This window comes from Panthera uncia, assembly GCF_023721935.1.
Source record: "Panthera uncia isolate 11264 chromosome C1 unlocalized genomic scaffold, Puncia_PCG_1.0 HiC_scaffold_4, whole genome shotgun sequence".
In the NCBI taxonomy this organism is placed as follows: domain Eukaryota; kingdom Metazoa; phylum Chordata; class Mammalia; order Carnivora; family Felidae; genus Panthera; species Panthera uncia.
The window spans coordinates 83,966,639-84,038,143 of NW_026057585.1; the positions used below are offsets into that span (position 1 = coordinate 83,966,639).

The 71,505-nt window shown below is 46.7% G+C and overlaps 2 protein-coding genes across 2 annotated transcripts in view; both read left to right on the plus strand.

Annotated features, from left to right (window-relative positions):
• Positions 1-3,924, plus strand: part of DNAJC8 (DnaJ heat shock protein family (Hsp40) member C8) — a 27,463-nt gene extending 23,539 nt beyond the window's left edge. Inside the window, exons 7-9 of the mRNA XM_049618811.1 lie at positions 1,543-1,634; positions 2,505-2,580; positions 3,657-3,924. Coding sequence (XP_049474768.1) covers positions 1,543-1,634; positions 2,505-2,580; positions 3,657-3,779 — 291 coding nt within the window. The 3' untranslated portion in view covers positions 3,780-3,924. The remainder of the gene's footprint in view (positions 1-1,542; positions 1,635-2,504; positions 2,581-3,656) is intronic.
• A 13,630-nt stretch (positions 3,925-17,554) lies between these two features.
• PTAFR (platelet activating factor receptor) lies at positions 17,555-39,836 on the plus strand. Its single transcript, XM_049618813.1, has 2 exons — positions 17,555-17,718; positions 36,052-39,836. Exon 2 carries the CDS (start codon positions 36,097-36,099, stop codon positions 37,123-37,125), a length of 1,029 nt encoding a protein of 342 aa, XP_049474770.1. The 5' UTR covers positions 17,555-17,718; positions 36,052-36,096; the 3' UTR covers positions 37,126-39,836.
• The last annotated feature ends 31,669 nt before the right edge of the window (positions 39,837-71,505 follow it).

Here is a 71,505-nt window from a genome sequence, read left to right on the forward strand (position 1 = left end):
AAAATCAGTAACTGTCCATCCAAGAAAGTTTGGACTTTTTAAAGATACTGAAATATTCATTCTGACTGACTGACTGACTCCTTCACTCATTTGATGTTTGTCCTTATCAGGGACTGGGGTTGTCAGTATTGCTTTTATTGAGCAGTGCCTGGCAGATAACAGTATTAAAAAGAAGTGACAGATTTTGGGATTCCTTTACCTCCCTTTTTCTCTGCACATTACTCTTTGCTCCAGTGTCTCTGATTTTAGGATATAGGTTCTATGAAATCTGCATGATGGGTTACTTTCTATTTTTCTTTGTATATTTAAAATACTTCATGGGGCGCCTGGGTGGCTCAGTCGGTTAAGTGTCCGACTTCAGCTCAGGTCACGATCTTGCGGTCCGTGAGTTCGAGCCCCGCATCGGGCTCTGGGCTGATGGCTCAGAGCCTGGAGCCTGCTTCCGATTCTGTGTCTCCCTCTCTCTCTGCCCCTCCCCCGTTCATGCTCTGTCTCTCTCTGTCTCAAAAATAAATAAAACGTTAAAAAAAAATTTTTTTTTTAAATACTTCATATTTTGAAGAAAAAACATTTTAAAGATCGAGTCCCGTTTTCTGTCTCACATTGTGTCTTTTTTTTCTGTCTGCGTATTAAGTAGAATGTAAGTTTAGCTGTGTACAACTGAGACCCAAAACGATGGTGGTTTGAACAAGACCGTGATTTGTTTTCTGTCGTGTATAATATAGTCTTTGGGAAGATGGCTCCTGGTATGGCAGCCCTGGACCATGTGTTATTCAAGGACTCATTCTCCTCTCTCTGGCTCTGCCAACAAGGCTGTTGCCCCCATCCTCACGGTCCTGGGTGTGTCATCACCTCACCCAAGTACCAAATAGAATAGAGGAAGGTGGCAAGGAGGGACAAGCGTACTCCCTGTAAGAACATTCCGGGAAATCGCTGCATCATTTCTCCTTATGTTCTGTTGGCTGGAGGCTAAGTTCCATGGCCACACCTAGCTTCAAGGAAGCCTAGGAAAGATGGGTTTTTACAGTGGGTGACCAGATACCTAAAGACAAGGGGCTATACGTGGAAGGAGAACAGATAATGGGGTGGTGGAAGACACACAGCTAATAGCGTCAGTGGCCCTGCCATAGTTAGTAGACGCCTGAGACTGGTCTGCTTGATAGCAACTCATAGTACCTGGCTGGGTGCCTAGCACAGAGTAATGATGAAATACTTGTGAAAAGAAAGAAAGTTATTTTTTCAGAGTTCTTTGGAGGAAAGGGCCCTCCAACATGGTTATGATAAACAAATCGAATTTTTTTCTTTTTCGTGCTTTTTAGCAGAGCAAGTTTCCTGTGTATCATCTGCATGGTGAAAGTGGAAAATTTTCATGGGTGGTTATGTTATTTATCTCTCAGGAGAGAGCATCATTAAGTAGTTCTCTCTGAAATCTTTCTTCCTTGCTGGTTCGCATCTGCTTTTATCTTGACGCCATCTAAAAGTGCTTGATTCACGTTGCTGGTAAAATGCTTTTATTTTCTTTTTTTCTTAATTTTCTTGTAGTTCAAACAAGCAGTATATAAACAGACCATGAAACTCTTTGCTGAGCTGGAAATTAAAAGGAAAGAGAGAGAAGCCAAAGAGATGCACGAAAGGTATACATCAGAATATTCGTTTAATCCATCTAAATACCTAGATTAACCAAAATTGGTCTTTGGGGATTTTCCTCATGAAGAGTTTATCGAATCAAGGAATGATGTAGTGTATCGTTTAAGAGACTGTCTAAAATAGTTACCTGAAACAGCCAAACTTTTGAATCTTTAGGGTAAGAAATTCTCTCTGACTGTTGGGAAATTGAATAGACCTATCCTTAGGGAGTTGTTAATCAAGAGTGCTATATGTTTTCTTCCTGATTTCTTGGGGTTAAATAGGCAGAGGCCAGAACCGTTTGTGTGACTAGTGTCTGCAGCTTTGGTGAGTATGTAGTATTTATTGAACAGTGTAATCACTTACAAAACACTTATTGTCCCAAAGTATGATTTCCCTGGCTTTTCAGAAATCTTGAGGTTAACTTATGTATCTTGTAGTGTTTATTAGTGTTTAGCAGTAACTACATTTTGGTAGTTGAGGCTGTGTGAAATGTTCTTGTTTTGGGATTGGGTTTTGTCCAGAGATCCTCTTGTAAGAACCTCTGCTATTATAATGGTCGTTCTACTGAAGTAGGGTCACCTGGGTTCTTGAGATAGCTTTGTCACAGACTGAGCCTGGAACTTTTGGACTGAGCCCATAACTTACGATTATTGTTGGCTGGGCCTTGGTAACCATATATGTCCGTCTGTGTAATAGGGATGTTTGTATCTTGCCCTGTAGCTCTTGCCCATGTTCTAATCTGCAATTAGGTTTACTTGATATACTTGGAATTGATTTACTTGATATACTTGTTTCCGTGGGGAGATGACTTAACTTTTATGGTTAAGAGAGTCTCTAGGTATCATATCAATACTCTGGTCTGGTTTTCTTCCTAGGAAGCGACAAAGGGAAGAAGAGATTGAAGCTCAAGAAAAAGCCAAACGAGAAAGGGAGTGGCAGAAAAACTTTGAGGTAAGTTTCCAAGGTGGCCAGGGATTCTCATTCCAGAGTAAGAAAACTTCCCCGTGTGGAAACTTGGTTCCTGGGGCATTGCCAGAACTGACTGGGGCAGACAGTCAGGGAAAGGGAATTTGTGGGGAAGAGCAGGAGCTTTGGAGAATGAGTCCTAGCTCAGCTGCCTGTATGCTCTGCAGCCTTGGCGGGAGCAAGGAGGATCCCTGAACGGTTAGAGATTATGGAAGGCACAGCTGCCAAGTGGGCTCAAGAAAAATGCTTTGCACGTTTAGTTTAGGGGTAATCATGGAGTAGCCCCGTTCTTAGAGGTCTGCTAGCAAAAACTGAGGTTCTTGTGACCCTGATGTCCTGGCTTTTAAACTTGATTTACACCCTAAATCTTTAACACCCTAGTTACATTCTTCAGGTGCTCAGCCAGTTTCCTCAATTGAGCAACGTCTGATGTCTTTTCTTCTGTAACATTTAGCTCTTAGGCTAGGGATTGGCTAACCAGAGTTGATGACTTTGTTTCTGTCTCCCTGCATATATGCAGAGAGAGGAAATGAATAGGGCTCTTGATACGCAGGAGAGAGACGCTGGAGGCCCTCCCGGCATCACTGGCTAGGCCTTGTGCTGGCTTTGAGCCTCCGTCCAAGTTTTGCGGGGCAGAAGGAAGGTACAGTGGAAAGAGCAGCTCTGCTGCTGGCTGTCCATACGGCTTTGAGAAAGTGATCTAACCCCTGAGTCTTGGTGTGTTCAGATGTGAAATGGTGGTGGCACTTTACATACTATGGGCAGCTTTTTGTGAGGGTTAGAAATAGCACATGCTAAGTATCTAGCCCTGCGATCTCCAGCAAATGTTGTGATGAATATTACACATTTTGTCCTCCTCTTCCTGCCTATAGCTGATCGTGCCTTCTGGGGGTGGGATGCCACTTTCCGTGGGCTCATGGAAGCGTGAAGAAAGGCTCTGCTCTGTTCTATTTTTGGATTATTCCAGAGGGCTGAGCAGGGCTGGGCTGCAGGGATGGCAGAGCAGGTTCAGACCCTTTTCGTCAGCTAGTTTCCTCGTCCCAAACCTCTTTTGTGCTTAGGAAAGTCGAGATGGTCGTGTGGACAGCTGGCGGAACTTCCAAGCAAATACAAAGGGGAAGAAAGAGAAGAAAAATCGGACCTTCCTGAGACCACCGAAAGTAAAAATGGAGCAGCGTGAGTGACCACCTAGGGTCGCGGCCACAGAACCTTCCCCCGACTGTCTCCCCTCCTGCTTCGAAGGACTCATTCTCTCTTCCCATTTCCACCCCAACATAGAGTAGTAGTTGCTTTTTAGTCCATTTTGTTTTCAATACAATTTAATATCGATCAGAGTAATTCTTTTGTACATTGAAATGAGGGGCTCAGTTTAAAATGAAACCTTACCCCACCCCCACCCCTAGACCAACCAGGATTGGAAGGTGCCACCATGGGTGCCGCCTTCTCTTCCCACAGCCCGTAACTTAATGTTTTGTACTTCACTGAATTGTGATGGTTAGAAACCTCGTGTATAGTTTGTGGAAATCATCCAATTAAACATATTGCTTAAAATGGTGTTGCCGTGACTTCAGAGACAAGCCTGGGCCACCTTAGGAATCCCCTCTGCTTCAGTTGCTTGCTTCTGGGCGTGGCATCCTTCGAAGCCCCAGATCAGACAGGGAAGGCGGTGGGCACACAGAACAGTCACTCGATGCCCTGACCTCCCAACAGTGTGTGGCATGTGCTCTCCCTTCTGACTGATCTTTCCGTGTGGCATGAGGCTCCGAGCCACCCAAACCTGTTCACTTTCCAAGAGCTAGCCATCTTCCACCCACCACCATTCTGTCCTAGCCTGTCTGCATTCGTTAGTGGTAATATTCTGTATATGTAATAAATTTTTATACCCTAACCATCGATGTACTCTTCCTTAGGTATTATTCCAGGGGTGGGTCCGTTGGCCCCACTCTGAAATGCTTTGGAGTTCGGCAGACCTGCTCCTCACCTGCTCCCTACCACTTAATCGCTGAACCTTAGTTTCTTCATGTACAGAATGGGAATATAGAGTAGCCGTGGCAGCCTTTACGAGGCTTTGCCGTGGCACATATAAGGTAGCTACCACAGTGCTCAGAGGGTGTTGCCAATATTACTATTGTGTGTAAAATGAAGATACTGATATTTTAAGGATTGAGTGAAATAACGTGTGAAAGCACCCAGCTTACAGTGTATACTCAAACGTCCTGCAGGTTATGAGAGACAGGATCAGCCCTTGGGAGGGATGTGAGGTGGGAAATAGAGGGCACCTAAAATGTGAAGATAGGAGAAACTGGGTGACTTTTAACTAGATTTCGCACAGTGTTTTATTTTTAAATTTTATTTTGAAAATTTAAGTTTTATTTAAGTAATTTCTTTTGAATTTTTTAATGTTTATTTATTTTGGAAAGAGAGAGAGACAGAGTGTGAATGAGGGAAGAGCAGAGAGAGAGGGAGACACAGAATCTGAAGCAGGCTGCAGGGTCCGAGCTGTCAGCACAGAGCCCGACACGGGGCTTGAACCCACAAACTGTGAGATCATGACCTGAGCCAAAGTCGGACGCTTAACCGACTGAGCCACCCAGGCGCCCCTATTTTGAGTAATTTATGCATCCCACATGGGACTTGAACTCTAAACCCTGAGATCAAGAGCCTCATCCTCTTCCGACTGAAACAGCCAGGTACGCCTGAGCAATGTTTTATAGACAAGGAAAGAGGTACAATAAACACAAAGGCACACTGTCTTGTAGTATGAAGAGAATACCGCACGTTAGATTTACTTCCCTATGGGAGGGGACCAAAGCCTGGGTGTCTCGCTGCCCTTCCAAGTGCGGTTGAGCGGTCCAAACCACGGACGAATCTGTGCACAGGATGTGGGTGGATGTGGCTCTGGCTGAAAGTGGGCCAAGGCAGAGAGGGAGAAATGTTCCATCATGCTGCAGACTGATACATGTCATGAGGTGATGCAGACTGTTCTGTGCGGGGGATAGCAGCCGTCTCTTCTTTTTTTTTTTTTTAATTTTTTTTTTTTTTAACGTTTTATTTATTTTTGAGAGAGGGAGAGACAGAGCATGAACAGGGGAGGGTCAGAGAGAGGGAGACACAGAATCCGAAACAGGCTCCAGGCTCTGAGCTGTCAGCATAGAGCCTGACGCGGGGCTCGAACTCACGGACCGCAAGATCATGACCTGAGCCGCGCTTAACCGACTGAGCCACCCAGGCGCCCCAGCAGCCGTCTCTTCTAAACAGGCAAAGTGCTACCCATCTCTTTCCAGGATGTGTGTGTAAATTCCCATGCCTGCCTTAGAGGTTATGCCGTTGTCATACTTCAACTGTTTTTGCAGGCTTGTGAGGGCCAGGCCCAGTCTTACGCATTCGACAGATATGCTGGTTTAGGAATAAAATGGTGAACACCATGGGGCCCTGCTGCCTACCACAGTCTGCTGGGGCACAAGGATGAGCGGGCGACTGCAAAGATCATGAGAAGTACAATGCGTCCACTGCTCAAGGACACAGGAGGGGTCCCTTGATCCTGTGCTTGAGCAAAGGCATGTTTCCTAGAGGAAGTGATGTTTTTAAAGTTGGAACCCAGAGGCTGATGCATCAGGAATGTTTTCAGCTGAAAAGAATAACTAGCATAAACAAATAGGGGTATATTTTGCTCACGGAAGTCTGACGGCCAGGAGTTTCAGTACCGGGCTCAAGAGTACTACCAAGGAACCAGGCTCTTACTATGCTTCCCCTCCATCCTCTCAGCAGGGCTTGTCATCTTATTGTCGCATAATCTTCATAGAAGATTATGTAGCTCCACGCCTCATTCCGGTTGCCAAGCAGAAAGAAGTCATCCAGGAAGCAAAAATTTCCCTAAAAGATGTCGTTTTCTAGAAGATGGGCCACGTGGCCACCTCTAACTGTAAATGTGGGAAAACAGCAAGGGAGAATGGGCAGGCCACAGACCAGGTCTTGTCCCTTGGGGCTGAACACCTACTATTTCTAGGAAAGTTTTGTTGGCAAGGAAGGAAGTAAGGGAGATTGACTGTGAGGGACCGCTAAGTTTCTGTCACAGGTCGGGTGGGACTTGAAAGATGTTTCAGTTGGAGGGAACGGTGTGTGCAAAGACCCAGAGGTAACTGATGATGCCATGCTTGGAAACAGAAGTGAGGTGAAGTGAGACCAGGGACATCAGAAAGTCATATTAAGAAATTTGGGTTTCAGCCATGACATCCTATTTTCCCAGATGGACTAAAGCCTTCCCATTTCCTTTCTGGCACATTGTAGCCACAGACCCACTGGAAGATCTGCCAAGATCCCAGCCCATTCCCATAAGCATGTTCAGAGCAATTGTTTCAGTGATGACCCCCCACCCACCCAGAGGGGAGTGCTTTGGGCATTGGACAGAGACAGTGTTAGCCAAGATGCCTCCAGGGCAGGGCTGTGGCTGTGACAGCTTCTCCAGCCTCTTCATCTGTGAGCAGGTCAAGAGCGTCTTTGGGCAGGAAAGGCTCACTGGAGGAGCGGCAGGGCCCGGAGAGAACGAAAGGCCGGCTGAGCCACTTCGCTCCTGTGGTTTGCTGTGAAAAAGGGAGCAAAGAGCCACTGCCCCCACCTCCCCCACTGTGCAGGTCACTGCTGCCTGTGGGACCACCTAGGGCAGAGGGGAAACGGAGGAGCCAGACAGGCACGGTTAGAAATCTGCCATTTGGGGTTCAACTCTGAGCCTCAGCTTCCGGATGTGTAGAGTGGGAATAGTCCCTTTTTTAAGAGGAAGTGTGACCACCTAAAGCGTCAATCATTGCCTTTGGTGGTCCAGTCACCTAAACGCTCCCACCCGACCCCACCGCACCTCACCCCAGTGGCTGTGGCCTCAGCCAGGCCCCGCCTCCTGGCCCCTCTCTCTTCCTTAGGGCCCCAGTGGAGGGAGGAGTAAGAGCGTGGGAGGCTGAGGATGAGTCCGGGCCTGCACTGAGGGTGGAAGTTCAGTGAAGCAGGATTTGCCTCTCTGGTCCCTCCCTCCCCCTCCCCCCTCCCCCCTCCCCCATCCATCCTGGCGCAATCTGGTTCATCTACCCCCTTGCTGAAGTTTCCGTGCTTCTCATGCACCTGAGAAACATGGCGACGTCTGACCCTGAGTGATGAGGCATGAGCACAGAAAGGGCTTGGAGCCACCTTATCAAGTGTCTGCTCTTCCACTAAACTTTGTAAATCCTGGCACCCCGCTTCCCCCTTCTGGGCTTTAGCTTCCTCCTCTTTGGTAAAAGGAGGGTAAAAATACTTTCTTCATTCCTGTCCTATGAATTCTAGTGAGATTCTGTTTATTGTAAAAAGAACCGAGGTGCCTGGGTGGCTCAGTGGGTTGGGCATCCGACTTCAGCTCAGGTCATGATCTCACAGCTTGTGAGTTCGAGCCCCGGGTCGGGCCCTGTGCCGACAGCTCAGAGCCTGGAGCCTGCTTCGGATTCTGTGTCTCCCTCTCTCTCTGCCCCTCCCCTGTTCGTGCTGTGTCACTCCTGTCTCAGAAATAAATAAACATAAAAAAAAAAAAAGAAGAACCAACCTTGTAAGTAAGTGGAGGCAACAGACCCGTATTTGGCATCAGAGACTGTTGCCTTGAACCTTCTCCGAGCCTCTGCTTCCTCTTCTCTTAAACTTGTTGCCCTGAGGGTTAAGGAGATCAGGGAAAACAGATGCCTGGCACAGGGCTGTGCACAGTGGGTAGTGATCCTTGGCCCTCTTGTCCGGTGTGACTGCTCTAAGCCATTCAGCGAAAGAGCAGAGAATTGAGAACACCTGGGAAGCTTGGTGAAAAGACAGTCTCTGGTCTCCCTGAAAACTACGATGGAGGATTCAGGTTGAGGAGAAACAGCTGTATCTTTTTTTTTTTTTCCTTTTAAGGTTTACTTATTTTTGAGAGAGAGGGCACGAGTCGGGGAATGGTGGGGGAGGAGCAGAGAGAGAGGGGGGACAGAGGATCAGAAGCGGGCCCTGCACTGACAGCAGTGAGCCTGATGTGGGGCTCAAATTCACGAACCATGAGATCATGACCTGAGCCAGAGATGGATGCTCAACCCACTGAGCCACCCAGGTGCCCCCAGAGCAGTCTTAAAGAGTGATCAGTAGGCAGCCAGGCAGAGAGAGCGAGGGAAGCATGAATAAAGGCATGGTCAGGGGACAGTCAAGGGACCCAATTCCTTCTCTGCCAGCCCAAGCCCAACCCTTACTCCCAGAGGCGCTCCACATCGGTGGACCAGCCCCATGTTGTTGGCTGAGCTGACATACAGAGAGATTCCCTGGCTACACGTGGGTATTCCCAGTGTCTTTGGGGTTGGGGCCCCACCCAAGGAGTTGTCTTCCTTGCATTATGCCCTGCCCATCAGAGCCTGCAGGCAGGCCTCCCTTAGTTCTTTATTCAGCTGTTGAATGGGGATTGGAGCGTAAAGTGAGTCACATACTTAGGTCTAGGCCTGCCTTCTGCTTCCTCCCTACTCTCTACCCCACTTCCTGGGTTCTCCGAGAAACCGACCGGGAAACATGCTTTCAGTGCCCTCCATCTTTTCCTCAGCCTTGTTGTCACTCCCTAGACCACCGTTTCTGCTGTTTCTCAGGTAAGAGTCTGGTGACCTGGGTGAGAGGGCCAGGTTTGCCTGCTTTGTCTGGCTGCCCCGTGGAATCTGTGAGGCTGTTCAGGCTCTGCAGGGGTCCGCAGAGCTTGGTTATGCCTGACTTTTCTCCCACCGGCACATCCCCAATAAACACACAACTTTCTTTTGTCACCACACAGCACACATCCTTTTACTCCTTGTAGACATTTAACACCCAATCGTCAACAGATGTAGCATTCACACATATCACACAGAACAGACCCTCATCACCCACAGACCGAGTTCATGGCCCTTCACAAATAATGTAACACACGGCAGGCCCTTAACATCTACTGATAGAACCCATGACCCTTCACTGCGCACAATATGCAAAGTGTCACAATTGACAGTTGCCCCTCATATGATGTATATTGTTGCCCACAGGATGCAACACACATCTTTGCAGACACACAACAGGGACGTCAGCACTGGCAGACACGACACGTGAATCCTTGCAGGACACAACAAGCCCAGAGACGAAAGACCCCCTGCTCCCTTGCTACAAAGAAACCTACTCCTCACAGACACACAAACATCCCTCCTACACACACGAACACACACATCAATGCAACCACATGGACATATCACAGAAACTCTCGTCATCCCCAGGCAGGTCCCCAGGATGTTTGGGTGCTGCTGCTTAGCTGGAACAGGGGCTGGGACCGTCCCCACTTTTAACTTTCTACTATGGGTCCTGCTTGTGCGTCGTGGAGGGGATGGTTGGGGTGGGAAAAAAATGCTAGGGGTCCTGGCCACATCATGGAGCATGATGGGAGAGGCCACTGTCCTAGCTGTCTGAGTGCTGCTTCCTGATGACCCTGGGACTCCGAAGAAGCTGGTATTAAAAAAAAAAAAAAAAAAAAAAAAGCTAGCTAGCATTCATCACATGACCACTGTGGGTCAAAGATCATACCCAATGCTTTTACAAGCATTATTTCATTATGCACTTCCTTTATGAAGTATATACTATTATTCTTGTTTTAAAGCTATGTTTAGATATAAATAGGCTCAGAGAGGTTAAGAAACTTGCCCAATATCCCACAGCCAGGAGAAAACAACGGAATTTAGACATAGGTAAGTCTGAGCCCAGAGTCTACTTCTTTTTAATTTATTTTTAATGAATTTTTTTCTATATTTTAAAGAGGTAGCAAATAAGCAAGTTCAAGATTGAACCCTTGAGGGCCCTGGCCGCCCCCCTGAGGCTTCCTTTCAGATCCAGTGCAAGGTGTGTGGTGAGGCGGTGAGGCCGTCCAGGGGAGGGGAGCAGGTGTGCTGTTGCAGGTAGGCCCAGGCTGGAGAGTGAAAGCAGGCGGGACTCAGCCTGACCAGGGAAGGAGAGGACATGGGGGAAGAGGAGGAAGAGGAAAGAGGAGAATGGGGACTAGCTGCCCATACATGTCTGTCCTTAGCAGACCTGATCCCTGTGTGAGGCTAGTGGTGCCGTCGTCACTTTATGGATGAAGAATCTGAGCCTCGGGTGGCCCAGTTGTTGAATGGCAGAGCGGGACTCCAACGCCCAAAGTCTGAGAGGGAATAAGAGATGGCGCACGTGCTCAGGAGAGCCAGAGAGAAGCAGAGAGAGAAACTGAGGTTATAGTGAGGAGGAAGGAGAATTCAGGGCCGCCGGGCATTAGGGCTGGCATCCCAGAAAGGGGTCTCAGAAGGAACATACTGCCCAAGTTACTTTTTGGCTCCCAGAGGTCTCTGGTTTTGTGGTAATCCCTGCCTCCAGAGACTCTTTCTCTAGTCTGTTCATTGGCACTAATTATCTGCCTGTGTGCTTATAACATCTGTCTTAATCGCTGTAACCTTCCGGTAAATCTCGATATATGATGGGGCATGTTTCTTGACTTGTATGCATAAATATGACAAACACCTTTGCACCTGCCACCAATTAAACAGAACATACAGGTGTAATAGCCCCCTGTGTACCTCACCAGTCCTGCCCTCTCCCTCCCTCCTCAGAGATAATCATATCCTGAATTTGTTTTTCTATATCAATGCATAGGTATTGTGTCCACCGGCAGTCATAGTTTTAAGAGATAGTATCATGCTGTATTTATCCTTGCTTTATTCATTTATTGTTCATGTTGTTATATGTGGCTCTGTTCACTTTAACATATGCACAGGATTGTATCGCGAAAACATGCAAATATACGTTTCCTTGTATACAGGAAATATTAATATTTCTGGTGTATACCTAGGAAGGATGTGCATATTTTCAACTTTATTATAAAATTAATTTCCAAGATGTAGTGCCTTTTGTACTATCTTTTTAGCAGCACAATGAGAGTTTCCGTTGTTCTACATCCTCCCTGATACTTGGAATTGGAAGACTTTAATTTTTTCCAATCTGGTGGTTGGTTGTTTTAATCTGAACTCCTGATTGCCTGAAATGTTGATCATATATATTTTTTAAGTTTATTCATCTATTTAGAGAGGGGGGGGGCACTCACATGCATGCCCACATGCATGGGGGACAGTCAGAGAGAGGGAGAGAGAGAGAATCCCAAGTGGGCTCCTCACTCTCAGTGCAGAGCCCGATGCAGGGCCCAAAGTCATGAACTATGAGATCAGGAGCGGAGCCGAAGTCAGACGCTTAATTGACTGAGCCACCCAGTTACTCCTGCTGATTATATTTTATGTTTCGTAGCCATTCAGGCTTTTTCTTCTGTCAATTGCCTCCTCCTTTCTTGACCCATTTTTCTATTGGTCTTGTCTCTAAGTTACTGATTTGAAGGAATTTATATTATATTATGCTTGAAAATCCTTTGTTACATGTATTGCAAATATTTTCTGCTGGTCTGTGACTTGTGTCTTCCTCTCTTTACCATATCTTTTGATGTACACAGTTTTGTTTTGTTTTGATGTACACAGTTTTAAACTTTATGTGGTCGGATTTATCCAACTTTTCTTTGTTATTTATAATTTCTGTGTCTTAATTAAAAAAATTTTTCCTTGACCCTTATATCATAAAGATATCGTCCTCTACTTTTTCCCCCCAAAACTCTTTGTATTTTGCTTTTCATAATTAGGTCTTTATGCCAGTTGGAATTTAATTCTGGACATAGTGTGAGATAAGGATATAATTTTATGATTATTTTTTCCCTAATGAATTGCCGATGATTTGCATCAGTATCTACAAATAAATTCCTGCTCTCAAGGAACTTACAATTTAGTTGAGAGTCAGATAATGAGCAAAGTAAACAACTAAAATATATGGTGTGTCAGATAAGTGCTGTGGAGGAAAAGAAAACAGGGTAGGGGCCTAGGGCGTGCTGGTGGATGGCTGCAATTTATTGGGGTTATCAGGAAAGTCCTCACTGAGAAAGTGGCATTTGAATAACTCTGAGTGTGTGGGGAAGAATGTTCTAGGCAGAGAGCACAGGAGGTGCAAAAGCTCCAAGCAGGAATGTGCCCAGTGTGTTGAGGTGGAGGAGAAGGGCCAGTGTGACTAAAAGGTGGGGAGAAAGAAGTAGATGAGGTCAAGCCTTACAGGGCCCTTTCTCCTTGAGCGGAGAAAGGATGTCATCTGACTGATGTATAAAGGTTCAACTGCACAGCCGTATTGAGAACAGATTAAAGGGGATGCAAGGGTGGAAGGGAGACCAGTGAGGGGCTACATCTAGTGAGGGATGATGGTGGCTTGGACCAGGGCCAAAGCACTGGAGATGGTTCAAAGTGGTCACATTTTGGATCCATCCATCCATCTATATACGTCTGTCTATCTATCATTTATCTATCTATCTATCTATCTATCTATCATCTATCTATCTATTTATCATTTAAAGTTTAAATTAACTGTATTTAGGGCTGCCTGGGTGGCTTAGTCGTTTAGGTGTCTGACTCTTGATTTCAGCTCAGGTCATGATCTCACAGTTCGTGAGTTTGAGCCCCGCACTGGGCGTTGCTGACAGTGCGGAGCCTGCTTGGGATCCTCTCTCTCCCTTTCTCTCTGCCCCTCCCCTGATCATTCTCTCTCTCAAAATAAATAAATAAAACTAAAAATATGTATTTGTTGAGGAGGCCAGGTCGTTTACATTTTCTCTTGTCTGAGTTTGCTGAGTGTATCCCTATGATCTGGTCCTTTTCTGTGTTTCCGGTAAACTGGTGGTTGAACTTGCTGATTCTATTTCCTTGGCAACACCACTTCATAGGTAGCGTTATGATTTGGCTGTGTGCCACACCAACTTTATTAGAAAGGTTTTTAAACAGGCACAAAAAGAGAGGGAAGAGTAAAATAAGTCTCTATATACCTGTATTCATTTCCTATAGCTGCTGTCGCAAATGACCACAATAAACACACGTTTATTCTCTTAACAGTTCTAGAGGCCAGAAGTCCAAAATCAGTATCAATGGGTAGGGAGTCAGCAGGGCTGTGTGCTCCCTGCAGAGGCTCTAGGACTGAATCTGTTTCCCAGTGCCTGGTGGCTACCAGCATTCCTGGCTTGTGGCCATGTCACCCCGCCTCTGTGGCCACATTGCCTTCTCTTCAGTCTGTAATCAAATTTCCCTTAGCTTCTTTCTTATACAGATACTTGTGATTGTATTAAGGCTCATTTGGATTATTCAGGATGATCTCCCCATCTCAGGAGCATTAATTTAACAACACCTGAAAAATCTTTGGCATATAAGGTAACAGTTACATGTTCCAAGGATTAGGACCTGATACCTTTGAGGGTCATTATTCAGCCCGCTTCAACACCCATTACCTAGATTCAATATTTTGCCGCATTATTTTCCTCCCTCCCTCCCTCCTTCCCTTCCTTCCTTCCTTCCCTTTTTCCATCCTTCCTTCTCCTCTCTCTCCCATTCCATCCTTCCCATTCCCCTTCTTTCCTCTCTTCTTATTTTGCTGTAATATTTTAAAGCAATTCCCCTGGAACTTCATTTCCAAATATTTCCATATATATGAATAGTTTCTTATATAACCACACCACTATTATCACTTAATGAAATTAACAATAATTCCTTAGAATCATCTAAAATTCTGTCCATGTTAAATTCTCCCTGATTTTCTCAAATCTGGCTGTCCTGGATATCTTCTGTTTTGCCCTCTAGATCTTGCTTCTCCACCCCACTCTGTGCCTCTGGAGGCTGATTTGTATGGACTACGTTACCCTTATCCCTTGCTTCTGGTTGGACTCCGGGGGAGTCCAAGGGGAGGCACTGGCAAGAGATCAGTCATCGGGGGATTACCGCAACTTCTTACCCAAGGCCACAGCTCCTGCCTGGCAGCCCTCTCCAAATAGCTACCCTTGGGTTCCAGAACTTCTCCCTCTCCAGCCTTTCGGATGGTGAAGGCACCCACTCTTGGGAGTCTTGGAGCACTACAGGGTTCCTTTTGGTTCTCTAGCCCTGCCCTCACCTCTTTAAGTGGTCCCTTTTCCCTCAGATTGCCCATTTGAGTGTGCATCTCTTTTCAGTACCCTGATATATGTTTTTATTTAATTCTTAACATTTTTTTTCTGGTCCCCATTTATTCACACTCCAGCACGGTGGTTGAGATCTAGAATGGGCTCCGAGGCCAGCTTATCTAGGTTCAAATTCTAGTTCTGCCACATATAAGCTGGGTGACTTTGGCAAGCTACTCAGCTTCTGTTTGCCTCAATTTCCTTGTGTCTAAATTGGAGATAATGATGAATGCACCTACTTCAGAGGAATATGGTAAGGACATACACAATAACATGTATAAAGCAATTACATAGGGTACAACTGCCTGAAACACAGTAAGTGCCCACCATGTGTTAAATAGCATTGGATTATTATTGTTAGCACTTTTATTATTCCTTAAGCACGCTCCTCTTGAGTCCCTTTCCACTGTGTTCTTTTGTGTGGATTTTTAGTTATTATTTTTAACCCTTTATTTTGAAATAATCGTAGATTTGGGGCGCCTGGGTGGCTCAGTCGGTTGAGCGTCCAGCTTTGGCTCAGGTCATGATCTCATGGTTCATGAGTTCGAGCCCCGCGTCGGGCTCCATGCTAACAGCTCAGAGCCTGGAGCCTTCTTCGGACTCTGTGTCTCCCTCTCTCTCTGACCCTCCCCTGCTCACACTCTGTCTCTCTCTCCCTCAAAATAAATAAACATTAAAAAAAAAAAAGTTGAAATAATCGTAGATTCATGGGAAGTTGCAAAGATAGTACACAGAGGGGGTACATGGCTGGCTCGGTCGGTGGAGTGTGCGGCTCTTGCTCTCAGGGTCGTGAGTTTGAGCCCCGCGTTGGGTGTAGAGATTACTTAAAAAAAAAAAAAAAAACAAAAACGATAGTACACACAGGTCCCAAATACCCTTACCTAGTGTTCCCCAAGGCTTGATTAGATTCAGGTTTATATGTAGAACCGACCAAATTTGCTAACACAATGGATGTGGGTGTGAGAAAAAATGAGGAATAAAATGTTGACAATCTCTGCCTACCTACCCTGCTTATTGATCATGTCAAAAGAGGTCCTGAAACATCCATCACAAGAACACGAATAAAGGACTGTTGAAAAACAAGGCCGAGCCAAATAGTTCTGGATTTGACACAAATCCAGAGTCAAATCCAATTGGACACAAATTGGGAGTCTGTGGTCAGATGGTGGGAGGGGTGGGGCTGGTTGATCCTGGAGGTCCTTCCGGACTGATGTCTCTCATGGCGTGTGGGGGATGGAGGATGGCTGAGAAGGTGAAGCCACTTCAGGGAAAGAGGATCTGAGTTGGGGAGCGGAGCTAGGGCCTTGGCAATGCGGTGAGTAGACCATGGTCTCTTGTGTCTCAGGGCACTCAAGACTCAAGATGCCTCTATGGGAGCTGGGGAGGGATGACCAAACGGGGCCTCTTCAAAGTTCCTAACAGGAGGCCCGGACCGCATGCTGGGATGTGAGGCGAGTGTGTGTGGCGGGTGAATGTGAAGCGTACGTGACTGGGCATGAGGAAAGACGTAACTGGGCAGGTATGAGTGAGGGGTGACAGACCTAGGCACCTGAGTGAGCACACATGGGAGTGGAGGGATGTGATTGTAAGTTGGCGTCTGCACGATAATGTGCATTGAGGGTACGTGAGCGTGCAAGGCTTATATATGGGAGAGGTGTGAACGTGTCTGCCTGTGTGTGATGGGGGTGGAGCCGGGGCAGGGGCAGACTTTTGGCTCTAGTTCTTCAGGGCTGAGGCACACGTTAAAAGCGATTTGTCCTTTGAGATGCATTTGTGGCTTCGATAAGGTACAGTTGCAGGGTCCCAGTCGGCAGGAGGAAGCTAGCCCAGTCACGCAGGGCGGAGCTGAGGCTGGATCCTGAATGGCGAGGCAGGAGCCTCTGCTGGCTCTGCTTTGCACCTGCCTCGCTTGGGGACCCTAGTCGCGTCTAGGCCTGCTTCCCTCTCTGTGTAGGAGGGTGTTGGGTTTGGCTGATACGTGAGCACCTTGCTTTTGTAGGTAGGGTCTTCCACAGTGCCTGGTGCCTGGGCGTACTTAGTAATTTCCTGATTGAATGAATGAGTGGGTAAATGGACTGGAAACTGAGGCAGGGAGCGCTGGCTTATCTCTCACTTACATGCACACAAAGCTTCCACCCAACTGACTTTCTCACGCACACAGGTACACGAGCACGCACGCACTCACATTCACAAACTCATCTGCGTTCCCCCAGTCTGTTGCCCACACCTATTCACCCTCACTTACTCCCATGAACTGGCACGGTGCCAAACTCCTGCTCAGGGTCTTGGGGCGCCTGCTCCCTCCTACAGCCCCTCAGCACGCTGGTTCCTCGGGCTTGGTGCTTCTTGGTGACCAGCGATGCCCAGCCCAGTCACGCCACTGACCACGGCAGCGCTTATGAGCTCCTCCCTTCTCCCTCTTCGTGTTCTAGCTGTCTCTCCCTCTCCGCCTTTCTTTCATTTTTTCCCTCACACCCATCCACAGACACGCAGATGTGCACGCATGGGCACCAGGAACACGCTCACCGTCTGTCTCATCACGTTCTCCTTTAATTCCCTTGGTTCCTGCCCTCGTGTCTCCTCATTCCTCTCACGCTCTCTGTCTGTGTTTACATCCGTCTGCCTTTCTCTGTGTGCCTCTCTCCTCCCATCTCTCACTTCTTTCCTGATTGTCCCCCCTCTCTCCCTCTCCCGTTTGCTTGGTCACTCACTTCTCTCTTCCTCGCTCTCATGCTGTTTCTCTCTCTCCTAAGAATATGCGCTCTCACTTTCTGTTTTCTCTCTCTTATCCCAGCTGCCTGGCATGCTGGTCACTGCCCATGCCCCACCCTGCTCCTGGCTCTGTGAGAACCCTCTGAGCAGTGGCCGGGGCCCAGTGACCCGGCGTGGAGGTTCCTATACCATCTGTTGGAGGAGCCCCAGGGTCACAGTATTTCCTCCGGGGGGTGACTTGGCAATGGTGTGTTCTGTTTCCTCACTTCTGCAATTTCCAGATAGCACAGAGGCTGGGTCTACAGACAGACGCTCAGATTCCGCTGCTGCAGCCACTGTTCCTGATACAGGTAAGGGGGGTGGGGTCCCCGCTGTGGCTGAGCAAGGGGAGGCACGTGAAAATGTACTCGGGAGACTGAGGTCCTGCCCCTGGCCTGCGCCTAAGCAAACGGGTGTTTCGGCATCTTCCTCGGGCCCAGAGTCTCGGTCGTGTTTAGGAAGGATTCTTCGTGACCAAACTTGCCAGGAGATCCAGCTCCCTTCTTTGGTTGTCTGAGGCCAAGGCAGTGCTGAAGTGACCTCAGAGACCTCACTGGGAGCTGATAATGGTGATGACAGGGAGCTGTCTAGGTCTCAGAGAGCCGGATGCCATCTACCTGACTAGCTGTGTGACCTTGGGAAGTGGTGCTGCCTCCCTGCAGTTTCCTGCCTCGTCGAATGAGGACGATGCTGTCTCCCCAGTGGGAATGTGGAGACCTAGAGGGCATGTTACAGGGCTGGGCATTTAGGAACTCATGAGCTGCTAGGCATTCCTGGGGGATGATGAAGAGAGCCAGGTTATTTGTACAGAGGGCCTGGCTCACAACCGGTTTCCCACAACAGGTCCCAGGTGGTAGGGACAGGGCACAAGCCGGTCTCCCCTTGTCCTTTGCTGGCAGGAGGTCCAGAGATGGGCTTGGTAGAACTGGGGTCGTTGTCCAGACACTTGCTCATCTGTGAAGGATGAGGGAACCAGTAGAATCTCTCTGTAAGCATTCAGGCAGCTCTGGATTCGCTCTGATTGAATATGCAGCTGTGTTCCAGATACTTGGCGTGTGTGTGTGTGTGTGTGTGTGTGTGTGTGTGTAAAGAGAAAGATGTCCCTGCCTTTAGGTGCCCAGCCAAAGAAAGAAGTCTGCTCCGGCCATGAAGAAAATGGCCCTGGGCCTGGGGTGGGCAGCCAGGATTTTGACTTTAGAAGTTGTTTACAGATTGGGACCTTGGGCAACTCAGGAGCGTCACTTTCCTCCTTTGTAGATTGGGGTTCAAAGTACTGACCTTTGGTTTTGTGGAGGAGGATAAAGTAAGAGGCTGGGTGGCAAAATGCTTTGTCAGTCGTAACATGCTGCACAAAAATGAACCAGTGTGTTACTGCCGACATCATAATCCTTACTCTAAATGCCTTACAGATGAGGAATTTTTGTTCATTGTCTTATCCTTACCCTTCTCCCAGAGTTTGGTGAGTAGTATAATCTTAGAATATGAATGAATAGATGAGTGATAAAGTTCGTATTTAGGAAGGACAGCAAGCCGGAGGCCCAGCATCTGGCCCCGGTTCTGCCCCCGATCCTGTTGTCACCTAGGGCAAATCTTTTCTCTTCTCTGGGCCTCAGTTTTCCCATCTGTCCAATGAAGGTTTGGGCAAGGAATTATACAGCCTATGGCATTAGTGACAAAATGAGCCTCCAGGATGGAGTTTCTGCTCCTGATTGGTATTGGGGTGGGAAGGGGTGTGATGAAAGGCTGGGATCCTGTCTGACTGTCCTTTTACAGTCAGACTCCCAACTCTGCACCCTAGGCCTGTGAGGAGAAGGGGGTTCTCCTCTTTGTCTGTAGCAGCCCCTCCTACTCCCTATCTCCCCCAGCCCCGTGAGGGTTGGCTCAGGAGGGGCCACCAGCTGAGCCATGCCATGGGAGCACTCCCTGACTGGTCCCGCGGCAGTGTGTCGGGGTTAGGGATGGAGCCCATTCCCAGAAGGGCAAATGCTGGGTCCCCAGCCCAGCCACCTCTCTGACCAGTCACCACTGGGTTCCTTGGCAGCATGGTGGGAGGGGAGAGAAGTCTCTGGTGAATCTTTGTGTGTGCACGTGTGCCTGTGGTTGTGTGATGTGGCCTGGGGAGTTGGCTCTGGCTACAGTCGCATGTGTCTGCGGCACGAGCAACCTGCAGGGGGGTCTGGTACAGCCCAGCAGTTCCCAGAAGCAGAATCGCTAAGCAAACCAGCGGCAAGGTCGGTGTACCTTTCTTCCTTTGTGTCTTCAGCCAAAGAGGATCCAGAGAGAGAGAGAGAGAGAGAGAGAGAGAGAGAGAGACTACATGAGGGGAAGACTACCATTTACAACCCCTCCCCACCTTCTCAGTTCTGCAGGAGGGGGACCCTTACTTAGGGCCTGCTTTTGGTGCTAAGCTCAGTTGGCTGATGGGAGAAGCACATCAAACATCTGTGCGGGGCCCCTTTATAGTTCATAAAGTCCATTTGAATTTATCAAGTGCTTTACTGTTTCTGAACCCTTTATCACTCCTAACCATCTTACTTTCTTTTTACAACAATGCTTGAGGTTGCCCCTGCCCCCACCACTTTTTAGATACATATCACAAGGCTCAGAGCGGGGAAGAGACTCACTGGCTCAAGGTGGTGGCAGGCGTGGCTGAGGCCAGAGTCCAGGGTCCGGATCCAAGTCCTGTGATCTCTCTTCAGCTACCCCTGGTTGCTGCTGGTTTGGTGCATGGCTGATTTGTTCACTCATTCATTCATTCATTCATTCAATAAGCATTTTCTGAGGGCTGGGGAGGAGCTCACAGTTACTGAGCTGTCACCACTTGTGTAGATTGCTTCATTCTGTTCTTACAACGACCTGCTGAGGAAGGCTTTATTATCACCCTTTTGCAAATGAAGAAAGGGAGGAGGCCCTGAGAGCCAAACCACAACTAGGAAAGAACAGACCCGGTGACGGTGACGATCCTGGTCTGTGTGACCTTGAGGCCTATGCCCTGTACCCTATGTTTTCCCTTGGGCCAGGCCCCGGGTACCCACGAGGGCACCAGCAGGACTCAGGAGCGCCCAGGCTGGGAGGCATAGTCCTTTGGTGGGATTCCTGGTATAGCGGAAGCACTGGGGAAGCCCACAGGAGAAGAAGTACATCTCACTCCCTCCTCCCTGCCCTGGCCTACTTCCCAGAAGCGAGGAGGAAGGAGGAGGACTCACATATACCCTCTGGGCATTTGGGAGTCAGAAAGAAAGAACCAGGTCAGGCTCAGGGTCCCTCAACTCCACAAGGATGTCTTAGACCAGCTGAGCAGAGAGTGAGTCTCACCAGCACAATATATATTCCTGGGGTCAGGGAAGGGCCCTCTGTGAGAAGGGAAATTGGGAAAATCTGGCACCCAGACCAGCCCCGCCTCTAGGGCCCTATACTCTGTCCCTGACCTCTTCTGGACAAAGAATTCCATTCATTCATCCATAAATGTACCCAGCCTGGTGTGGACTCCTTGAATTAAACACTGTGGGGAGCCCAGTGCAGAATTCACGAGAGGTCAGGACACTTGCTCCCTTAATTTCCCCTTCAAATCCTCTGCTTCTTGGAGAAATGGTAGTGAAACCATTCCACAAGGGGACTCTTTAAAGAGTATGGCAGCATGGCCAGGCCAGGGCCCAAATGTCAAGCAACAGGGGAGGTCAGAATAGAAGTAACTTACTTACTGAGCACTTACTATATGCCCAGCACGTTCGTTAGAGGTTTATCTGCCTTCAACCTCAGGGCTATCCTGTGAGGTCAGTGCTGGTAGTATTGTCATTTTCTACATGAGAAAAGTAGGACTCACAGAAGGGAAATGATTAAACTATCTTGTTTTAGAGACCCCAGGGAATCTAAGGGCTGGTAGTGATTGAGGCTGGTAGGTGAGGTTTTGGAAGTGAAAGGTGAAGGACAAAATGTGACTGTGTGTGTGTGTGTGTGTGTGTGTGTGTGTGTGTGTATTAGCCGATGTTCCTTGAATGTTCGCTGTGGAGGAGACCCTACCGTACATACTGGTGAAATGTCAGAAGTCTTGAACCCAGGGAATTCCCAACCCAAAGGAAAAAGAAACCAACATCCATTATAATGCAGTCTGATGTGTTGTGTCATGGAACCTCTATGGAACCTCTAACTCTGTGGGGAGGGGGGAGGGAGCAGGTCGAGAAGTAAGACTGACAATAGCCAACATTCCTTGAGCTTTTATCATGAATCAGGTATTTTCTATTTAATCCTTATAACAACACTATGAACCAGGCATTCTTCTTCTGCCACTTCTTATTTTTATTTTGACAGATGAGTAACGAGAGGCCCATTGGAGGTTAAATTAATTATCTTGAGTAAGAATCAGCTGACAGCATTTTGCCAACTGCCACCAGCTGCCTTAACGAGATGTGACTGTCCCAGTCACAACAGAAAAGCCGTTGATGGTGAATACCGTGAATGGTGCCAAGCACATTACACATATTATTCATAGAATATTCACACCACTCTGGGAAGATATGTGCTTGGAATATCGTCAGCTCCATTTACAGGGGAAGGACCTGAGGCTCAGAGGCTGATGTGCTTGACGATGGTCACAAGCTGAGACAAGACACAGGCAGAATTCGAACCCAGGATTGTCTGATCAGAGTCTGTAGTCTTTTTTTTTTTTAATTTTTTTTTTAACGTTTATTTATTTTTGAGACAGAGAGAGACAGAGCAGGGGAGGGGAGGGGCAGAGAGAGAGGGAGACACAGAATCTGAAATAGGCTCCAGGCTCTGAGCTGTCAGCACAGAGCCTGACGCGGGGCTCGAACTCTAGGACCGTGAGATCATGACCTGAGCCGAAGTCGGACGCTTAACCAACTGACACTCAGGCGCCTTAGGATTTAGGCTGCATAGTAGTACATTGTACATACAGACTACATTTTGTTTACCCATTCATCTGTCGATGAACATTCGGGTGGCTTCCACCTGTTGGTATTGTGAGTAGTACTGCTATGAACGTGGGTGTGCAAATATTTCTTCAAGATCTTGTTTTCTTCTTTTCTTTTTTTTAAGTGTTTGTTTTAATTTTGTTTTTAATTTTATTTTTTATTAAAATTTTTTTTAATGTTTATTTGTTTTTGAGAGAGAGAGACAGACAGAGTATGAGCAGGGAAGGGGCAGAGAGAGCTGGAGACACAGTATCTGAAGCAGGCTCCAGGCTCTGAGCTGTCAGCACATAGCCTGACGCGGGGCTCGAACTCACAAACCACGAGATCATGACCTGAGCGAAAGTTGGACGCTTAACAGACTGAGCCACCCAGGCGCCCCTTTGTTTTTTATTTTTGAGAGAAAGAGTGAGAGCTTGGGGGAGAGGGACAGAGAGAGAGAGAGAGAAAGAAAGAGAGAGAGAGAGAGAGAATCTTAAGCAGGCTCACAACGTGGGGCTCGATCTCACAACCGTAAGATCACGACCTGAGCTGAAATCAAGTGTTGGACACCTGACTGAGCCCAAGATCTTGTTTTCAGTTCTTTTGAAAGTATACCCAAGTGAGATTTCTGAGTCATATGGTAGTTCTATTTTTAATTTTCTTAGGAAACTTGTACTGTTTTCCATAGTGGTTGTATCATTCTATATTCCCACCAACAGTAGGCAAGCATTCCAATTTCTCCAAATCCTTACTAACACTTGTTATTTTCTGCCGTTTTGATAGTGGCCATCTGCCAAGTGTGAGGTGATAATGTCGAGGTTCTCGTTTGCATTTCCCTGATGATTAGTGGCGTTGAGCATATTTTCATGTGCTTGTTTGCCATTTGCATATTTGGAGAAACTCTTCTGAAGTCCTTGGGTCCATTTTAAAATCAGTTATTATTATTTTGTTGTTGTTATTGAGTTGTAAGAGTTCTTTCTATATTCTGAATATTAACCCCTTATCCAATGTAAGGTTTGCAAATATTTCCTCCCATTCTGCAGGCAGCCTTTTTCTTTGTTGACTGTTTCCTTTGCTATAGACATTTTGAAAGTTTGATGTAGCCCCATGTGTCTATTTTTGCTTTTGTTTCTTGTGGTCCTGGTGCCATATGCAAAGTAATTGGTGCTCATTCCAGTGTTATGAAGATTTCTCCTTACGTTTTCTTCTAGGAGTTTTGCATTTAATATATATATTTTTAATGTTTATTTGCTTTTTTTATTAAAATTTTTTTTAATGTTTATTTATTATTGAGAGACAGAGAGACACAGAGCGCGAGCGGGCGGAGTGGGGGCGGGTTGCAGAGAGTAGGGGGAGACACAGAATCGGAAGCAGGCTCCAGGCTCTGAGCTGTCAACCCAGAGCCCGATGCGGGGCTCGAACTCACAAACCGCGAGATCATGACCTGAGCCCAAGTCGACGTAGGGCAGGCCGACTGCAGATCCCCTCCTGTCAGGTCCTCCCCACAAGGCAAGGAGTTTTTAGATTCATGTGTAAATGCCCACTTGGAGCCTGTGTCCCTCCCACACCCCACTTCCCCCAGGCTTGCAGTGCTGTGAGGAGCTGCTGATGCATGAGATGTGCGTGAACTTGGATATGAGTGATTTATAGCTTATAAATATTTAGACTTTTGTACTTTTGACCCCAAATGACCCCAGAATGTTAGGAGCCAGTCTGGCTGGTAAACCCAGCTTCCCAGCCCAGTTACTGGGGAAGTAACTAGCACATACTTTCTTCTGCCCAGATCTGGGTGGTCCCTCCCCTCTGTTTGTTCAGCTGAGGATGGGAGTCCTTTCTCCAGGTTCCAGGGGGACAGATGATGTTCCCAGACAGAAGGGGAATGGTAGGGTGTTGGGGCTGAATGCTCTGTAAGGTAGAGGGTGGGAGATTCAGATGGCAGAATTCTTCTGTCTCCATGAGTATTTATGGCTCCCCTCGCCTACCCCCAGCTGAGAGCTGGGCCTCGGCTGCTGCCAGACTTCAGCCATCAGGGAGCTGTGCCTGCGTGTGAAATTGATTGGTCTGACCTGCAGCCTTCTTTCCCTCTAAATGCTCCTTCCCTTCCTGACGTGTTGAAAGCTTTGTTGGCATTAGCCTAAGGACCTGTCTAGAGGAGACAGGAAAGCCAGTATGTGGGTTAGAGCCCCTGGGACAGTGGTGACGGTAGTCCCCTTCCCTGGCTTCATGCGGCTGAGCCAATGGGGAGAGGGGGGCCTGCTGGTCATTGTGACCACTTTGCACGCTCAGTTTTGGAACCATTGTTAAAATTGCAAAATTTTGCAGTTGAAGAAACTGAAGCTCAGAGAGGTGAACTCACTTGCCCAAGGTCACACAGCATGCAAATGGCAGAGCACGTATAGAACCCAGGTCTTTCTGACTCTAGAAAGGGGTTGTTCTCCCCATCCTACGATGCCTTCCCCAGAGAGACTGGACACGTTTCCTTCATGCCGGTTTCCTCTGTATAATCATCAGGGGCGTGGCCATTCATTCATTCAGTCCCTGGTGTCTGACATTGAAAATAAAGAGATGAAAAAGACCTAGTCCTTGCCCTCCAGAAGGTCCAGACTGATGAGGAAATGGCCATAGAAATTAATATGTAACAACCCATTGTGCCAGGTGCTGTACTAAGGAACATTGCCCAGGACCATGGTGACCTGGAGAAGAAGCCTACTTATTCTGCCCGGGGCAGTCAGGGAGGGTGTCTTAGAGGAAGCACTCTTTAGATTGGGTCTTAAAAGATAAGCAAGATTCTGCTAGGTAAACCAATGGGCACAAGACACTCTCAATAGGGGCCCAACAGCATGTGCAAAGGCACCGAGGTCTGAGAAGAAATGGAGTTTTTAGAGAAGCAGCAAAGCGTTCAGTGTGGCTAGAATACAGGGCAAGTTGTAAAAAACGCTGGTGGGAGATAAGGTGGGAAAGGAGCCTGGACTCGGTCCTGGGCACTGGGGACCCATGGAAGGTGATAGATTAGTCGAGTATGTGGCTGGAAGCGTGTTGAAGCACAGCACGTCTCAAACTTCAGGGCACACACGAATCCCCTGGGAATCTTGTTAAAATACAGATTCTGACACAGCAGGTCTGGGGTGGAGTGTGAGATTCTGTATTTGTAACAAACTCATGTGTGATGCTGATGCTACTGGTCCAAGGACCACAATTTGAGGTAGGAAGGTTGTAGCCCTGTGTGGAGGCTGCTCTGGGGAGCGGGCAGCTACTGGGACCCTTCTTTTCTTTTCTTTTCTTTTTAAGTTTATTTATTTATTTTGAGAGAGGGGGAGAGAGCACAAGTGGGGAAGGGACAGAGAGAGGGAGAGAGAGTCCCAAGCCGGCTCTGCACTGTCAGCACAGAACCCAACGCAGGGCTTGATCTCACAACCCACGAGGTCGTGACCTAAGCCAAAATCAAGAGTCGGATGGTTAACCGACTAAGCCACCCACGCGCCTCTACTGGTACTCTTCTGTCAGGGGACAGATCAGGCCTCGACCATCTTCTGGAGTCAGTCCTCTTGCAGCTGTCGCAAAGAGGTCAAAATTGTTGGTTGCTAGGTATTTGTTCACTCAACAAATGTTTACCAGCCCAGCTCTGACCCAGCTTGTGTTGTTGGCGCTGGAGATGGAGAGAGGAATAAGAAACACCACTTTGTGGTCCACATCACTGCCGTCTCTTGCCTCCCAAATGGTCTCTCTGCTTCCACTTTGTCCCCTATCATCTATTCTCTGTCTTGCAGTCGGGGACTCAGATCATGTTACTCACCTGCTTGACATACTCCAGGGGCCCTCCAGTGCTCATCAAATAAAATGCAGACTCCTTACCACCGCCTAGGAACCATTTGGGTCTGTTGCCCTCTGATCTCATCCAGATCCTCCCATTTCTCGCTCCCCTAGGTCCACACTGACTTTTCAGTTCCCTGAACATGACACCTTTATTCCTATCTTGGAATATGATGAACTTACTCCTGCTGCAGGCCCTTTGCACATGATATACTTTGCCTAGAATACTCTTCTAGATTCTCTCTTGACTTGTTCCTTCTCATTTTTTAGATTTCAGCCAGGGGAAGATCTGGGTTTTTGCAGGACCCTAAAGGTTATACAATTTGGGAGGCCCTCTTGAAGAAAAGCTACCAAATTGCAAATACCCAGTTAGATACAAGACCTAGGGAGGGGCCTTGAAGTTTACACTTCATTGGCCTCTTGGCAAATCTTCCTCTGGTTTTGTTTATAGGTCACCTCCTCTGAGAAGCCTTCCCTGGTCACTCTATTTAAAGCAGCCCCTTACCCAATCTTCATCATGTCACTTTTTATTTCTTTTATTGAACTCATCACAATTTGAAATTATTGTGTGCTTTTATCTCTCTACTTGTTTTTGTCTGTTTTACCTGACTAGAGACTAAACTCTTCGAGAGCAGGGAGCTTGCCTGTTTTATTCCTGCAGAATCCCCAACAAAGTGCCCAGTACCCAACAGGATATCAGTAACTGTTGGGTGAATGAATGGACATTTTCTCTGCCCTCCAGGAGCCACTGTTTAGTGTGGCAGGAGGACAAACAGGCAATTTTGATGATATAAGAAGCTGTGAGCAATGGGAACTCAGAGGACGAGCCCTTAACCAGGTCTAGGGGCAGAAAGCAGGGCATGAAAGAGGCAGGGAGGCTTAGGAGAAACTAGCTGGAGGAAACGGGGCCAGGGCAGTCTTCTTCTTCTTCTTTTTTAAAAATGTTTATTTATTTTTGACAGAGAGAGAGAGAGAGAGAGACCAGGGGAGGGGACAGAGGATCTGAAGCCGGCTCCACACTGACAGCAGTGAGCCCGATGTGGGGTTCGAACTCACGAGCCATGAGATCATGACCTGAGCCGAAGCCAGACTGAGCCACCCAGGCGCTCCCAGAGCAGTCTTAAAGAGTGATTAGTAGGCAGCCGAGAGTGAGGGAAGCGTGAATAAAAGCACAGAGGTCTGAGCCCCCAAGACCCAGAAAAGACTCAGCAGTTACATTTTGGGTGATGTCAAAGGGTTCCAGTGCTTCAAAGGGACAGCTGGGTCCTAAGTTTGGGATGAAGGCTAAGACAGTAGGAGTCACAGGATCTGAGAAGGTAGCAGAAGTAGGAAGAGCCAGGGTGATGGGGACTGGAGTCACTGGGGGCAGAGCTTTAGGCAGAGACAGGAGTTCAGCCCAAGACCCACCCCCCATCCCTCCACACACACACTGATTCTGGCCCTATATCTAGAAGGAAGAGGCCTCTGCTGGGCCTCCTATAGGGGCCATGTGGACTGGGGAGCCTCTCGGGCCAGACGGACCTGATTACATCTTGTTACAGATTGGGTTCCAGGGAAGGTAACTGCGAAATGGAGATTAGCATGCAGGAATGTTTTTCCCGGAATATTTTAATGCAAAATTGAGATCCTATATAATTCTACCTATAAATACTTCACAATGTATACCTAATAAGGGATTAAAAATATAGAACCATAATATCATTATCACACCTAATAAAATTACCATTAATTTCTGAATTCCATCTGATACTTAGTCTGTGCTTGAGTTCTTCCACTTGTCTAAGAGATATTTTTTACAGTTACTTTGTTTTTTTATTTTTTTGAATGTTTATTTTTGAGAGAGAGACAGAGAGCGAGTGGCAGAGGGGCAGGAAGAGGGAGTCACAGAACTGGAAGCAGGCTCCAGGCTCTGAACTGTCAGCACAGAGCCCAATGCGGGGCTCGAACTCACGAGCTGTGAGATTATGACCTGAGCCGAAGTTGGACGCATAACCGACTGAGCCACCCAGGAGCCCCTTTTTATAGGATACAAATAAGTTTCCCACAGCATTTAGTTGCTCAACTAAGCTTCTTATCTTTTTTCTTTTTAGAGGGGGTGGGGTGGGATGGGTCGGGGCAGAGAGAGAGAGAGAGAGATTCAGAGAGAGAGAGAGAGAGAGAGAGAGAAAGAGAGAGAGAATCCCAAGCAGGCTCCATGCCCAGTGGAGAGCCAGACTTGGGGTTCTATGTCATGACCCTCAGATCATGATCTGAGCCTAAATCAAGAGTCAGATGCTTAACTGACGGTGCCCCTTAAGATCCTTCTTAAGTTGACTGGTACTTACTTTGTAGGCCCCTCTCTCCTCACCAGCCCCCCCACCCCTTTAAGCTTTAACTAAACCAAGCGTCTCAAGTTCCCTGAGAACAAGGTCCATCCTCTGCTAATCTTCCGGGCCTCTGCACACGCTGTCCCTCTGCCTGGGGCTCCTCGTCGGGCTAACTCCTTCTTGTCCTTCAGCATAGGGAGGGGGTCACCCCTGACCCTCAAGTCTGGGTACGGGCACCATTTCGGAATTATCCCAACTTCTGGAACCTCCACCATTCTAACACTCGTCACTTTACTTCTGAATCTCTCTTTTGCAACATGACCTGTGAGCCACTTAAGGGTGGAGACTGGGTCTGTTCTCTGAGGCCTCAGCACTCTGACCAGGGCCTGGAGCCAGTGAGTGCTTTGCTCAGTGACTACATGAGTGAGTGACTGAATGGGTGAGTTGGGCTAACCTGTGTGTGTGTTCCATTCACGTGGTGAGAAAATCTTTAAAAAATCAATGAATGAAAAAAATTTTGTGATGAACAAAATACCAAAATTTTCTTTTTTTTTTTATTAAGTTTTTAATATTTTTATTTATTTCTGAGACAGAGAGAGACAGAGCATGAGCAGGGGAGGAGCAGAGAGAGAGGGTGACACAGAATCCAAAGCAGGCTCCAGGCTCCGAGCTGTCAGCACAGAGCCTGACGCAGGGCTCAAACTCACGGACTGTGAGCTCATGCCCTGAGCCGAAGTCAGACGTTCAACCGACTGAGCCACCCAGGCCCCCCATCAAAATACCAAAATTTTCAATGAAGACACAGGATCAGAACTGTGCCAGGCAGAGCCATATCAGAACCGGAGGCAAAAGGAACTCTCTGTAATACTGTTTTGAGTTTTCGAAAGATATTGCATTAAACATTATGTATCTTGATCAGTGAGGTTTTCAGCGTCTGCTTAAGATCTGCACTCAACGTGAATGCCTCGCAAGCCTTACCCTGGTCCTGGTCCTGGTGGGAAGACTTTCTCAACAGGCCTGGGCAGGCGTGGCACAGGGGACTGGGCCTGAGGCGATATCCTGGATTGGATTCTTTGGCTGCAGAAAGACAGTTTCCGGTGGAGAGTTGCCCCCACCCCACTAAGCTGGAGCCTAAACCCAAGAAGAGGAAAGGACTTACTTACGAGTGGGGTAGATGGTGGGGGTGAGTAGGGACATGACTTCCTCAAAGACCCAGAGCGAGCACACGCATTGCTCAGCTGTGGGGCTGCCTCCTCGCCTTTCTGAGGGCCCAGGAACAGGGTGCCCCAAGACATGAAGGTCCAGCAGGGGAAAGAAACAAGGCCAGTCTCAGATGGATGGGCATCTTGGGCTCAAAGGAAAGGTGGTGGGGGGAGGGAGGGGAGTGTGGGCTGAGATTGTAGAGCAGCGATTGTTTTTAATTCAAGTCTAAAATTTTAATTCTTGTATAGTTAACATCCAGTGTTACGTGAGTTTCAGGCGTACGATACAGTGACTCAACAAGTCTACGTTACTTGGTGCTCATCACAATAGGTTCACTCTGTAATCCCCAACCCCCCTTCCCCATAGTAACCACCAGCTTGTGTCTTTTTCTTTCTTTGTCTTGTGGAGCAGCGATTTAAAAATCTTCTGGTCTCAGGGCACCTGGGTGGCTCAGACGGTTAAGCATCCTACTTCGGCTCAGGTCACGATCTTGCAGTTCCTGAGTTCAAGCCCTGTGTCAGGCTCTGTGCTGACAGCTCAGAGCCTGAAGCCTACTTCGGATTCTGTGTCTCCCTCTCTCTCTGCCCCTCCCCCATTCACGTTCTGTCTCTCTCTCTCTCTCTCAAAAATAATTAAAACATTAAAAAAAATTTAAAATCTTCCAGTCTCAGGATCTCTTTCTATCTTTAAAAATTATTGAGGGCCCCAGAGAGCTTTTGTTTACATGGGTCGTATCCATCAATATTTCCCATATTCAAAATTAAAACTAAGACATTGGAAAAATTTTTGTTTTTAGGTATAAAAGCCAATAATGAACTCATTCCATGTTAGCACAAATAACATTTGTAGCAAAAAATAGCAACAATTTCAAAACATAAATAATTTAAAGTAGACTTGATTTAAATTTCTTTGCAAATCTCTTTAAGCATGGATTTACTAGAAGACAGCTGGATTGTCCTATCTGCTCCTGCATTTAGTCCAGCATGGTATGTGTAAGAAAATCTGCCCTTGCACAGATATGTGTTTGTGCAGAGAGGGATATTTTGATATCTTTTTCAGATAATTGATGATATCTTGATACTGCATCAAAGCTCCACAAATGGTAGTTTCTTAAAAGTTAGTTGCAATGTGGAAGCCCCGAATCATATCAATGAACTGTCTGTAATCTGTTGCACAGCAGTGTATTGATTTGTTTTGGCCTTTGATTCCTTTTTTTTTCTTAATTTTTTTAATGTTTATTTATTTTTGAGAGAGAGACAGAGCACAAGTGGGGAAAGGGCAGAGAGAGAGAGAGAGAGAGAGAGACAGAATCTGAAGCAGGCTCCAGGATTTGAGCTGTCAGCACAGAGACTGATACAGGGCTCGAACCCACGAACCGTGAGATCATGACCTGAACCCGAGTCGGATGCTGAACTGACTGAGCCACACAGGCACCCATCAGCCTTTGATTCTTTCGCCTAGGCCTAATTTTGAAACCTGTCTTCCTCATTTGGAAAACATCCGTTCGCTAAGTTATGCAGGTCTTCCAAATACAGATCTTTCATTAAAGGATTTTTGACAATTGCATTCATTCATATCACCACCAATCTCATCAGAAAATTCTTTAAGCATTAAGAAGCTGTCAAACTCATACTGACAAATACAATTTTCCCAAGATACCAGTTTTCTCGAAAATTTGAATTTTCTCATTGGCAACACATACTGTCATTTGTTTTCCGTGAGGTGATGGGTTCACTTTGTTCATATTTGAGAAAGTATGATACTCAAGTTTGAAAAACCACAGTCTGTCAGTCATTTTTTTCAAGTGGTAATGATGATCCAAAACAAAGTTCAGCTTATGACTCAATTGCTGAAGTGCTTTTCCTGAAGACAACCACCAACTTCAGTCTGTGGCAGAGAGAGAGAGAGCGTGAGCAGGGGAGGGGCAGAGAAAGAGAGAGACACAGAACCTGAAGCAGGCTCCAGGCTCCGAGCTGTCAGCACAGAGCCTGATCGATGCGGGGCTTGAACTCACGAACCGTGAAATCATGACCTGAGCTGAAGCTGGACGTTCAACTGACGGAGCCACCCAGGCGCCCCTCTTTTTTTCTTTTTTAAATTGAAGTATAGTTGATACACAATGTTCCGCTAGTTTGGGGCATCCAACACAGTGATTTGACAACTGTCTAAGGTTATGCTATGCTCACCACAAGGGTAGCCACCATCAGTCACCATGCAACACTATTAAAGTACCATTGACTATATTCCCTATACGGTACCTTTTATTCCTGTGACTTGTTCATTCCGTAGCTGGAAGCCTGCATTCCCCCACTCCCCTTCACCTATTTTGCCCATCCCTCCACCCCCACCCCACTGGCAATCGTGGCTTGTTCTCTCTATGTATGGGTGTGTTTCTGCTTTTAGAGCTAGGTGTTTCTTTAAACTCACCTATAAGTATCTTTTGAGCTTCTTCTTCAAGTGTTTCCACTGCTCCAGAGCTCCCAAAGAGATGGTTGTAATCAACTAGCCTTATCGCCCATTCTTTTATTCGTTGGTTCATGCTGCTGGGAATAGTGCTGAATAGACAGACAAGTTCCTTGTTCTCCTGGTGCTCAAGGTCAGATGGGAGAGTGTTATGAATCACACAGACACGAAGTGATCACAACGGCTCTAGGATTTACAAAGAAGTACAGGGAGCTTTCAGGCAGGACCGGACTCGGCCCCGTGAAGACCTCTCTGAAGAAGTGAAATTCACTTAGGGTCTGAAACATGAGCTAGAATGGCCAGGCGGAGGTGGTGCATGGTTAGGGAAGAGGGTTCAAGGCATCGGCATGGGTGTATGCTTGCAGGCTGACGTAGGAAAGGTCTGAGCACGTTTGAAGACCCACCAGGGAAGTCCAGTTTGACTGGAGCCTGGTGGGAAGATGGCAGGAGATAAGGATGGAGTGTGGCAGCTAGAGATCAGGGTTTGGGCCATCACGTGCCCCTCTTTTCCGTTCCTATAACCTACTCAGCTCTTTCTTGCCTCAGTCCTGGACAGATGCAGATCCCTCTGCCTGAAGCACTCTTCCTCATTCTGGTCTTAAAGGAAACATCACCTCTTTTCTAAGTATATCCGTATTCCATAACAGCACCCCATTTTCTTTGTCTGGCAACTATGTTTGTTTACGCGGCTTTTGTCCATCTCCCCCATGAGACTCTTAGGCACAGAGCTGGATCCTGGCTCTATCCCTTGACAGCTGTGTGACCTTGAACAAGTCACATAAACACCCTATACTGTTTCCTACGCTGTAAAATGGGAATTTTACTTCCTATCTCAAAGGACTTTTTTGAGACTCAAGTGAGGCAGTGCATGCAGACGCCTAGCAGGGTGTCTGGCTCCGAGGGAGTGTCTTACTCCCAATGTTGTGCTCTCCTCACTGTTCTCTGATGGATGATGAGCCTTGGGCCTTGCTGAACCCCCCCCTCCACCCCTCACGCCCTCAGTCTCCATTCCACCCACAGCTGCAACACAAATATCAGAGAGACTTCCGGACTCATGTGGCAACACGGTGGGAGAAGCAAGAGAGGAGGTAGCAACTAGTTGTGATGGAGAGTGGATGGTGGCAAAGAGGGTGTTGGAAATAGACCAGACTTTGGGTAGTGGGATTATGCTTAGTTTAATCTTCCTTCTTTTGTTTTTTTTTTTTTTTTGTTTTTGTTTTTGTTTTCTTTGTTTGTTTGAGAGAGAGAGAGCATGCACATGCAAGTGGAGGAGGGGCAGAGGGAGATGGGGAGAGAGAGAATCCCAAGCAGGCTACACACCTAGCACTCAGCCCGACTTGGGGCTCGATCTCACCAACAGTGAGATCATGACCTGAGCCAAAATCAAGAGTCGGACGCTTAACCGACTGAGCCACCCAGGTACCCCTAATCTTCTACTTTTAAAGGCTTTGTGTTTTGGGGCGCCTGGGTGGCTCAGTCGGTTCAGCGTCCAACTTCGGCTCAGGTCACGATCTCACGGTTCGTGGGTTCAAGCCCCGCGTCGGGCTCTGTGCTGACAGCTCAGAGCCTGGAGCCTGCTTCAGATTCTGTGTCTCTCTTTCCTTCTGCCCCTCCCCTGCTTATGCTCTTTCTCTCTCTCTAAGATAAATTAAACATCAAAAAAAAAAAAAAAAGACTTTTTGTTTTGAAATAATTTTAGGCCTTCAAAAAAGTTGCAAAATAGTACAAAGAATGCATGTGTGCTCTTTGCTCAACATTCTCTAATGTTAACAATTTATAAAACCATGATACAATGATTGAAACCAGGAAATGAGCATTGATATGATATTAACTAAATTACAGACCTTATTTGAGTCACACCAGTTTTTCCACTAATTATCTTTTTCTGTTCTTGGATACAATACACGATCCCACAGTGTCCTTAGTTATCATATGTCTCCTTAGTATCCTCTGTCCTATGGCAGCTCCATAGTCTTTCCTTATCTCTCATGACCTTCACCCTTCTGATCATTTTATATAATGTGTCACAATTGGCGTCTGTCTGAAGTTTTCTCATGACTAGGTTGAGATTATGCAGTTTTGACAAGAAAACCACAGAATGATGTTATATCTTTTATCATATCAAGGGTACCTGATGTTGATGTGTCTTACTAATGATGAGTTAATCTTAATCATTTCATTGAAGTATTGTCTACTGGGTTTCTCCACTATATATTTATCTTTTTTTTTTTTTTAAGATTTTATTTTTATGTATTCTCTGCATCCAACATGGGACTCAAACTTACAACCCTGAGATCAAGAGTTGCATGCTCCACTGACTGGGCTAGCCAGGCACTCCTATAGTTTTCTTAAAAAAAAAAAATTCTTTTTTTCAACGTTTATTTATTTTTGAGAGACACAGAGAGACAGAGCACAAGCAGGGGAGGGGCAGACAGAGAGGGAGACACAGAATCCAAGGCAGGCTCCAGGCTCTGAGCTGTCAGAACAGAGCCCAATGTGGGCTTGAACTCACGAACTGTGAGATCATAACCTGAGCCAAATTTGGACACGTAACCAACTGAGTCACCCAGGCTCCCCCAGTTTTCTTTTTCATTAAACGTTTTTTAAAATTACTATAGCAATAAATGCTCCTAAAAAGTTCAAACAGAAGAAGCATAAAATAAACTTTGCACCAAGCCCATCTCATCTTCCCAAAGGTTATTTAACCACTGTCAACTCCTAAAGGTATATCCTTCTAGATCATTTCCTAGCTGTCATATACATATATATAATGGGGCCACAAAAATCTTTAAAATTTTGTTTTACTTAATATTATCCAGGGACAACTTTCCTTGCCAGTACAATTAGATATAACTCATTCTTTCTAATGATTTGCTAATATTTCATCTTTGAGTCACCCAAATAGAATTCTCTGTACTTTCCAGATTTTGTATGAACACATAAATTATTATTATTATCATTATGATTTTTAAAAGTTATTTATTTTGAGAGAGAGAGAGTGTGTGTGGGAGGGGCAGAGAGAGGGGGAGAGAGAGGGAGAGAGAGAATGAATCTTAAGCAGGCTCCGCTAGAACTCACAAACCGTGAGATCATGACCTGAGCTGAAACCAAGAGCCCGATGCTTAACTGCTGAGCCACCTGGGTGCCCCCATCATTGTGATTTTTTATGGCAACTCTACCTCTAACATGGGGCTCAAACTCACTGATCTCGAGATCAAGAGTCACATGCTTTATCGACCGAGCCAGCCAGGCGACCCTATAGATTATTTTTTAATACAGAGAACATTTACCACTCAATTTTGTGTTTCAAATTTCATCAAGAGAAAAATATTCAGAAGCTGTTAGAAAAATAAACATTTTATAATATACATTTTCATATAGTTTATCATCAGAAGTAGATGATCCAAAACTTTAAGCCAAAATAAGTCGAAGAATAAGAAGGTATGCTTTAAAATGGAGTGCAAATTGTTGCCATTCTTGTCATTAATTGCCATTGATTTCATTGAATCTCAGATGCTGTTTATTTAATTTAATTTAATTTATTTATTTATTTAAAAAATTTTTAATGTTTATTTGCTTCTGAGACAGACAGAGACAGAGCATGAGTGGGGGAGGGACAGAGAGAGAAGGAGACACAGAATCTGAAGCAGGCTCCAGGCTCTGAGCTGTTGGCACAGAGCCCGACGCGGGGCTTGAACTCACCAACCGCGAGATCATGACCCGAGCCAAAGTCGGTCGCTCAATCGACTGAGCCACCCAGCCACCCCTCAGATGCTGTTCATTTTAAAAACACACCATTATTTGCTTCAGAAAAAAAAAAAAATACTGACAACTAATTAGAAGATACCGCGGTTTTAGAGCTTTTTAAATGTGCAAAGAGTGTTGGAACTGATTAAATGAGAAAGTTCCCTTTTGATCCTTCATTAACCAAAATTCCTGTGTGATCTTCCAGGCCAGGGCAGGATTCTATGACCAGCTGTCCCTTCCACACATAGCGATGGAGCCAAACAATTCTTCTCATGTGGACTCTGAGTTTCGATACACCCTCTTCCCGATTGTTTACAGCATCATCTTTGTGCTGGGGGTGATCGCCAACAGCTACGTGCTGTGGGTCTTTGCCTGCCTGTACCCTTCTAAGAAACTCAACGAGATAAAGATCTTCATGGTGAACCTCACCGTGGCTGACCTGCTTTTCTTGGTCACTCTGCCCCTGTGGATCATCTACTACCACAACCAGGGCAACTGGATTCTCCCCAGATTCCTGTGCAACCTGGCCGGCTGCTTCTTCTTCATCAACACCTACTGCTCAGTGGCCTTCCTGGCTGTCATCACTTACAACCGTTTCCAGGCGGTGACACGGCCCATCAAGACCGCCCAGGCCACCACCCGCAAGCGTGGCTTCTCCGTGTCCCTGGTGATCTGGGTGGCCATCGTGTCCGCCGCCTCCTACTTCTTCGTCCTGGACTCCACCAACGTGGTGCCGAACCAGACCGGCTCGGGCAACATCACGCGCTGCTTTGAGCATTATGAGAAGGGCAGCACGCCTGTCCTCGTCGTTCACATCTTCCTCGTGATCAGCTTCTTCCTCGTCTTCCTCCTCATCCTCTTCTGCAACCTGGTCATCATCCGCAGGCTGCTCACGCAGCCGGTGCAGCTGCAGCGTAATGTGGAAGTCAAGCGCCGGGCTCTGTGGATGGTCTGCACGGTCTTGGCCGTGTTCATCATCTGCTTCGTGCCCCACCACATCGTGCAGCTGCCCTGGACCCTGGCTGAGCTGGACATCCAGAGGGGCAACTTCCACCAGTCTGTTAACGATGCCCATCAGGTCACCCTCTGCCTTCTTAGCACCAACTGCGTCTTAGACCCCATCATCTACTGTTTCCTCACCAAGAAGTTTCGCAAGCACCTCACTGAGAAGTTCTACAACATGCGCAGCACCCGGAAGTGCTCCCGGGCTACCTCGGAGACCGGCACCGAAGTGGTCATGCCGCTCAGCCAGAACCCTGCCAATTGTCTCAAAAATTAGTCCCTGATTGTTGGGGCCAGGCCCAGAGGCTTATCTTCCACGGACATCAACGGACCCGGGGGACAAAAAGGTCTCTGCCGTGGTCTGGGCACCTCCTCTCTGGGCACTAGCGACCCTTTAAGTGTGGAGGCTACCTCACCAAGGTGGGGGTGACGGCAGGCCCAGACTGCTGGGAGATCCAGAATTTCAATGTGCCCCGCCAGCCACCATTGGGCACGTGCCATAATCACCTTGGCTGATGACCTCACCTTGAGTACCTGAGTCTGATAGCTCTGTGGGGAGAGTCGGGGCCAGAGGCAGACCTTGGGGGCAGACTCTGAGCCACCCTGTTCACCCTACCAGGGCAGCAGCCCCGAGCCGGTGTGACCTGAACTTTTTGGCAACCACTTCCTTTACCACTATAATGGCAGAGAAGGGGGGGTGGTTGGGGAAAGGGGGTACTCCCCTGGCCGTGTGGCAGGATCTCTGGGGAAAACTTGGAGCCAGGAGACTGCCACCTTGTCTCATTCAGAGGCACAAGGCCTTTGGGACGCTTCTTAGGGGAAGTGGCACAGTGGCACCTTTTCCAACTCATCCAACGACCCATCCTGAAAGGTGCCAGAGATGATAAGACGTGCATAGATCCAAGGCTAGGGTGGGGAGCTCACCTCCTCTGTACGGGCCTCACTTCGGGCTTGGGTCGGCTCTGTGGGAGTGCGAGAGACACGAGAGCCGCATCCATCTGTCTGTCTTAACAGTGAACCTTGATGAAGTACCTCCTGTGGGGCCGCTCCCCACTGGGGGTGGGCAAAGACCCCTCAAAGCCAAGTTTGGGGCATCCGGGGCACCGTGCTGCTCAGAGGCTCCCACGAGAAAGGGGACTTAGGCTGAGAAGTACCTGTGTGCGGGTGAGGCCTCCACAGTGGGAGAGGCCTGTCGGGTCTCCTCCACCACCTTGCTTTCTGAGGGGGGGCCCGCCTCCTAATTTAGCTTCCAGAAGGTGAGAGGAGCAGCTATAGTCCCAAAGGCCAGCAGGCACTTTGTATTCTGGGTGCAGAAGAGAGGTGTCAGCTTCTCTTGAAGGTCTCTAGATGCCTGCTCATGATTTTCGGTGAATAGTTTCAAATGAGCCTCTTCTCACAGCCTGAGCACCTGTGGTGTGAATACGGCAGCCACAGACCCAGAGGCTTGGAGGAGCCTCCCCTGGTCTCCAGAGCCCGGTGATTCTCCTGAGACGTCTTCCTCCCTTCCAGCCATAGTCCTCTCATAAAGTGAAATCCTTATTTCCTGTCTATCGGGCTGAGTGTGATAAATGCCTCACACTGGGCCAGTAACCTGCTGGGGTCTGGGACGGTAGCTGTGGGCTGAACTTCGCTGATGGTGACGAGGTGGGTAGTGCCCCAGAGTCGAGCTCTGTGTCACACAGACCCGGTTTCAAGTCTTGGCTCTGTCACTTCCTGCCACGGAACCGTAAGCTACATTTCCTACCTCATAGGGTTGTTATGAACCACGGATCCCGAGGCGGATACCTCTTGGTCAGGATGATTGCTCATCCCAGATGCCTCCTTTTTCTGAGAAGGTGTTCCTCTTGATCCTCTGATAGGAGCTGAATGGATGAGATGTGGGCGTCTGGCTCCAGGGGGGCCAGTCAGGTTCTCTCCCAGGAATAGGCAGTCAGCTTCAGGGGTGCTAGTTCGGGCCACTTACCTGAAGACATACAAGTCTGGAGCAGGGCGTGTGCGTGCGTGTCTACACGCGTGTGGCTGTGGGTATGAGGTGGGGCGGGGGAGGGTGGGTGACAGCCGGAACATAATGGACAAACCGACCCCGCACGGAGAGAAGATGGAAACGCACAGAGCAAAGCGGAGACCAGAGGGAGCCCAGAAGCCTAGAGCGAGGAGGGGCCGGTGCCTCTCGGCCTGCTGCCCTCCTCCTCCAGGCCAGGCCCTTCTCCAGGCCCAACAACATCTGCATTCCTTCTTCTGGGTCCCATGAGAGTCCCTCGTCAGGACACATTCTCTTATTTTGCTCAAGCCTATTCGAATGGGTGTCTGCGACTTGCAACTCCTCTCCGAGAGAGATAAATGCTTGGATGTTAAAGCACCGTGTTTCTTGCGTTTCAGTCATTTGTGTACCCGCCTCACAACTTTTCAATATCTGTGTACCATCCGTCTGTATGTTTACTTCATAAATAGTTTTTTCTGCATTGAGTCGCTTTTTGATTCTTTTTTAAGAGAGAGAGAGTGTGCTCATGCACAGGGGAGGGGCAGACGGAGAGGGAGAGAGAATCCTAAGCGGGCTCCACTCTCAGTGCCAAGCCCAACAGGCTCGATCCCAGGACCTGGGATCATGACCCGAGCCAAAATCAAGAGTCAGGCACTCAACCGACTGAGCCACCCAGGCGCTCCTGAATTGAGTCACTTTTTAAAACTTAAATCTATTGAAAAGCATGTTTTATAACTAAATTATGTGAGAATGAATGCCACCTGCCACACATAGAAGATGAACATAAACATAAAACATAACCATTTATTTATTTTAAATTGTTTTTAATGTTTATTTATTATTTTTGAGGCAGAGACAGAGTACGAGTGGGAGAGGGACAGAGAGAGAGGGAGACACAGAATCTGAAGCAGGCTCCAGGCTCTGAGCTGTCAGCATCTGCGGGGCTCGAACTCATGAACCGTGAGGTCATGACCTGAACCAAAGTCAGACGCTTAACCGACTGAGCCACCCAGGCGCCCCTTAAAACATAACTGTTTTATTTATTTATTTATTTAAAATGTTTTTTTTTTAATTTATTTTTGAGAGAGAGAGACAGAGCGAGTGGGAGAGGGGCAGAGAGAGAGAGAGAGAGAGAGGGAGACACAGAAACTGAAGCAGGCTCTAGGCTCCAAGCTGTCAGCACACAGCTTGATGCGGGGCTCGAACTCATGAGCGTGAGATCATGACCTGAGCCAAAGTTGGACGCTCAACCGACTGAGCCAGCCAGGCGCCCTTTAAAACATAACTATTAAAAAAACTTTGTTTAATGTTTGTTTATTTTTGAGAGGGAGACACAGCACAAGCAGGGGAGGGGCAGAGAGAGAGGGAGACAGAATCCGAAGCAGGCTCCAGGCTCCAAGCTGTCAGCACAGAACCCGACGCGGGGCTCGAACTCATGAACCATGAGATCATGACCTGAGCCAAAGTCGGACACCTAACCGACTGAGCCACCCAGGCGCCCCCAAATGTAACTATTAAGATAAAAATGTTCTTGGTGTCCTGCCTCCAGTCCCCTCCTATGCCCTGCTGGCTGGCCTGGCACACTTTAGCAAACACAGCTGTGATGTGTACAAAGTGCACAGAGTCTGCATTCAGTAAGTGCTCAATAAAGAGTAAGTCAGATAGTTCTGACATGGTAATTTGTGACTGCCCTTTTGCTTCTCTCAGAATGTTGCCCCGACACAGAGGCCATCTTCACTCCCCTGTGACCTCTGCCTGGTTGTGACCTTCTCAGATGCTTTCTCTTCTTGGCCACGCCCAGAACACCTCCTACAGGTAGCCTTCCTGAATTCCCTCAGGGAAGGTAATTGGCTTCCTTCTTCCTGCATTAGGGCTGGGAGGGTCCAACTTTTGTATGTCTTTTTTTTCTTTTTTTAATGTTTATTTATTTTTGAGAGCGAGAAAGAATGTGAGTGGACGGGTAAAGAGAAAGGGAGACACAGAATCCGAAGCAGGCTCCAGGCTCTGAGCTCTCAGCACAGAGCCCAATGTGGGGCTCGAACTCATGAACCGCAAGATCATGACCTGAGCTGAAGTCGGATGCTCTATTGACTGAGCCACCCAAGTGCCCCATTTACGTCTTAATTACTATGATTTTTGAAGTTTATCTGTTTCAAGGTCTGTCTTTCTGACCCTGGGGGCAGTATCTGAATCTTAACCATATATATAATCACAATTTCTCACACAAGGTCTAGGATTGAGGTCTGTCTGTCTGTCTCCAAAGCTTGCTTCCCCAGGTTGGAGCATTGACAGACATTTTGACATGTACATACACTTGTTTGGAAAGGGTTTAAGGAGGCAGTTGCCACTTCTGGGCCTGTACACTCTCCCACCTTGAAAGTATGCTTTTGTTTTGACCACCATTAAATACTTGCTTAAGAATAAAAGGGAAAGAAAGAAAGAAAGAAAGGGTTTAAGGAGAGTCTTGAGAGAGAGATGGGGAAGGAATTTAGTACATATCCTTTCAAAGTTCCATGTCCATATTTTAAAAGAAATTTCAGGGATTTTCAGACGATCAGAACATTAGAACATTTTGGAGCTAGGAGGGTCCCATCCCTTCATCTCACTGAGGGAAACATGAGGCTCCGAGGGGCACAGTGGTTGCAGAAATTACACAACACAAAGCTGCAGTGAACACAGAGCTGGCTGCTTGCCTGTGTCTTTCCCTTCTTGGTAACAAGATTCTGGGAAAAGCCGAATTGTAATTCTTTGGCTAAAACATCACCAACCAGGATTCCCAAGCCATCTGGCATATCCGGAAGGCCCCATCCTGCCCTGACCTCAGCTTCGCACCGGTGATCTCAGCTGGAGAATGCTGGTATAGGCAAGGAGTGGTCCCTCACCTCATCATGATGAGTCATAGACACAAGAGTGATAAGCGAAGGGCACAGTAGACCAGAACAGGGCTTGTTTATGCTGGTTTTTACTTATCTATGTTATATTTGTGCTTGAGACCTAACGCTACAAACAGATATAACAAAACCCTCTTGTAAAACGCTTGGTTTTTGTGCAGACTTAGTGTTGCTGTAATACAAATCATGTTTGCGTTGATATCCTGCTAGCAAGCCATCCTCCTCCTGACCCAGTCACCCATCCATCTGACGTGAAATGTGGGGTCCGGGAGCGAATGGTTAGGAAAGAATTCTTGAGACATTTTCAGTGCAAAAAAGGTGGTTTTATTAAAGCACGGGGATAGGACCTGTGGGCAGAAAGAGCGGCACTGCGGTTGTGGGGAGTGACTGATTACATACTTTCACGTTGGGAGGGGGCTGGGGATAGTGTGAGTCTCTAAGGAATTTGGAAGCAAGGTTTCCAGGACCTTGAGGGGCTAGCTGTTGTTAGGACAAAGTCGTGTACAACTGTCTAGTAAAATCTTAGTCCTGAGACCCTTCAGATATATATCAGTGGACCATATGCTTGGAGGATGATTGCTAACATATGTCGTGGTGGGGGAGGGTAGAGATAAAGGAAGTGTCCAAAGGGATTTTTGTTTTTATTCATGATTTATTTATTTATTTATTCATTTTGAGAGAGAGAGAGAGAGAAGATGAACGAGCAGGTGAGGGGCAGAGGAAGAGAGGGATTGAGAATCCCAAGCAGGCTCCACACTCAGCCCAACGCAGGGCTCGATCTCACCACCATGCGATCACGACCTGAGCCGAAATCAAGAGTTGGCTGCTTAATGCACGGAGCCACCCAGGTGCCCCTCCAAAGGGATTTTTATATGGTAAAGAAAATTTACAGGATCTCGTGGGCGGGCTACTGTGCCTTTTGCCTCCAGCAAAGTATTAGCATCGAGGCAATTGAGTTCCTGGAGGAAGGTCACTCTGCCTGTCTCAAGTACTTGTCAGTGGGCTGTAAGTCGTAAGGAAATTTAGCTTTTCCCCTCTATTTCTTTTGCCTTTGTTCTCCACATCGCATTCATCCATGTATCCATTCATCCAGCTATCCAAAAATACGCCTATAGAGCACCTATTTTGGCCCAGTCACTGTGCTAAGCTGAATAAAATAAAGACTGACTGAAGGAAAAGGACGTACTTTTTGTTGAGCCCAGATATTTGCTTGCCGTTTTCACCAGTCTTATCTCACTGAGTCCTTATCACCTCTGGACAGAGTTGGTCTCTTTGTGCCCATTTTGCAAATGGGGAAATTGAGGCTCGGAGGGCTTCAGGGAAGAGCTAGCAAGTGGCGGAATAATACTCAAAACCCAGATCTGCCTTAGTAAATATGGGTCCCTTCCCTCTCTCACCCCCTCCTTGTGACTGTACCCTTGCTCGAGCCCCTTCAGGCACTGTCCTGGCTTTGGTGCATGCTGGTGTATCTCTTGAGGGGAACAGCAGCTGGCGAGGGCCCCGCCTTGCTGTTTCTAATTTCCTCTTTGAGGGCTCTTGTGCTCTCCGTGCAGGCTCAAGCCCCGGAAGCAACGACTTCTTTCTGGGCTGAGACTCCTGTGGTCATTTAGGAGTGGTCCCGCAGGTAGATGGTGTACGTGAATGCAGTGTTTCAAAGAACTTCCGAAGCCAGAGTGTCACGGTCGCTAAAGCTAGAGGGTGCATTAAGTGGTCACGTGGATCCTGACATCTTCATCAGAGGAGAGAAAGGGGGGAAGGCTCAGCCGCGGCTGACCACTGACTGCGTGCCAGGCACTGTGAGGGGGGACTTCGCATCGTTACCTATTGATAAAACTGACTCTTCCCTCTGCCTGAATTACTTCTCCGCCCCCGCCCCCCGCCCCCCTCCAGGTATCTATCTGTATGACTCACTCCCTCGCCTCCATCAAGAGACTTCAGATGTCCCCTTCGCAGTGAAGCCTGCCCTGACCACTTTATTTATTTAAAGCGGGAGCTTAAAGAGCGAAGTGATTCTCAAGGCCACGCAGTAAACAGCTGGGGCCGGCCTGGCTCCAAAGGCCATGTACTTTTCATTCTAAGCACGCTGACTTTCTCTGTAGACGGCTTTCAGGGCAAGCGAAGGCTTGTATCTTCCATGCTCCAGATGAGAAAAAAAGTATCGAGGAGGGAAATGACTGAATCAAGGTCACAGAGCAATGCCTTGGTAGAACTGGACTGTATGGACCCTTTCTTAGAAAAAATTGAGTCTCACACACAACGTTACATTAGTTTCAGCCGAACAACTTAGTGATTTGAGAAGGTTACACATTATGCTATGCTCACCATGAGTATAGCTGCTGTCTGTCCCATTACATTGCTATTACAATATCCTCTTTTTGTTAAAAATGTTTATTTCTGAAACAGAGAGAGACAGAGCATGAGTGGGGGAGGGGCAGAGAGAGAGGGGGACACAGAATCTGAAGCAGGCTGCAGGCTCTGAGCTGTCAGCACAGAGCCTGACGCGGGGCTCAAACTCCCGAACCGTGAGATCACGACCTGAGCCGAAGTCGGACGCTCAACTGACTGAGCCACCCAGGCGCCCCACAATCTCATCCTTTTTATGGCTGTGGAAGCATAGACCCTTTTTTTCACCTGTGTTTGGTAAGACACTTCCCTTGTGCATTTTTCTGTTTGAATGTCTGTTATTTTCTGTTATCACCTTTCTGCAGTCTCAGCCCCCATAACAGCTCTAGAGGGCTCAAGAAGAATCTTCGACTTTGTAGGTATCCTTGGAAAATGTAGTGTTATTTTCTGCGGGTGTTCATTTCAAATTTACATTGAAGGCATGATTTACATAAATTAGGCTGGGGAACTTCTTCTGCGGTCCCATTGTTCTCCCACTCAGCATTGTTTTTACGATTGAACCATACTGAAGTGAGCAGGTCTGGCTCACTCTTGCAAACATCTGCCTGGCCCTCCATCATGTGCGCCTACATTTTACTTCCCTGTTCCACCGGCGATGGACACGGGTTGTCTTCCTCTCCCTTTTCTGTAAACAATGTGAGGAGACCCTTCCAGATGCTCCCCTGTGGACCAGTGTGAGAATTTCTCCGGGATGTATACCCAGGTGTGACATTGCTAGGTCAGAGGCTACACTCCTATGTAATTGGACTTAGAACTGCCAAATCACTTCCGGCATGGTTGTACCAGTCTACACTCGCACCCAGAGTTACTCGAGAGTTTCTATGTCTCCAAGTGCCCACCCACACTTGGCAGGTCCAACTTTCAAATTGCTGGTAGGTGTTAAGTAAAATATTGTTTTTGGTTTGAATTTCTCTGAGATTACTAATGGGTTCATAATCATGTACTCATTAGCTGCGTGGGTTAGACTTTATACCCTTCTGACTCCAAAGTCTGCACAGTATCACATTCTGATCATTAAAGGCTTCTGGTTCTGTGTCTCCCTCTCTCTCTCTCTCTCTCTCTCTGCCCCTCTCCAGCTGGCTCTCTCTGTCTCTCTGTCTCTCTCTCTCTCAAAAATTAAAAAAAAAAAAAAAAAACATTAAGAAAATTAAAGTGGTCTCGGGCTGCAATGCCAAGGTTCAATTTCTGGCTTCACCTGGTCTGTGATTTTCACTTCTCTGGCCCTTTGTTTCCTCACCTGTAAAATGAGAATAATAGGATGACATAATACACGGTTGACATAATAGGATGGTTTTGAGGATTTGAAATCGCTTAGAAGAGCATCTAGCACGGAATAAGTACCGGCAAATGTCATGTCCTGTCCGGATAGATTGTAGCATCCTCCATACAGGCCCACGACCCTGCGTCCCTGCCCCCGCTCATGAAGCGCGTATTGTGTAACCCTGAATTTTCGTTAGAAATGTGAAACCATAAAAAAGAAAACAAAGCATGACTGGCCTCACTTTCTTGTTTAACTTCCTGAGTGATTCTAACTAAAGTACATTCAGAGAACGTTTTGAGAACGGTCACATGCATGAGTCAGGGAATTTTGGCGTTTGGAAAGAAATGTTGAATCAGTTCCTTAAAAGAAAGGATGGGGCATCAAAGCACACGATCAATAGAGTAAAAAGGCAACCCACCGAATGAGAGGAATGATCTGCATAGCTGATAAGGGATTGATATACAGACTATACCAAGAGCTCCAACAACTCAACAAGAAAAAACTAAAACTCAATTTAAAAATGGGCAATTTAAAAACGAATAGACATTTTTCCCAAGAAGACGTACAAACGGCCAGCAAGCCCATGAAAAGACGCGCAGTGTCACTCGTCATTAGGGTAAAGCAAATCAAAACCACGATGAGGTGAACACAGAAAATCATAAGAGCTGGCAAGGCTGTGGAGACATGGAACTCAGGCACGTTGCTGGCGGGAATGTAAAATGGTGCAGCTTCTGTGGATAAAAGCATGCGATTCCTCGAAAACTCAACCGTGGAATTACTGCATGGCCCAGGAATTCTGGTTCTACCCAACTCTACGCAAAAGAATTGAAAGTAGGGACTCTAACACCACGGTTCACGGCAGCAATATTCACAATAGCCAAGGATGTGAGGAACCCAAGTATCCATGAAGGATGAATGGGTAAATGAAGTGTGGGTATTCATGCGTTATAATATCATCCAGCCGTAAGAAGGAAGGACATTCTTACACGTGCTGCAGCATGGATTACCCTTAAAAACATTTTTTTTTAATGTTTATTTATTTTTGAGAGACAGAGACAGAGAGACAGAGCATGAGCCAGGGAGGAATAGAGAGAGAAACACAGAATCCAAAGCAGACTCCAGGCTCCAAGCTGTCAGCCCAGAGCCCAACGTGGGGCTTGAACTCATGAACCGTGAGATCGTGACTTGAGCCAAAGTTGGCTGCTTAACCTGCTGAGCCACCCGGGCGCCCCCAGCATGGATGAACCTTGAAGACGTTATGATAAATGAGATAAGCCCGACATGAAGGAAAGATATTTGTGTGATTCCACTTACGGGAGGTGCCTAGAGTAAATTCATAGGGACAGAAAGTAGCATGGTGAGAGCCAAGCCTGGGGAGGAGAGGACTGAGAAGTTATTGTTTAATAGGTATGGTGTTTCAGTTTGGGAAGGTGAGAAAGTTCTAGAGATGGATGGTGGTGATGGTTTAGAACAATATGGATATACCTGATATCACTGAACTACACAGTTAAAAATGGCTAAAATGGTAACTTTCATGTTACCCCCACAAAAAGGCTTTTGGGAAAAAGAGAGGACAGGGTAGGAAGAAGTAAGGTGAGAAGGGAGAAATCTTCCCAAAGGATCTTTTTCATGGTGAGCCCATCGTGTTCAAGGGAGAGTTGCCTGCTATTGCTTCAACAAACTATTTGAGTTTCTGTGTGTGAGAGAGTCAGTAAAACTCTATGTGCATGTGATAGTTTTGGTATGTGTGGCTGCCTGAGGCAGCAAGGCCTAGTGAAAAGAGAATGGGTGTCTTTTCGGTCATTTCACCAACGTTTAATGAGTGCCTGTCATAGGTAGCCCTCTGCCATGTGCTGTGAGAACAAGTCAAAAAAAAAAAAAAGTTTCTTTCTTCACACTTTAGCAAGTGGCAGATGTGTTAAAAATGCAATAGAGGGACACCTGGGTTGCTCAGTCGGTTGAGCGTCCGATTTTGGCTCAGGTCATGATCTCACGGTCCGTGGGTTCGAGCCCCGTGTCGGGCTCTGGGCTGACAGCTCAGAGCCTGGAGCCTGCTTTGGATTCTGTGTCTCCCTCTCTCTCTGACCTTCCCCAGCGCTCTCTCTCTCTCTGCCTCTCTCAAAAATAAATAAACATTTAAAATAATGCAATAGAGCATTGTGTCTGCTATTCAGTTGTCGACCACCACTTCATACTGGCTTGTGAGAGTCCATTGTGAGCACCTCTTCTCAACTCCCTGTTCAGAGATGTCACATTGGTAGCCTGAAATCAGCCATGTTGGGAGTATTTATACCACAGAAGTTAACAAACGCCACAAATCTTTTGACCCTCAGCTCTGCCACCGGCTCTGTGATCCTGGGCGGGTCACTTCACCTCCCCAGCCTCGGTTTATCTGTAAAATGTATATAATAAATACCAGTTCCTTTCTCTTCCCTTTCCTCGGAAGAGGATAATTTGCCACTTGGGATGGGGCATTGGCTGTTCTTGGATGACAGGGAGCCTGTCTAGCCTCATATAACTGTCGATACCCCTACCCTATCCCCTCAGTTGGCACCAATGTTGCCCCAGGCTGAGTGTTGTCCAGAGAGGGCAACAGTCCAGGAATAACTCCACCGGCACTTATCATGTACTCTGGGAAGAGGGAGGGGAAGACTGGAAAGGAAGGAGGTAATTGTTGCTCTCCACAGTTTATTGTTTCATTGTTTATACCTGACCTTGTGGCCTGATGGTGGCTCCTCACATTACGGATGTTTTATAACAAATGAATTTTTTAAAAAATGTTTATTTATTTTTGAGAGACAGAGAGAGACAGAACAAGAGCGGGGGAGGGGCAGAGAGAGAGGGAGACACAGAATGGGAAGCAGACTCCAGGCTCCGAGCTGTCAGCACAGATCCCCTCGCAGGGCTGAAACCCACAAACCGCGAGATCATGACCTGAGCCGAAGTCAGATGCTTAACCAACGGAGCCACCCAGGGGCCCCACAAAAAATTAATTTTAACTACAGCAGCAGCCAAAATTCATTCAGGAAGGCCAGATGGGGGATGCGGAAGAACGTGGGCCTCGGAGTTAGATCTAGATTTGTCTCCCAGTGCTGCCCTCACTAGTTGTGTGATGTTAGGTAACTGAATGCCTATCTCTGAGCCTCAATTTGCCCCATTGGGCTCTGTGCTGACAGCTCAGAGCCTGGAGCCTGCTTCCCTTTCTGTGTCTTCCTCATTTTCTGCCCCTCCCCCGCTCTCGTTCTGTCTCTCAGTCGCTCAAAAATAAATAAACGGTAAAAAATTTAAAAAGAAAATGGAGATAATAACAAGGACGGCACAGACGTGTTAGAAGTTTCAAGGGAGGTCATGGGGAGAAAACCATTTGTAATCTGTCAAAGTCCATTACATGTGTTATCATATATGAGCAGCTAACTGTAACAATATTGCCCGTTGCCTAACATCCCTCTTCCAAAACAGAAGTAACAATGAGTTTAGCTTAAAGATTACATTTCCTTACAGCTAGGGGTAGCCATGTGACCAAGATCTGGCCAATGAGATGTTAAGTGAAAGAGTTGATAGACCTGGAAATGCTGTTTCAAGACAGTTGACTCAGCTGAGTGGTCCCCTTCTGCCTTTCCCTTCCTTTTTCTTTCTTGCCAGGAATTTGGTACTCCAGCAGCCATCTGTGACCTTGAAGGGACTTTAAATATAGAAAGTGTTTGCTGCAAAAGTAGCAAGAATGATATAAGGAGGCTGGGGCCATGATATTGGTGGGATACTGCTCCTGCCCAATGCCCACCTCTGGACCACTTTTATGTGAGAAAGAAAGAAAATTCTCTCTTGTTTAAGTCTCCATTATTTTGGGTTTTCTTGATATGCAGCAAAATCTAACCTATACTAATACCGCTGGATGGAGACTGGGAGACATAAATGGAGAGGAACCACCTTTATTGAGCACCTACTATGGGTGCATATGATTTATGCTTTTACTTACTTTCAGTCTTCTTCCTCGACTTCTCAAAACCATTGGACTCTGTTGACCATTCCCATCTTCTCAAAACTCTCTCATCCCCTGGCTTCTGTGACCTCACATTTTCCTGGGGTTTGTGGGTCTCTTTTTAATTTGTTTTTAAATTTGAGTGTAGTTGACACACAATGTTGCATTAGTTTCAAGTGTACAACTTAGTGATTTGACGAGTTTATATATTATGTTATGTTCACCACAAGGGTAGCTACCTGTCCATCCTGTTACATCGCTATTACAGTATCATTGTATTCCTTAGGCTGTGCCTTTTATTCCTGTGATTTATTCATTCCATAACTGGAAGCTTGTATCTCCTTCTACCCTTCACCTGTTTTGCCCACTCCCAACCCCCACCTCTCTGGCAACCATCAGTTTGTTCTCTGTATTTATAGGTCTGATTCTGCTTTTTGTGTATTCATTTGTTATTTATTTATTTTTTTTAGATTCCACCATGTGTGGAATCATATGGTATCTGTCTTTATCAATCTGACTTATTTCACTTTGCATAACACCCTCTAGGTCCATCCATGTTGTCTCAAATGGCACAATCTCATCTGTTATTATGACTGTGTAATATTCCATTATATTTATATCTATATGCATATATGCATACTATATATATGATATATATTTCTAGTATATGCATCTTTTATATATGATTATCAAGTGACAGGAATCTTGACTTTTGCTGGCTTAAGCAACAACAAAAGAATGTATTGTCAATAATAGTCCGCGGGTAGATGTTTAGACCCAGCTGAATAAAAGGGTTCAAACGACAGTATTAGGACAGGAGTACCATTAAAAGTATTTAACAACTGACACTGAACTGTCACTGACCCATCAGAGTAGATGTCAGAAGGGGTGTCCTGGAAGTCCCCTGAAGATCCCAGCATTAACTCTTTAGTTACCGGATGATGGGGAGGTCCAGGATTCCTGAAGAAGGGTGGATGGGAGGCAGTAAGGGAATCATTCCTATTCCCAGATCCCTATTCTGGGCAGTATTTATTTACCATCAAAAATATTTCAATAATAATTGGCCACTCCAGCGTGTGTCAGATGAATGACCACCCTGCGTTAGGATCTGGTTACGCCTTTTCTACCTCTCAGTTGTGCTTTTCCATGTGGACTCCGTTTTCAGAATCTCTCTCTCTCTCATGGTTACAAGATGGTTCCCAGTGACTCCCGGGACTATATTCTTCAGCAAAGAGGAGTGAGGCTTTTTTTCCAGAAGTCCTAGCATAAATCCTATGATTTGCCCTGATTGGGCTGGCTGAGATCATATGCCCGATCCTGATTGATCAATGTGGCTGGCAGATGTAATGGGAAGACTGGCTTAGGCTAGGTCACCTATCATAGCACTGGAGCCTCCTGTTAGAGAGTTTGTTTCATCGGAGTATATAGATCTAGAATAGGGCTGCTCTCCCCAAAGCAAAACTGGGAGTACTCGTGTCAAAAGAAGAGAGGGCATGTATTAGTTTCCTATTGCTGCTGTAACAAATTCTCACAAAAATGGTAGCCTCAAACAACACAGTTTATTCCCTCACAGTTGTGGAGGTCGGGTGTCTGAAATTGGTCTTACGGGGGTAAAATCAAGGTGTTGGCAGAGTTGTGTTCTTTTAGGAGGTTCTGGGGAAGAATCTTTTCCCTTCCTTTTTTCCAGCTTCCAGAAGCTACCTACATTCCTTGGTTCATGGTCACATAAATCTAATCCTTCTGATCCTTCTCTTTCATAAGAGAAGGGTTACATTGGGCCAACCTGGATGATGCAGGGTAATCTCCCCATCTTAAGATTTTTGACCTAATTGTACGTGCAAAGTCCCTCTTACCAGATAAGGTAACATAGTACAGAGTTCAGAGGTTAGAACATGGATATCTTTGTTGAGCGGGGGCATTATTCTGCCTACCTCAGAGCAGATCCTAAATGCAAAATCAACAGGTGGCTATTATCTCTGCTTTGCCTCCTATCTCTTCGGCTACTTTTTTTGTATCTTTTGCAGGTTCATCCTCTTTTACCTGACTTGAAACAGTGGGTTGCTCAAGGGGTGCCTGGGTGGCTCAGTTGGTTAAGCTTCCGACTTTGGCTCAGGTCACGATTTTGCAGTTCATGAGTTTGAGTTCAAGCCCCGCATCGGGCTCTGTGCTGACAACTCAGGGCCTGAAGTCTGCTTCAGATTCTGTGTCTCCCTCTCTCTCTGCACCCCCCTCAAAAATAAATAAACATTAAACAATTTTTTTTTAAATAGTGGGTTTCTCAAGCTCTCAAGAGCTCTAGACCTCTTCTATACTCACTCACTGTATTCTGTCTTCAGGAAAGCTTATTGAGTTCAAGGCATACTTACCAACTATGGTCACATATCCGCATGGTCAACCCAGACATCTCTGAGTCCAGACCAGTTTATCTAAATGCCTATCTCAGTGGCTCTCCAAATTTAAAATGTCTAAAATCTTTTCTCTAAACCCAGCCCTAACTCAATAAATGGCACCACCATCCCTCTAGTTATTGATGTCAGACACCCAGACAATCATCCTCAATGCCTATTCTTTCCCTCCTCCCAATCCAATCCTCAACAGAGTCTTTTCAATTTTACCTCCTTGATTTTAAGTCAAGTTATTTCTCTCAGTCTACTCACACTCACTCTAAGCCACCACTTTTGTCTCAACTGTTAACTCTTCTTGCCTGGACTTTTGCATTGGCCATCTCAACTGGTCAGTTGGGTCCATTCTGACTCACCTGCATTTTGTTCTTCATACCACTGCCAGTGTTAGTTTTCCCAAATGCAAATCTGATCATCTAGGTCCCACACTCAGAACACTTCACTGGCTTCCCACTGCTCTTAGGAGAGAGATCAGTGCCCTTCCGTGGTATCTAAATCTTTACAGGGTCTGCTCCCTATTTCTCTAGTCTTGCTTTTCATCAACTTTCCACCTTTTTTCTTTACCTCAAACTTGCCATGTTCTCTCATCATTTAATCATGAATATTCTGTGGAGTCTCCTGGACTACCTGTAACTCAACCCTCGTAGCTCCCATGGACCCTTTTTCAACCTCCTGGACTAGGTCATATTCTCCCATTATAAACTTTCATTGTATTTTGTTATAAACATTATGGGTGGTATATTTCACCTTGACAGTGTCCACACAACTCTAATTTTCCATTTGTGTGTGTACTCATTTGATTAATACTTCTTCTCCCCAACACAACCACTACTAGTCTGTAAGCTCCAGGGGAGCAAGGGTTTTGTCTGTGTCTGTTGACCATTAACCTCCCAACACCTTATTCTGTAGGCATTTAACGTCTCTTAAAAACATGGACGCACAGGCTTGTTTTTGGATCAGGACACTGAGGCTTGTTTCAAGGTCATACAAGCAGTAGGGGCTAGACCCCAAATCTTCCTCCAAAACCTACCTTTCTTTTTTTCCACTCCACTGTCCTCTGAGATGGAGAAGGGATAGTATTGTACCATTTCTGGGTGTGTAGCTCAAGAAACCTTATCTGATTCCTGAAGTCTTTGGAGAGGGATATGAAAAGACTGACAGTTTGCTTGACCTTTCAGGCATGGGAGGAAGTTCTCCTTCTCCTTTTATTCCATTTATATTTCCCTTTCTTTCCTCCCCCCCTCCCTCGCATTTTCCTCCTTCCCTCTTTTCTTTTTTTCCTTCCTACTTTCCAAAATATGCCCAAAGTTCCTGTCCGTTGCCAGATCCTGTTCTGAAAGGTGGTGTTCTGAAAGATGAATCAGCCACAGTCTCCACTCTCAAACAGCTCCAGATCTAGTCTGTTAGAGTTCTAGGTCAAGTCAATAAATTTTAACCAAGTATGCTTTCCTCCTCAGTAAAATGGGCATTATCCTTACTACACCATTCAGACTTTTTGAATGCAAAGTAACTGACACTGACTGTAGAATGGAATTTACTGAAAGAACATCAGATGGATCCTAGGATTGAAAGGAAACCAGGACAACCAGCCTCAGGAAACAGGAGTGCAGGCAACTAATGGAGCCAAGTCCTCACTCTAGGAACTAGCTTGTGAGATCAATGCCATGGGCACTGGCACTTCCGCTGTCCCTACTGTAATTACTGTCCCTCTCTCTTTGAGCCTGTCCTTCAAGATTCAAAGACCCAAGTGGGAGTATCCCATGAACCAAGCATTGGTTGGTCGCCCGGCCAGACTCCAGCCACCCGGATGCAGGGAGAAGAGACAATTGCTCCCTTTCAGGGAAGAATGGGAGTTGGCAGTCAGAGCCCCTGACACTGTTGCCCTCATTTCCCTATGGTTCTTGGGTGGCACAGGGGCCAAATGACCTCTTGGGAGGTCATCTATCCAGCAAGTCCCTTGACAATGATCAGCTGCTAAGTAGCAAGACTGTGACTTGAATCTGAGTCTAGATGGTGGAGTAGTAGTTAAGGTTCTTTGTTGCATGCAACAGAAACCCCCTCTACCAATTGTCAACTAAAGAGAATTTATTGGAAAGATGTGGATAGGGCTCAAAGAACTTATGAGTAGCTGGAGAAGCAAGTTTGGAGACATACAGGAACCAAAGGAGAGGTGGAGGGCTCAGGATTAGGTTGCAGATTCATTTCTGCACAAGGGCTGCTATACCACCACGTACCTTCAACAATGTCTTCTAGCTTGGCCACACTGTCTCAAAATTCAAAATCTCAGAAGGTGTTTGATGAAATTAGTTTCCATTATGGCCCTGTCCTCCAGGGCGAGAAGCATTTGGCTCTTTTAGGGAAATGGATCATTTGGAGTTCCGTTTCTATCAAGGCTACAAAGGAAATTAATACATAGGAGGGAGGGCGGTTTGCCAGTTATTTGTCACTGCAATAATGGCACAGCAATCACATGCTTCAGAAGCATGAAGCAAAAAGGTCATATATCTAGTGGTCAGCCACGCAGCTCTGCTGCTTTTGGTTGGACTCACTCACATGTCTGGAGGTTGGTTTGCTGTTGGCTGATCTAGTCGGACCTTGGCTGGGAAGATAAGGACCTCTGGTTCTGCTCCTCCAGTAGGCTAGTTCTGGCATGTTTTCGTGGGTAATGGCAGAGGCACAAGAGGGGCAAACCCTATCACACAGCGCCTTTGAAGCCCCCAGCTCGTATCACATCTGTTCATATTCTTTGGCCAAAGCAAGTCACGTGACCAAGGCCAGCATCAGAGTACGAGAGCACTGCAAAATTTTGTGACAAAGGGTGTCGATACAGGGAAAGGTGAAACATTGGTGCCATTTTTGCAATCCGTGGAGAGAATGATGTGTGTCATTGTCGATGGCAGACATCAAATCCCAAGTTCTCCTCATGTTCCACACCACCTGGGGCCTCAGCCAAAAATGCTTTTCTGTAAGGTGGGCCTCTGCTCTCATTCAATGGTATCACTAGAATGTCAGATCCAGAAGGGTAGGAATTTTTGCCTGTTTTGTTCACCATGTAATCTCATTGCCTAGAATAGCACTTGATACATAGCAGGTTATCAGCAAATAATGGTTGAATGAAAATTCCATTATGAACTTACCTCAGGCATCTAACCAAGGTTTTTTACTTTTGCGAGAAGCCTGTATGCTATGGAGAAAAAGACTTAGATTTGGAGACAAACCAACCTGGGTTATAATCTGGGTTTCATTGTTTACAGTTGGTACCCAGCCTTCCTGAGCCTCAGTTTTCTGCAGTGGGAACATTTTGGGGTGACTTTCCAGTGCAATCTTCCTATTTGCTGGTTATTGCTCTTCCTATCTTCGCACGTGTAATGTGATGGGGCTTCTAGTATTATGTGACCCTATCCCCCTCCCAGTCAACTGATTGGACCAGGGGTACGAATCTGACCCAAAATGTACCAATCCGAGTCTCTTCTTCAGGAATTTAGAATTCCAGCTTTAGTCTGGTTGGCCTCTTAAATGGAAGGGATAGGGACTCAGGGGGTGGCTGTGGCCATTTTCCACTAGAGAGAGCTGGCAGGAGAGAGGAAGAAAGCCCTCATTCCAGATTATTTCCCAGACCCAGCCACCTGTTAGACGGCTAGGTAGGTAGCTAGGTAACCATTGGTGTAATGGTTGAAGGCATGGTCTCTTGTTTCAGAGACTCGGTGGTTCAGATTCTGGCTTTATCGCTTACTAACTGTGTGACCCTGGCCGAATTGTTTAACTTCTCTGTGCCCTGGTTCTCGTCTGTAAAGTGGGAATGACAGTAGTACCTACTTTATGGGATTGCCATAATGATTAAATAAAAGTGCATAGAACAATGTCTACTATATGGTGAGTAACAAGGGCTACTTGTTATTAATATACATGTCTGTGGATTTTGGGTCACACCCTTTGATCCTTAAAATGAATCCCCTGCCTTTTCAGGAAAATCTCACTTCGGTGGCTTGTTGGTTCCAATGCAAAGAATCTGAACGAATACCATTTTTTCACCTGTGACATGGGGAGAGTAAGAATTTGAGTACTCAGAGGGGTAGTGAGGATAAATTAGGTGAGCAAAACTCCTGGTGCATTGTAGGTACTCAGTGTGTGCACACTTCTCATCCTTCCGATCTCAGACTTCAGCCGTGTTCATGCACGTTGGCCAGACAGGGGCCAAGTGTGGGAGACGGTGCTTCCGGTGTGGGTGGTCTTGCTCACAGCTTGGTTCGGCCTCTTTCCAAGGTCAATCCGATCTGTTCTGACAAAGGTCTCAGGGCCACACATTTCTCTCCCTTATTCTGCACTCAGAGGAGTGAATTGTTGATCCTGAGGTGCCTTCCCTCAGGAAGACTTCATATCTGGATGCACTTTAGATTTTGTCACTGCTAGGGAAGTGGTGCAAGGCACAGCAGCCCTTGAGGAAGAGAGGACAGAGAGCTGAACCCAGTTTTCCTCGTTTGTCCCCTGCTGGTACAATCTCTTTCCTGGTCCTTGAAAGCTACACAGGAAGGAAGAAATGTATGCCACTGGTTTAGGAGGACAGAGGCAAGGGGCTTGGAATGTAGACAGAAAATTCTTGATTGGTGTAATAATATTCCAAGGTGGAGAACAAGTCCACGATGGGGAGATTTTCTTCCTCTGGATTGGCTTTCTCAGACTTCCTGGCTCCTTCCTTTGAGACCCCTTTTCTTTTTTTTTTTTTTTTTTTTTGTGATTTTATTTATTTATTTATTTTTATTTTTTAATATATGAAATTTACTGTCAAATTGGTTTCCATACAACACCCAGTGCTCATCCCAAAAGGTGCCCTCCTCAATACCCATCACCCACCCTGCCCTCCCTCCCACCCCCCATCAACCCTCAGTTTGTTCTCAGTTTTTAACAGTCTCTTATGCTTTGGCTCTCCCACACTAACACCTCTTTTTTTTTTTTTCCTTCCCCTCCCCCATGTGTTTCTGTTATGTTTCTCAGGATCCACATAAGAGTGAAACCATATGGTATCTGTCTTTCTCTGTATGGCTTATTTCACTTAGCATCACACTCTCCAGTTCCATCCATGTTGCTACAAAAGGCCATATTTCATTTTTTCTCATTGCCACATAGTATTCCATTGTGTATATAAACCACAATTTCTTTATCCATTCATCAGTTGATGGACATTTAGGCTCTTTCCATAATTTGGCTATTGTTGAGAGTGCCGCTATAAACATTGGGGTACAGGTGCCCCTATGCATCAGTACTCCTGTATCCCTTGGATAAATTCCTAGCAGTGCTATTGCTGGGTCATAGGGTAGGTCTATTTTTAATTTTCTGAGGAACCTCCACACTGCTTTCCAGAGTGGCTGCACCAATTTGCATTCCCACCAACAGTGCAAGAGGGTTCCTGTTTCTCCACATCCTCTCCAGCATCTATAGTCTCCTGATTTCTTCATTTTGGCCACTCTGACTGGCGTGAGGTGGTATCTGAGTGTGGTTTTGATTTGTATTTCCCTGATAAGGAGCGACGTTGAACATCTTTTCATGTGCCTGTTGGCCATCCGGATGTGAGACCCCTTTTCTAAGTCCACCCAGCCCAGCCCAGCCCCTGGGCCAAGTCCAGCAAGGGCAGGAAGTATGGGTAAGTGGGGTGGAAAGTTCTAGAACCAGTTTTATCTCCTGCATCCATTTTCTTCTGGACAGTCAGGAGAGTGATCCTGAGAGATGACTTAGCCGTTTTCATCGTCTCTGACCCTGCCCAGTCTCTCCAGTGAGGAAAACAGTTATAGACTCGGAAAAGTATTGGCAGATGATTCTGAGAACCCATAAATCTATGGCCCCCAGATATTGCCATGTTGGCCCAGTCCTTGACTGGGATTCTGCCTCAGTTTCCCTACCTTGTTCTCCAGTTGCACATGAAAATAGCTTCAGACTTTGCCTATTACCTTCTTCTTAGCCGTAGCAGTCAAGCATCTGCCAAGTCTGTGTCTAGTTTCCCAGATCCCAAGCCTGGGACAGCTGACTTCCTATCTAGCATGTGTCACTGGAACTATGTTGGTATCCCCCTAGACCCATCAACCAACATCCTCCCCGTGTTCACTAGGTCAACATTCTCCATGCCTAAGTTGGCTGCAGTAATTATATTTTGAGTCTTTGTCAAAGAAACAATCTGGGGAAGGAGCATGGGTTCCAGAATCAGAGACTCCGGGCTAGCGTTCTGGGACCATTTTTATTCATTCATTCATTCATTCATTCATTTTAAAGTTTATTTATTTATTTTGAGAGAGAGAGAGAGAGAGAGAGAGAGAACATAAGTGGGGGAAGGGCAGAGAGAGAGAGGGAGAGAAGGAGAATCCCAAGCAGGTTCCGCATCGTCAGCACGGAGCCTGATGCGGGGCTCAAACTCATGATTTGTGAGATCATGACCTGAGCCGAAATCAAGAGTCAGAGACTCAATCCGACTGAACTACCCAGCCGCCCAGGGACAATTTTCACTTACTTGTATTACCTTGAGCTGGTCACCTCCCATCTCTGAGTCTCAACTTCTATACCTGTCAAGGAGGCTAATGATCCCCTACTTTGAGTTGGGAGGATTTCATGAAATGACCTGTCCATAGTCCCTAGCACATTGTGGAGGCTTGAGAAATGGCTGTCCACGGTCCCTCCTTCACATACCACCGTAGAAGAGAAAGGAGTTCTGGATCACCATTACTTCTTAACTAACGAAGTCATCCTTTGCCCGAAGCTTTATATAAGCTTATCAAGATATCAGCATTGTGCTGGGGGCCTGGTCTGGGGACAGGAAACTGCACTGGAGCCATAGGTCACTGAGGTCAGAGACCAGGTAGAGACAGAAGACAGTGGTGGAGCACGTGACCCTGGAAGCTGACTGCTTGGGTTCAAATCCCAGCTTTGTGTGTGTGTGTGTGTGTGTGTTTCTCCTTCTCTCATATCCCAGCTTTAACTCTGTTGAGCCATTGGCAAACCACAACATTGCCTATGGCCTCAGTTTCCCCATTTGTTATATGAGGGGTAGATTAGCATATACTGCCTAGAACTGTTTGAAGGATTAAATGACATAATCTGTGTTAAGTGTACAAGATGGGATTTGCTACAAAGCAAGCACTCAAAACACCTTTCAAACATAGGTCATTTCCAAGTTTTTACTACTTCATTTCCTCTTTATTTGACTTAATTAGGAGAAAGCTCCAGGAGAGGAATTACTGCCTCCTAAACTACATTGCCAAATTGCTTCAAAAGGGTTATTCCAGTTCCAATGTCACCAGAAAATTGGGTAAATACTGGTTTTGTTATGTCTTTGCCAGCACGGACCATTATCATCTTTAAAGTTTTCTGTAAGGTTTCATATAATTAACTCAGTTTTTTGTCCCTTTACTAGCAAAGGTGGACAGGGTGTGCCAATTAAGTAAAATTATTAGAACGGAGGTGGGATACTTTTTCTTTGAAGAAGGAACTTGGGAAAAACACACACACACAGACTTTGTAAATATCTTGAAAATTGAGGATGTTGTTCTTCCTGTCAACTGCTGCTACTTCTCTTTTCTGAGATGCCCATTTCTATACCTCGTGTTCCGTTCCCTCAGCTTTGACACTTACAGATCTGGAATGTGGAAATGCCCTGAATGATGATGATGATGATTTAATAGTTTTTGATGAAAGTTCAGATCAGTTTCTATGTCCCTTTCAACATGCATTTTATCATGGCAACTTTCCAATTCAGGAGAAACTTAAATTTCTCTAGAAAATTTGTGAAGGTGATCTGTGTTGGTGTTTCCATCTGTGAAATGGGAGGAGGGTTGGGATGAGGTAGTCTCCAAAGGGCCCTACATCTGAAAGGGAGCCATTTCATGGGGCTGCCAAGGCCTGCAAGGACTTGCCTGGTACAACAGGTCTTGGGGGAGGAGGAAATAGGCGAAGACCAAGCAGCATTGTGGTTCTCAATGTCCTGCTTGTTCATCCCAGGAACCTGTAGAATGGCAGGGAGTTAAGAATGCAAGAGAAGGGTACTGGAGTCAAGGCAGACCAGAAGCTGAAGGTTCACTGTCCTCCACCCCCAATCACATACAGCCCTAGACATACATCCCTCTCCAGGCTCTAGGGGTTCAAGCCAATTTCATTTAACTTCTCCAAAATGACTGTTTTGTCTATCTCAGCAGCCTTTTTTTTTCTTTATTGAATTAATCATTTATATTATTTCTCACTCATCTGCTTTGGCATGGTTGTTTCCTAACGTCTCCTTTACTAGAATACAAACTCCATGAAAGCAAGGAATACTTCTGTCTCATTCACTGATGTATCTCCAGTTTCTGGGAGATGCTAGGTGTCTGAGAAATATTAACAGAGTGGAAGGTGACCCTAGTGGGCTGGAGATGTGGGGGTCATGCAGGTTGCCAACCTTGGGTTCCATGCATTCTTTTCCTTTATAAAAATGGTCCCAAACCAATTTGAACCAGGCAATCTGACTCCAGAGTCCATGTGCTTAACCACGATGCTTTGCAGTTTTGCAAAGAAAGACTGTGCAGCCATTAAATCTACGTGGGTATTTATTGATGTGGGAAAGGCCATTTGCCATGGGGAAATATTTACAATATATTGGTGAGGGAAAGCATCAGGATTCAATATACAGCACTTACCTCGCAGAGTTATCTGGAGGATTAAATGTGTTAATACACGTAAAGCACATAGAACAATATCTAACACGTGAAATTCTTTTTTTCTTAAAATTTTTTAATGTTTATTTATTATCGAGAGACAGAGCATGAACAGGGGAGGGGCAGAGAGAGAGGGAGACACAGAATCGGAAGCAGGCTCCAGGCTCCGAGCTGTCAGCACAGAACCCGATGCGGGGCTCGAACTCACAAACTGCAAGATCATGACCTGAACTGAAGTCGGACGCTTAACTGACTTGAGCACCCAGGCGCCCCACATGAAATTCTTGATAAGCGTTGTCAAAGTATTTGGTGAGCTATCTCTCATCTGCAGGATTTCTTAGGGGAAGTCAGCCCCTGGGCCACAGAGTGGAGATGCTCCCCTGTCATTTAAGAAATTTGTGGGGGACACCTGGGTGGCTCAGTCAAAGTTTCCAACTTCAGCTCAGGTCATGATCTCCTGGCTCGTGAGTTCAAGCCCCGTGTCAGGCTCTATGCTGATAGCTCAGAGCCTGGAGCCTGCTTCAGATTCTGTGTCTCCCTTCTCTCTGCCCCTCCTCGGCTCGTACTCTGTCTCTCTCTCCTTAAAGAACACACACACACAAAAAAATAAAAATAAAAATAAAAAAATTAAAATTAAAAAGTTTTAAAAGTTTTATTTATTTATTTATTTATTTTGAGAGAGAGAGCGAGAGAGAGCACATCAACAGGGGAAGGGCAGGGAGAGGGAGACACAGAATCCCAAGCAGGCATCGTGCTGTCTGGTCAGAGTCCAGTGCAGGGCTCGAACCCACAAACTGTGAGATCTGACATGAGCCGAAATCAGGAGTCTGGATGCTCAACCCACTGAGCCACCAGGCACCCCTCCACTGTCGTTGAAGACCTGCCTCCCTGGGCTTGAAATACTGTGTTCTCCACCTCTCTCCCTTCCCATCTGGGGAACAACAGACAAAGCTCTCTCCAAAGATATCTCTTCGTCAAACCCTTCCTCTTTCTACATTCTGACCACCTTTTAATATCATTAATCTGGCCAAGAGGTCCAAAAGTGGTAAAAACAGGTTCTAGACTTCCTTTTGAAACTTCTGCGTAAGTGACATCACATTCACTTTGGGGTATGACATCTATGTCCTGGAACCTCTGTAGAAACAGAGGCAGGAAAAGGTTCCATTTCAACATCTTATCACTTGGCTGCAATTATTGCCTTGGGTTCTGTAAGACCCCTGGGTTCTTATAATAAATCCTTCCCTTTTGGTGGTGTGAGTGGGTTTCTGCTACTGGCAAACAGGCAATTGCTGACCAAGGCACAGGTCCTAGTGACCTCACCTGGGATGAGGTGCTCCTCCCAAAGCAGGCAGGAGTAAGAGGAATCAGAGCAGAGAGTCTGTGTCCAAATCCCCCACAAGTTCAAAGGTCTAAATGGGTCAGAAAAGGAAGAGGAAGTTAAGGTCCAGGCCAGGGCCCCAGAGCCAAACTGCAATCGAAGAGGAGTAGGTTGAATTCGAAGTGAAGTGGAATCGTAGGCAGTGGCCCACTCCTGCTTTTCTGGAGTTTACCTTTTAAACTCTGCAGCTTAAAGGCACAAGGTCGGGGAGGGCAGCTACCAATATCTCCACGCCTCTGGGCTTCGGCTTTTGCTGAATTATTTTTGGAGTGAAGTTATAGAGTCAGAGATTCGGTCTGGTATCAGCTTTGCTCCAAACGGTGCCATTTAGCCCTGCCACTAGCCATGTGTGAGCATATCTTGGAGTATAAAAGTGCATTACAACGGAGTGCCCGGGGGCGTCCTGGGCAACGTGATACCTTTCAGGGAAGGAACAGCTGCAGGAGGAGGAGGGGAGAAAAAACAAGTTGGGGAAGATGAGGCACCTGCCAAGCAGGGCCGTGTTCCGGACATTCCTTTGGCTTTACTCTGCTGTGGATTCCTGACTCCCACTTCTTGATTCTCCCCAGTTTCTGGGCTAGGTGCTTTGCAGGTTAGACTTTTTCTAACCACATCCCCCTCCCCCTTTACCTGCTGGCTAGTCCTGCATAAGGAAAGGGTCCCTGGTTCCTGCCAGTCTATACCTCTCCAGCCTGGAATGGCTCCCTTGCGCTCCTGAGCCCACTCTGAAAGGCCTGCTGGACTCTACTTAAAGGTGCTGTCTGGCCAGGCCACTCCACGCCTTCATTTATTCTCTTCCTCTAAGTGAGGCAGGATGACAGAGTGGTTAAAAGCAGGAGCCGGAGCCAGCCTGCTTGGGTTTAAACGTTGACACCACTCCCCTCCCCTGTTATGAGCTGGAAAACTCAGGGCAAGCTATTTAAACTCCTTGGGCCTCAGTTTCCTCTTCTGTAAAACGGGGATAAAGGAATAACACCTGACTCATAGGGTTGTGGGAAAGATGAAACTAAATTAATGTATATACAGCCAGGGATACTAAATTAACCACAACGAGGGGCACCTGGGTGTCTCAGTCCGTTAAGTGTCCAACTTTGGCTCAGGTCATGCTCTCACAGTTTGTGAGTTTCAGCCCGTGAACTCGGGCTCCCTGCTGTCAGCTCTGAATCGGCTTCAAATCCTCTGTCTCCCTCTCTTTCTGCCCCTCCCCTGCCCACACACTTTCTCTCAAAAATGAATAAAACATTAAAAAAATAAATTAACCACAATGAGTTGGATGGACAGTCCCGTATGACAAAAAATCATCCCACCCAAAATGCCATCAGAGCTCCTACTTGAGAAACACTGGCTGAGAGCATGAAGTCCGAATGCCTGGGCTGAATCACAGATCTACTGCTTGAGAGAAAGAGAGAAACACAGAGCACGAGTGGGGAAGGGGCAGAGAGAAAGGGAGACACAGAATCTGACGCAGGCTCCAGGCTCCGAGCTGTCAGCACAGAGCCCAACGCGGGGCTTGAACTCACAAACCGTGAGATCATGACCTGAGCCGAAGTTGGACACTTAACGGACTGAGCCACCCAGGCACCCCTATAGCAACTGTTACTATTATCTGTCCCGCTTATCTGGTGTTGTAGGCATAACAGGATGATATATCGTAAGCATATTTCCCGCGTCACAAAATAAACCTTCTTTGTTTCCTCTGAAATTTCTCCAGAAGAAAAGTTTCCCTTGGGAGATTGTTAATCCCTATATGTGTGACTCACAAGAGAAAACACTTTCCTCAATGCAGGGAAAGGAAAGGATACTGGTCATGTCCTAGCTGGTGGTGAATTAAACCAGGCTGAAGAGCCAAGGTGTCTTAGTCAGGGACGGTTCAACAGCAAACAACAGAATCCATTGCACACGCTAGCCTAAGCCAGAAAAACACGATGGGGGACAGCAAGAGCGGCGGGGCGGGTGGGGGGGCGGTGGATATCTGGATGAACTCACAGGCAGGAAGTAAGCAGGTCTCATGAGGAACTAGAACCAGGAACTGGAAACTTCAAAATAGATCCAGACTCCCCTCCTGCTCACCACTCCCTCTGCTACTGCCCCAGTCTGAGCCATCATCACCTCTCTCGCCTGGACCGTTGCGACATTTTCTCCATGTTTCCCCTTGCTCCCCTGCAACCCATTCTTCACACAGCAGCCAGAGCCATCTTTTACAAATGTAGTAAGATTTTGTTGTTTCCCTGCACAAAACTTTTCAGTGGTTTCCCATTATGTCGGAGGGCAGGAATTGGTCCTTCTTGTTCACTACCATACCCCTGGGCATGGAACATAGTAGACACTCAATAAATGTGTGACATGGCTGAATGGAAATGTACCAGGATTCAAGGCAGAAGCACTCTGTCCTCCTCCCTCTGGGTTAGGGATTTCTTGTATTCTTTGCGGCTGTCTTCCATGGCTCCTCCGTGGCTTCTCCCATACAAAATGGGGCACAAAATGGCTGCCCTAGCCTGGAGCTGTGTCACCTCTCAGCTCCAGCTCTCACACATCCCCGTGTCTTAATTCCAAATTTCCAGGAGAGAGTCGTAGACTGTTCCAGCGTGGGGAAGGGGTCTGCCTCTGTCCATTCAGTCATGGCTGGGAACTGCTAAAGCCCGCTCATATGGAAGAGGCATTTTCAGGGAAGAGGAGCATGGACTGGCAGACCTACCCCCCGCCTTGTGTATTACTCTGAGGGCAGGACTCGGGTGTGGGGAATCCTCAGTTCTCAGGGAATCCCGTACTAGACTGGGTGGGAAGTTTCACCTCATCAAGAAGACCCCAAATAGAATCCAGGATATGAAGTAGATATAATAAATGAGATACCGCCTTTAAAAAACTTTTAATTAAGGGGCGCCTGGGTGGCTCAGTCGGCTAAGCGTCTGACTTCGGCTCAGGTCATGATCTCACGGTCCATGGGTTCGAGCCCCGTGTCGGGCTATGTGCTGACGGCTCGGAGCCTGGAGCCTACTTTGGATTCTGTGTCTCCTTCTCTCTCCGCCCCTCCCCCACTTGTGCTCTGTCTCTATCAAAAATAAATAAAATATAAAAAACACTTTTTTAAATGTTTTAATTAAAAAAATCGGGTGGGGGGAGGCACCTGGATGGCTCAGTCAAGCGGCTGACTTCGGCTCAGGTCATGATCCCGTGGTCTGTGAGTTCGAGCTCTGCCTCAGGCTCTGTGCTGACAGCTCAGAGTCTGGAGCCTGCTTTGGATTCAGTGTCTCCCTCTCTCTCTCTCTCTGACCCTGCCCCACTCATTCTCTCTCTCAAAAACAAACATTAAAAAAAAATTTTTTTTTAAATTTTAATGTTTATTTGTTTTTGAGAGAGAGAGAGCATGTGCACACGCAGGGGAGGGACAGAGGGAAAGAGAAAGAGAATCTCAAGCAGGCTCCACGCTCAGTGTGGAGCCCAACACTGGACTCCATTCCACGACCCTGGGATCATGACCTGAGCCAAAATCGAGAGTCGGACGCTCAACTGACTGAGCCATCCAGGTACCCCAGGAGCTACTATTTTTATTGAACTATTGAACCATGGGCTAGGCATAGTTCCAAGAACTGTATAGGTATCTACTCAATCTTCCCAACAATTCCACGAACTAGGTCTTCTTATCCCCATTCAACAGATGGAGAAGTGGAGGCACAGGGAGATGGCAGTGACAGAGTTAGAATTCTAACCAAACATTCCAACACCATACTGTACCTGTTCCTTAACTACCTAACCAAGATAAGGGTATAATTCCCTTCTCACAATGAAGAAAATGAGGTTCAGGGAAATAAATAAATCAAAGTACTGAGGGTCCCTTGGATACAAAGTAGCAAAGCCTTGATTGCAGTTGGTCTACAGCCCCTAGGCCAAACTTGCCCCTCACCTAGCCCGCTACGGTTTTTTAAGAAACAGCTTTATTGAGATAGAATTCACATAGCCCACACTTCACCTATCTCAAGTGTATAATTCAGTGGTTTCTAGTATAGTCACGGATATGTACACAATTTGCCAACTACACTCTTATGGATAACACCATCCCAAAGAGGGGGAAGTAATTACCCCATAGTCATACAGAGAGTAGTTCGCAGAATGCACGCCATTGCCCTGGTTGCTGTGAGAATACTTCTGGAAACCCCCGTGTGAATAACTGTGTGTGTCAGAAAAATGATGGTGCAATGGTGTGGACAGAGCTGGGAGGAGTCAGAACAAGGAAGCCCCGACCCCACGGAGACAGTGACTGTCCAAAGCTGAAAGTTTGGGTTTGGGGACTTTCCCTGCATACCCAGACAATCTCTTTTCTTGCTTATCTCCTTTACTCTTTGGACAAACACCCAGAGTCCTTCCAGCCTCGGTTCAAATATCTCCTCCTCCAGAAAGCCTTCCCTGATTCATGCTCCCAGGCTGGGCTAAATGCTCTGCCATGGTGCCTTCTGGACGTCTTTTCCTCACAATGGGAAAGCTCCTCTCCATCTTGACTCCTCTGTTTTTGTTCAGTGCCCCCAATGCTAAGTGCATGAATTTTGGAACTAAAAAGGCATAGGTTTAAATCCAGCCTCTGTCATGTCCTAGCTCTGTGACCTTGGGAAAGCACACAGTAGGCCCTCCAAAACTTCCCCTTTCTTTCCCTCTTTCCCTCTGGCTTCTTGCAAAGTGACTGTCAAGCCTCAGTTTGATCGGAACCCTGGTGTCCTTATGACCTGCAGCCTTCTGGGATGCGGCAGACACATTTTTGTTGTTCAGTCTGTCTTCCTGTGAGAAATCGTTCTTCCTTCCCCCAATTCAGCTCAGTTTTTGTGGTCCTGACCCTAAGTCCCAGGAGTGGCAGTAGACACAAAGCTGTTCTTTGTGTCTAGGTCTTTTGTTCCCAGTAATTGGTCCGGGGTTAGGCTTGTGACTGCAGAAGGATCCCTTCACGAAATCCGTCATCTGGACATGAGAAGAAAGAAAATCTTTCTCTCTTCCTTACCCCCACTGTCCCCAAAGCGAGATACATGGCGTTGAAGACTTGGCATGCCAGCGGCCATTTTGCTGCCTGTTTGAGAGGAAGCAAAACAGAATCAGATACACCTGGAAGATGGAATAAAAGAGAGTGCTGATGCCCTCCTGGATCCAGACATGCCTGAAGTCCCATTGGATTCCGATTTTCCTTAAGTTGGATTGGATTTCTGACATTTGCAACCAAAAGAATTCTGATCGTGGAAACATGAGTTCACTTTAATATGCAAACAGGGTAACTGGATCGCTAGTGGCCTGAAGAGGAGCCAACAAGCTGTGGATAACAGAGCAGCAAGAGGCAAAGAACATTGAGCCCTTGATGACATCATTAAGCTGCTGGATTAACTAACCCCGGGGCGCATCTAATTTAGGCCTTCTTGTTATGTGAAAAAAGAAAATGTCCTTATTGGGTTAATCATTTTTGAAGTTTGATTTTTGTATGACATGTAGCCAAAGCCACCCCCTCCCCGCCTTTTTTTAACATGGGGCTCAAACTCAAGACCCCAAGATCAAGAGTGGCATCCTCCACTGACTGAGCCAGCCAGACACCCCCAGAACAATCCTTAAGTTGGTCTCCAGCCCTCTCCCCCTAATTCCTGTGATTTGGGCAAGGGATGGCATGGATGTGGGGTGACGACCTCTTGGCCCACAGTTCCTCTGGCTCCTTCGACGCTATTTTTTTCTCGCAGGCCATCTCAGACACTTCTGGACACATTCCTGATTCTTCCACGCCTCCAAGTATCACTAGCGCTTAGCAGGGTCTACTGAGGTTTTGGGGGAAACAGGGGGATCAGTTCAGCATAGTATGCGCACCAACTTAAAATGATCTATGTGACATCACTGTCCTAAAATTTCATGGGCCAACACTGCCAAGAGGAATTTCTTTCTGGCTGTATCTCTCCTTGGGAGTCAGCTTGTTACTATCTCCTCCAGCTTCTCCCTAGCTCCAATCCAGTTTCCCGCAGTCCGCTCCTGTCGTACTCCATGACACAAAGGATTATTATTATTATTTTTTTTTGTACCAGACCCCAGGCTAAAGATCAGGCTGAAGCTGACCCACTGAACATTCATTAATGTGCCCTTTAAAACAAAGGACCAAGTACACTTGAAAATTACAGGGCTTTTTTCTCTAACAAAGTTGTTATTATTTTTTTAAGTGTTCATTCATTTTTGAGAGAGAGAGATAGAGCATTAGCAGGGGAGGAGGGGAGAGAGAGGCAGACCTGCAATCTGAAGCGGGCTCCAGGCTCCGAGCTGTCAGCACAGACCCTGACACAGGGCTTGAACTCACAAACCGTGAGATCATGACCTGAGCCCAAGTCGGACGCTTAACCAACTGAGCCACCCAGGCACGCCTTTTCTCCAACAAAATTAAATTCTTAGCCTGGGGTCCATCCCCCACCTGTTTTGGGGAAGCTAAAGACAATATTATGAGAAATAATTCTCCTGTTGGGGTACCGGGGTGTCTCAGACGGTTAAGTGTCTGACTCTTGAGTTCGGCTCAGGTCATGATCTCACAGTTCCTGGGGTCGAGCCCAGTGTCAGGCTCTGCATTGATGGCTCAGAGCCCACTTGGGATTTTCTCTCTCCCTCTCCCTCTGCCCCTCCCCAACTCGTTCCCTCATGTGCACATGTGCTCTCTCTCTCTCTCTCTGAGAAGCAAATCTGACTCTCTCAAATAAAACAAAATCCAGAAGGAATTTATTAGAAAGACGCTGAGCAGATCAAAGAATCTAAAGAAGATCTCAGCAGCCAAGTCACAGGAAAGGACAAGATCCAGGGGTGCCTGGGTGGCTCAGTCGGTTAAGTGTCTGACTGTGGGTCAGCTCATGATCTCACGGTTCACAAGTTCAAGCCCCACATCAGGCTCTGTGCTGACAGCTCAGAGCCTGGAACCTGCTTCAGATTCTATGTCTCCCCCTCTCTCTGCCTCTCTGTCACTTGCACTCTGTCTCTCTCTTGCTCTCTCTCAAAAAAAAAAATATTAAAAAAAAAAAAAGGACAAGATCCAGCTAAGCTGGATCCCATTAGCAGAAATGTCTAGTGTTTCTAGGGCAAAATCATCTAGAGGGTTTGTTAAAACACAGATTGCTGGGGTGCCTGGTTGGCTCAGTCAGAAGAGCATGTGACTCTTGATCTTTGGGTTGTAGGTTTGATCCCCACGTTGGGTGTAGAGGTTACTAGCAAATTAATTAATTACAAAAAACACAGATTGGGGTACCTGGGTGGCTCAGTTGGTTGAGCCTCCGACTTCGGCTCAGGTCATGATCTCATGGTCTGTGAGTTTGGGCCCCGTGTCAGGCTCTGTGCTGACAGCTCAGAGCCTGGAGCCTGCTTCAGATTCTGTGTCTCCCTCTCTCTCTGACCCTCCCCCATTCATGCTCTGTCTCTCTCTGTCTCAAAAATAAATAAACATTAAAAAAAACACACACACAGATTGCTGGAGCCTACCCTAGAATTTCTAATTCAGTAGGTATGGTGTAGGGCCCGGGAATTTGTATTTCTAACAAGTTCCCAGGTGCTGATGCTGCTGGTCAGGGACCACATATGAGAATGACTGCTCTAGGGTCAACACATCAAATGACTCAACTCCAACCTCCAACCACCTTCTATCCCTGCGTGTCTCCATTCAAGGTTCCAAAGTCCTGAGAAAGTCTAGCTGACTTAGAGTTGAGTCATGCCTGTGGTCAGAGAGGTAGAATCCCGTGATTGACAGCACTGTGAATATCACAGGGCAGGGTGGGGTGGGTGGGAGGGAAGTTCTCCAAAGGAAAAAATGCTTGACACACAAAAATAGATGTCTTCAAAGTGGTAATTGGCCAAGCGGAATGCACAAGCCTTTCCATCCAGAGCGAGATGTGCTGTAGCAACTTCTCCTCTCAAGTTCCAGAAGAGATAATTAAATAATGATAACAGGAGGGAGAAGGTAGACTCCTGTGGACCATTATCTCTATTCAAACCTCATTCTATTTTTCCTGCTAAGAGAGGAGACCCCTGTCCCCTGGAGGCCAGTGATCAATTCTACCATGGCTTTGGTGACTTACAGGAGCCCCGAGGAGGTTTTAGACTTTGCAAAGAGGCCCATTTTGACCAATGAAGCCACTGCCCAAGACAACGTGCCATCATGCGTACGATAGCTTTTCTCAGACTCAGAGGGATGGACACTAAGGGTAGTTTCTAAAAAGTCTAAGCATCTCATTTTTGCCTCATATTTTATATGCTCACAATGAATTTTCTCCTTCCTGAAAACTATGGAGGGGGTGGGGGGGGGATATCCGCGTAACCTAAGTAACCAAGCCTATAACTGTGTAAGGCTAGATTCTTACCTATCAAATTTTCCTAAAATAAGGCCCACCTGAGCTTATGAACCAAGATGATGATTTTGGCAACATGAAGTGTGTTAAAAGCACCCCATTAATATTTACACAGCAATCAGTGGAACACACAATACTAATAGGATAAAGGACAAAAACATGATTGTCTCAATACAGGCTTATTTCACTTAATTCTCTTCACTTCATTGTGCTTCACAGATAAATTGAAGGCTTGTGGCAAGCCTGTGTCAAGCAAGTCCGTCGGCCCCGTTTTTCTTTCTTTCTTTTTTTTTTTTTATCAATTTATTTAGAGAGGGAGAGAGTGCAAGGGAGGAGCAGAGAGAGAGAGAGAAAGAGAATCCCACGCAGGCTTCGCGCTGTCAGCGCGGAGCCCGACGCGGGGCTCGAACCCACGAACCGTGAGCTCATGACCTGAGCAGAAACCAAGAGTCAGACACTTAACCTGCTGAGCCACCCAGGCGCCCCGGCCCCATTTTTCCAACAGCATCTACTCGCTTCATGTCTCTGTGTCACATTTTGGCAATTCTCACATTATTTCAAACTTTGTCATTATTATTATAGTTGTTATATAAAAAATTAGGACTCAGAGCTCAGATGATGGTTAGCATTTTTTAACAATAAAGTCTTTTTTTAATTGAGGTATGTACTTTTTTTTTCATTTTTTTTTTAACGTTTATTTATCTTTGAGACAGAGAGAGACAGAGCATGAACGGGGGAGGGGCAGAGAGAGAGGGAGACACAGAATCGGAAGCAGGCTCCAGGACCTGAGCCATCAGCCCAGAGCCCGACGCGGGGCTCGAACTCGCGGACCGCGAGATCGTGATCTGAGCTGAAGTTGGACGCTTAACCGACTGAGCCACCCAGGCGCCCCTGAGGTATGTACTTTTTAAAGATATAATGCTATTGCACACTTAATAGCCTGCAATATAGTGTGAATATGACTTTTATCTGCACTGGGATACCCAAAAATTCACTTGACTCTCTTTATTGCGATAGTTGCTTAATTGCAGTGGTCTGGAACCAAAGCCATTGTCTCTGAGGTGTGCCTGTAGATGAATGAAAGCATTTGACAGAATCCAACACTGTGATAAAATCCCTCAACAATGTAGAAAGGAACTTTCTCAACCTGATAAAGGGACATCTACAGAAAACCCATAGCTAACATAATAATAGTGAAAGACTGTTTGCCCTTAAGATCAGTTAAGTGCTTGCCAGGAGCTGGGGGAGGAGGAAATAGGAAGTGACTACTAATCAGCCCGGACTTTCTTTAGGGGATGATGAAAATGTTCTGAAATTAGACAGTAGCAATGGTTATACAACCTTGTGAGTGAATATACTCAAAGCC

Bases quoted from the DNA above. Each gene is read 5' to 3' on its own strand.
- PTAFR (XM_049618813.1), top strand. From the start codon at position 36,097: ATGGAGCCAAACAATTCTTCTCATGTGGACTCTGAGTTTCGATACACC.